The sequence below is a fragment of the Crocodylus porosus genome, unplaced genomic scaffold (assembly GCF_001723895.1).
Source record: "Crocodylus porosus isolate Cpor-Errol unplaced genomic scaffold, CroPor_comp1, whole genome shotgun sequence".
NCBI classification, from domain to species: domain Eukaryota; kingdom Metazoa; phylum Chordata; order Crocodylia; family Crocodylidae; genus Crocodylus; species Crocodylus porosus.
Window position 1 is genome coordinate 8,116,890 of NW_017728929.1, and position 72,089 is coordinate 8,188,978.

The following is a 72,089-nucleotide window of genomic DNA, read 5'->3' on the forward strand; positions in this document are numbered from 1 at the left end:
AGGAGAAGGATGTTTTTTTTCTTTGCTTTGAAATATAATAATAGTATTTTCAGTGGCTCCTAACCCCTCATCTCTGGATGGCAGGGACCCACAGGCTGAGGAGCATTAGTTTCAGCCAAGAAGCTTCCTCTCTGCCATCTCACAAGGTCCACTCTAGCCTTTTGCTCTCTGTCTTTACCCTTTTGTAGTACTGTTGGAGCACTTTGTAGCTGTGATGGTGTAGCAAATCTGTAAGAAGGCAAGGGGGGTGTTTTTTGTGATATTTCTTATTGGACAAACTGGAACTGTTAGACAAGCTTTTGGGCACAAATGAAAGGCACTACATCTCATAACTAGATGGCTGGTTCAATAAACAATTAACACCAAAAAACACCAAACTCCTGTGCTTCACCCTCTTGGTCATCCTATTGCTACTTTTAACCTTTCCAGTCCTTTGTAAAAGGCTGGCATTCAGCTCTCCAAGTGCTTGGCAGAAGTTTGTGAAATGTACAATGGTAGCTTGCCATCTACATGGGACAAAGGGACAAGTCCAGGAAGAGTCATGTGGTCTAACTGGTGGCTCATCCGCTCATCTCCTTGCATGTAACTAGGGAATTGTTTGCATACTTCTGTGGGTGATGCAAGATGCATTTCGCATGTTCTGTCCCCATCTGATTAGAGGGGTCTGTGTCCTAAAAGCTACCTTCTCATACAAGGGATGCTTGTGGTCGCATTGAACCTCAATACCAGATGTCTTCACAACTAGGGCAGCTGGTGTTCTACCATTGATTTTTTTTTAAAATGCCGCCCCTGGCGCTTTTGCTAGACCAACTCCTGGAAAAACAAAAAAGCATAATTCTAGAAGGTGGCTTCATGCAAATCTTAGTGACTGTACAGCCAAGAAAATAGCTTTAATTACTGTTTTCTGTTGTATTTAAGCTTCAGATGCAAATCACAGCAAGCCAGCAATGGCAACTCGGCACGCAGCAGGTCTCTTCCACTCCACTTATTGAAAAGACCTGGCACGTATTTGTAGCATTGATGGCCTCCCCATTGGGAAGCTTGTGCCTGGAGGGAAGGGAGAGCCCTGTCTTCACAGTGGCTAAGGTACTACTGACCATTGCACAGGGTTTGGCCTATGACCTGGTACCTGCTCCTCAGCCCTGTTCAGCGCAAATGTCTTCCAGCAAGAGAGGGGAGGAAGGGGAGCCCAGCACCAGCGGTTTATATTTCTGTTTGCTCTTGTTTTCTCAAAGCATGAAGGGAGTCCCTGAACATGAGGCATGTTGTAGGTGCTTGGAGTTCTGTTTTCATTCATTTTTTTGCAGCTCTGGTGCATGCAGGTTTTGGACACTTCTTTAAGGGTTTGTGGGTTAAATGGTTCCTATGAAAGCAGGGGTCTGAACTCCAGGGCCTTTGAGGCTCCTCGTGGCCCAATGTACCTATGATTCAGTTAGTTTAATCATCAATAAGCCACATGCAGACACCTTTCTGACTAAAGGTTGTGTCATTCAGCAGTCTTTGGGAAGATCCCGAGCAAACCTGTAACCAGGTTGTCTGCATCTTCCCAACTCCCCTTTTTTTTTTTTTTAATCAGTTAAGTGCAAGAAAGTCCCAGCAGATGTGGTTGGGGTTGGAGATATTGCAAGCAACCAGCAGCTACTGCTTTTCTCAAGTTCTTCAGGCTGCTCTTCACACCCCTGTTGGGCTGAGTCTTGGGCAGGCAGTGAGGAAAGGACCAGCATGGTTTGGCTCGGTGGAATAGAAGAGGGAGGCAGGGAAGTGCCTACCTTTCCAGCCCAGCTACAGTAACTCTTCTGGGCCAGACTGAAACTTCCTGCTCGCCCTGTGCATGCCAGTATTTACCCTCCTGCCTGCCTAGGTTTCTTATCTCTCTGAATGCCAGCCTTATCAGCACCATCGGAGTGAATGACCGCCTCCAGGCTTAGGCTGGAATGTAATTGCAGCTCTTGCAAACAAATCGGAGCACAGCCAGCACAATTTGCTGGCATGGAGGGAACAGCAGGGCCACAAGCTTCAAGGAAGGGAGGGAGGCTCTTTGCTCTGAATTTTGCCTGCAGGATCCTACTCGCTCCTGTCCAACTACATGGAAAATGATGGGTTCTTCTAGGGCTTGCCACTTTCCCAGAGCTTTTAAAACCTTAACTAACTCATCCAGAGGCAGTGCAGGACTAGGGTTGGATGGATAGAGAAAACAAAGGACCTGCATCCAGTGGTCTCTTTGAAGCAGCCTGGCACACTGGTGGCTGAGCAAGATCAAGAGCTTAGGAGCCACTGGCCTCTGCTCTCTGCCATTGCTGTGGCGTCTGGCATAGCTGTACACACATGCAGGAAGAAGGCACAACATTGGCACAAACAGGGGGATTCCCCAGTGAACTCACCTTTGGCTTAACTCCATTCCCATTAGACAGGATGCTAAAGTTACCAGAAAGTGGCCTGGCTGCTCCCACAAAAATGTTGGGCATGTCTGAAAATCCCCTCTGGAATACATACACAATCGGCTCCTTCCCAGGGTGCGCAACTGGTATGTCGGTGAGCACTTATTCATCCTGGGAGCACTTTTGAAATCGGCACAACAGCTTACATGAGTAAGTACATGCCAGCAGGATTAACATATGGATATCCACCAAGGTATAGATGCATGCCTCCAGAACATACTTGGGCATTAAAAGGAATGACATTCTATCCAGTGCCACCGTCTCTCGGCAATCTCCTTTATGGTGTAAGTGATCCAGGAAAGAAGATGGAAATACTAGGAACGTGAGCTAGGAATGAAGCCAGGGCATCTGCCATGATGGATGTGCTATGGGCTCGGGGAAGGAGCCAACCACCAGCATCCTTGTATAGAACAATACTTGGAAAGGGAGATGTGTAGAATGGAAAATGGAGACATGAGAAGAGCAGCCTGGGATGGATGGGGAGAGCAGAGCCTTGTTGAAGCCTCAAGTAATGTTGGCCATTGTTGGAAGGGTCAGATTTGGTGCACTTCAATAGCAATATCAATCTGACCTAATAGGAGAGTACAGCAGGTCTTGACAGGGCCTGCTATCATGAGCCTTTTGTGAGCTGCCTCCACCTTCACGCAGACCAGGCAAATCCTGATGAATGCCTAAATCCCTCTACAGCTGCTGATGGGCATCCGGGACAGAAAGGGAAAATGCTAGTGTCTCACTGTTGTGAGCCTGTTCCTTTTGATGGAAAAAAAGTTCATTATTTTAAGTATTTAGCTCATTGCAAGACCCCCGATGGGCTCTGTGAACATTAATCTGTTTGTGTTTCCGAGTAGAAAGGCTCTACAGAGCAGCCCCTGAAATAAAAGTGAGGGGTACATGCCTTGTGAATCCAGACACAGCAACTGCACATGCATTTACAGGAAAAGCAGTGATCCTTCGCACCACCCAGAAATGTGCCCCTATTTACAGAAGAGATGCAGACGGGCTCAGAGACAGGGGTTATTTCCAAAGCAGAGCGGAGGAATTCTGTACACAAGCTCCTTTTAAAAATACTCTTGCAGAAACAGTCACGTATGCTGCCTAGGGGCCAATCTGTCAGGGAAAGAGCTCACTCCTAGCATGCTTAGCTAGGAAGCAGGCCAGGAGATGGCCACGTTCATGGCTGTCTCCCACCCTTGGTGAGAGGCCATCTGTACTGTTGCAGGGGAAGGGCTTGAGGGGGAGCGTAGCAAGGCACTTCAGGAGCTGGCTGTAGCTTTCAGAGAGCTGTGTTACTAGTGGCCTGCTGGTCACTTTGGGGAAGTCATTTGGCTGCTCAGGTCCCCATCTCATCTTGTCTTGCCTGCTTAGCCTGCGTCTCTGCAGTGCCCATTATAAAGGCCCTGATCTCAATGCTTGCAACTAAATTAGATAAATCAGGGGTGTCAAACATACAGCCTATGGGCTGGATCTGGCCAGTGGATCCATGTCATATGGCCTGTGGGGCTCAAACAGGGGCCAAGAACTTGAGTGGGGCAAGCAAGGGCAGGGTCCAGCTTTTAACTTGGGTATGGAGACCCATTTGGGACATGGGTTGGCAGCGGGGGGAGAGCAATGGTTGCATTAATCCCACAGCTGCCTGGTCCCACTTACCGTGCTGCTTTCCCTGCCACCAGAGTCCAGGGATCCAAATGAGGTTGATACTCTTGATGTGACTGAGTATCCCCCACATGCCAGGCATTGGGCTTGGGGCTTTGGAAACCTGTTTTCCATTCCCTAGCTCTGTCACTGACTTGCTGGATGACCCTTATCACATCACTTCCCCTCGTTGTGCCCCAGTTTTCCTATCTGAAAAGGCACCATGGAAGGGCTAGATACCATCATCATTGCTAGGATAAGAAAACACCCCAAGATGGCACTTCAGGGGAGACCATATCATTAGGTATCACCTGCCCGGTTTTCCTCCCACTTCTCTGGTAATAGCCACTGTACTCCGGATTTCTTCTCTGCTCTTCTCCTTCAGTTGCCAAGTCATTTTCAAGTTAGCTCTTTAAGAATGGTTGAGGCTGCCTAAAATTGACCCCCCACTTGAAGCCTGAGTCAGAGTTGGTCAACATGTTGTATACACTGGAATCAGGGATGAATTTAAGAAAGAAGGTCATTTGATTGAATAGGTGGAGCAGGGAACAACAAAGAAGCAGATTGTCCTGGTTAGCCCTTCACGCTCCTCCTTCAGGATAAGGGCAGGCAAAGAGGTGTGTGGGGCAATTCTGCATCAAGAACCCTGAAGCCCACTGATGGACCCGCTTTCAGGAGGGCAATAAATCCCCCTAGTCTCAAGAAGGGCTATTAGCACAGCCCCATGCTGGAGGCAGCACCAGTGTGCCAGGGGCAAGTGGCATATGTGTGCAGCCTTGGTCATACCTGGCAATGGGCATAGCATCAGGCCTGTCTTTCCCCGCCTCTCTCATAAACGCCAGGCAATCACCAATGAAGAGCTTTATTGCATTCCTGGCATACCAGGAACCTCGCATGCTGACAGCTCACTTATTTCAGTCCCAGCAGCAGCTTCTCCTTCAAATATGCCTGGTTGCTGCCAGCCATTTGCTGTCAGGCCTGGGAATGTGCCATAAGGAGAAGGGAGCCATCCTCTCTAGCCTGTAACTCCCATTTCCACATTGGTTCCAGTCTCCTCTTACAGCAAGTCTCTGGTCCCTTTCTTTTCTCACTGACTCTCTGTTCTCTTCCCTATGAGTGCTCCTCAGTAAATCCAGCCCACTGTGGACCCTTTGGGTGTCCTCAGCCCATTGCTTTAAGGACCCAGCTTGCACAGGAGAAGAGCCACAGAAGTGATTCTAGGACAGGGATAAGAGGTATCTCTAAGCAAGAGACTGCAAAAGCTCAGCTTGTAGCTTTATCATAAAACGGATGAAGAGGCGAACAGATCTGCTGTGTATCCAGTACCTCCTTTGGGGAAAATACCAGGTATTCAAGGGCTTTTCAGTCTAACAGCTCGAAAGAGCTAATGGCTGAGGGCAGATGGCTTCAAATTAAACTAGCTGTGCACTTTAACAGTGAGAGTGATTAACTGTTGAACAAATACAATTCTCTGTCTCTGCAGCAGTGATTTAGCTTGACACAACCCCCAAGTAACTGAGTGAAATTCCTTGGCCTCTGTGGGTCAGAGTAGGTGGTCTCATGGTCTCTCCTAGCCTTAAAAATCTGTTTAATCTGCTGTGGGGAGGAAGGGTACAGGCACCAAGGTCCAGATCCTCTGAGGCATTTAGTTGCCTTTCTCTCACTGAAGTTGGAGGATATGCAGCTAGATGCCTGCAGCTGTCCCAAAAGATGAGCATGAATTTCAAGGAGTAGGCACAACAGCAGTACCACTTTCTGCCAGGCTACATTAGCCACTGCACCTTCAAAGGGATCGGAGGACGAGGGAAGCCCCCTTTCCCTGTTTGCCACCAACCCAGGCTCCACTGCAAACGTATTTCAATGGGGGCAGTCTCAAAGAAAGCCCTGAAGGAGTGGCGTTCTCCGACTTGCATGGGTTTGCACTGTGGGCCCTGACCCTATTGCACTATGAAGAAACAGTGGACCAGTGGCTTTCCCCAAGTGACACAAGCATGTGGTACAAGAAGATAGTTCTTTGGTGTGTCAATGCACTTGCTCCACCAGTGAGAGGCAGCGCGAACCCTGCAGGAACTGCAGCCCCCTGCGGCTGCGCTGGGTAGCAAGCAGGGCTGCATTCCTGACACGGCTGCAGCTCCCTTTAGCCCTGGGGGATGGGTTGATTAAACTCCACAGCAGGAAGAGTCTTCAGGTGAGAAATGCTTTTCATACTTTCTTGATAAGACTTGTGTTGGCAGCATGGCCAAAGGGCAGGGGAGGAGGGAGGGGGAGAGAGGGGAAATCTAAAGGGCTGGCATCATTTTTCTTGTAGGGCATCTCTGTCAAGCATCCTACCACTTGTTGCAAGGCTTTTGGAGCTTTCCTCTGTCATCTTGGCTGCATCTCCAGGCCACCTGGCCTCCCTTATGAGCTGGCTGTCTTATTTGAGCCCCTTGCACTTGGATTTCCCCTGACAGTGTCTGCTTCGCTCTTTCGGTGTTTGGGGTTGAAGTCCATCTGGCCACGATGACTCAGGAACGCTGTACGCAGTGACGGAAAACCTCCAGGAATGAAGCCTCGGGGAGATGAAAAGGATGAAAGAGGCTGAAGTACTGTTCCTAGTTCTCCCTCAGTCCTCTGGTGTGTGTTTGAGTGAATCTTTATCCTTGGGCTCTGTTTCTCTGTGACTTAAATGGGGATTGTTCTTCACTTATTTAGGGTATAAACTGTTCAGGGCAGAACTGCCATTGAATATGTTTGCAGCATGCCCAGGCCAAGGGGGGCATGAACTCAGTTGGAGCCACAATGATACTGAGGAACCTACTGTTTTGGAAGGGGATAATCGCGCTGTGATTTTGATAGTCATCCTCACAGTTGGAATTCACCTTTCTTTTGAGCTTTATGTCTAATAAACTAGCTGCAAATCCTCCTTTCAGCTTGTGAATCCTCCTTTCTTCTATATGTGCACACAGGGAATGGGGAGCTGTTGTTCACCCAGTCCCCAAATACTAGAACTAGGAGGCACCCACTGAAATGAGTAGGAGACAGACTTAAAGCTAACAAGAGAAAGTACTCTTTTTAGGCAGCATGTAGTTAACTTGGGGGAACTTGCTGCCATGGGAGGCTGTAGAGGCAGATGGTGTGGCCAGGTTCTGAAGGTCCATAAATTTTATCTAGTCCAATAGATCTATTAAAAGCTATGAAGCAGAATAGTCGGAGGCATTTGCTCTGGCCAGTGATGGTGGGAGCCGCAGAGTGTCGTCCTCTTGTGTATGACACTTTAGGATTACAACATACACGCATTAAATTTAATAACCATTTGACTGTTGCAGATGCAGCCACATGCATTAATTTTTAGATTGCCATTAAATGATCTAATTGGGCAATTGTTCACAATGTGTCGCACCATCTGAAAAAATCTCACCACAACCTCACCCTGGACTCTCTCTTTAACTCTCCATTTTATGTGGTGTCCACATTTTCCATAAAGTGTCCGGATGCGGTCCGGGGAGGACAAAAACTTTCTTGGTAGGTCAAATCCTGGCTGGGACGATGTATTTCTGGGGCAGATTGGTATTTGACCAGGCTTCCCTCCATTGTTCTTCAGTGCTCTTGTTGTCATCATAGAGCTTCTTGGCGTATTTCCAGAAAGGCTCAAATCTAAAAAATCCATCTGGTGGTGACATGGTGATATCCTTATTAATTGGGAGGTTTGGGTTACTGGTGGCGTTCTGGTATTCCCTCATAGGGAGGGTAACAAACTCTAGATATATCCAGTTCAGTGCTCTCCCTCTAAAGCACACAGCTCTGCCACTACTGGAGATGGGCTTCTGGGCCAGAGGGACCACTGGTCCGACCCAGTACAGTGCTGCTTGACAGCTTTGGAAGAAGATGCGAGTCACTGCTTTCTGAAGCATCTCAAAAAGCATAGGAGTGATGGGCTCACAGCTGGATGGGGTGTCAGGCCAGGTACCAGATCCCCAGACCTCTTATAACAAGGTGGCCTATTGACTTGGATGGGGCCAGATTTCCAGCTGGTGTAATTCAACCCAGAACTGCTTGGGACAATAAGATGGAGCCACAGCTAGTGTAAATGGGCATTGCTCCATAGTGATCAGCAGTACTGACTTAAACCAGCTGAAAATCAGGATGCCAAAGCATTCAGTCAAGCATTCCCCCTCCACTCTTTCCTTGTCCTTTTGTCTCTCGCCTTGGGTCCCTATCTGCTTTTCTTTCCACTTGACTCCCCTCATTTTTATTTTATTCTTGCTCACTCTTCCTTCCTCCCCCATTACGTTTTACTATATCATTCCAGCAGCCCATTTCTTTATGCCTCAACCACTTCTCACTAAACAACTTCTACGATTTATCTAGTCCCAAGTCCTCCCTCCTACCTCACTCCTGCTTCCTCTCCTACCCTTCTGCAGCCTCATCTTTCTTCTTCCAACCTGCTTCCTAGACCTGCTAAATACTAGAGCTAGATTTTAAAAAATCATCTTCAATTTTTCTTTCAGTTTTGATTTAAAATATAGATGAATATATATATAAACAATGAATCCCTCATATCTTATATAGATCAAAGTATATAATATGAATGAGGGATTCACTGAGAATCTGGAAACCATTTCCTTTTCTCTCCGGTTGGGAGCCAAAAATGTAAATACAAATCTTCTGCTTTTAATGAAAACCAAAAAAAGCTGCATACATATAGATTAAAAATGGAAAAAGCTTGGTTTTCTTCTCCCTCTTTAGCTGCAGAACATAAGGCTCTTTTTATTTTTATTTTTTGTACCAACTCAATGAAATACCTTTGAATGTTTCTTGAATTCCCCACATTGGGTGGTTTATATCTTCCTAGCACATTTTCTCATCATCTGGAGTAATGCTATTCATAGTGTCATAGAAAAATGAGGGTTGGAAGGGACCTCGGGAGGTCACATCTAGTCCAACCCCCTGCTCAAAGCAGGACCAGCTCCAATTAGATCATCTCAGCCAAGGTTTTGTTGACCTGGGTCTTTAAAAACCTCCAAGGATGGAGAGTCCACAGCCTCTCGGGGTAGCCTGTTCCAGTGCTTCACTATCCTCCTAATATCCAACCTAAAACTCTCTTGCTGCAACTTCAGACCTAGCTCCTTGTTCTGTCATCTATTGACACATTTTACCTTGTTGCCTCCTACTGTTTTTAAATCCCGTCTCAGACCCATCTTTTATGATGAATCATGGGCCTGTTGAATATAACAGACATATCTTACTTATGGCTAGTGTCCTGCTTTCTCTCATGGTTCATCCTGAAAAATGGAGGCAAGTCTGACCTACACATGGTCCAAACTTTTAATTCTTATTTCCCATTTTGGATTCCTTGAGGACCTGCTCCATGATTTTTCTGGGGACTGGGGTTAGGCTGACTGGTCTGTAGCTCCCTAAATCCTCCTCCTTCCCTTTCTTAACAATGGGCACTATATTTGCCTTCTTCCAATAGTCTGGGACCTCCCACAATTACCATGAGTTTTCAAAGATAATGGCTAGCAGCTCTACAATCACATCTGCCAGCTCCCTCAGCACCTTTTGGATGCATTGCATCCAGCCCCATGGGCTTGTGTATGTCCAGCTTTTCTAAAGGATCCCTAACCTGTTCTTCTGCCACTGAGGGCTGCTTGCCTCCTCCTGAAACTGCTGCCCAATGCAATAGTCTGGGAGCTGACTGTGCCTGTGAAGACTGAGGTAAAAAAGGCATTAAGTACCAAAGTCTTCACTAGTTTTGAGGTCAGTCCAGGACTCTGTACTCTAAGATCTCAGGGAGACATACATTTGCACTCTAATATAATCAGAGATGCAGGTGGCAGAGCTGTGCGGCTCTGCAGGAGACCATCCTGCCTGGATTGTGTGGGTATCTGATACCAGATGTGTCCTTTCCTATAAATTATCCATGATATACAATGGCTACTTAATTTCACAGGAGTACATGCAGTACCCGGAATCCATTCAATCCGATCTGCTTCACCTCTCACCTCGGGGTAGAGAGCGTAGGTGGCAGGCCCATTTCTTTATTAGCAGATTAACATTTATGTAAATTAAACCCCTGCCACTCTAAATATTATTCACGGAGGTCTTCCAGGGGTCTGTGGTGTTTCCATGAGCAGTGGGGGTGAGGGCTGACAGTCTCCAGCTGATTCATTCTGGTGCTTAGGCTGCCCTTGCAACCAGCTTGCTAGCAAACCAGCCAGGGAAACCACTCTCCTTTTTTTTTTTTTTTTTTCCACCTTCTGTTGATGCTTTTTCTCTCTGTTTAGAATCTCAAGTGCCAACTTGCTCTCAGGGCTGGCAGCAATGACTATCTCCGCAGGCTTGCTATGAACTCTATATTTACTCACTTACTCATTCAGCCTATGTATTTTCACTTACAAATGGGAAAACACAGTCTAAAGCACTTCCTCTCTGGGCATTTTCATAGGCTGTGCAGTGCATGAGTAGAGGGAGCAAGTGATTCAGTAACTTCTTCTCGTCTCGCAGACAGATGACACACCTACGGACACCCCTACCTCTGCCATAGCACTCAGTTTGCCAGGCTCTTATGAAATCGCCTCACTTGAGCAAGAGGCAGCTAGAATGATACCCTTTCCCTGTGATACGTTTGATATAGGGTATGGTCCCTCGTTAGGTAACACCCTGAGCTGTGGTGGTCGCTTGGATTTTCTCAACAACATTCAGTTCATACTCTTGCCTCTAACTTCATGGGAAACTATCGGTTACTCCGCCAGTTGGGTTGCTGTGCACACCTTGTCCAAGGCAGCGCAGCAGCACTGTCCCATGCCTCCCTGCCCCAGCTGGGCGAGCAGCAGGAGGGCATAGCCCCTGCTCCCAACACCTTCCACTGCCTGTCCAGAGAGCAGCCTGGCCCAGCCTGCCCCACACAGATTGGAGGGCATACGCCCACTCCCATGTCCTCCCGGACCAGCAGCAAGAGCCACCAGAGGAGCCACCAGAAGAGCAGCTCCAGACCAGTGGTGTGCAGCAGTGCGCAGTGGGGGGAGCCCCTGTCCCTGAGTCCCACGCCCCCTGCCCCAGCTAGGCAGCTTGCCTGAGTCCCAATCTTTCCCTTGCTGTGGAGGCATTGATCTGCCCCTTGCCCCCCTGACACCCCTTCCCTCCCCACTCTGCCCACCACAACAGACTTACCAGCTGAAGGCAGCTGTGTCCAGCGTGGTTGAGGACTGCTGCCGTGTAGTCTATGGCTGAGTCTCCAGATCCAGATCGGATTGGGACAGTGATTCGAATGGCCAAATCAAATCATTGTCCCTCCAAATCTGCTGAATCCCAAGCAAATACTTGCTGCTTTGCACAGGCCTAGTACACATGGAGTTTGTGAGAAAGTGGGGCATGGCTAGCCTTTTGTGAAACAGCAGGATCTATCCAAGGTACTGCCAAGGGCACTTATGGCCTTGGTATCTAAGGCTGCTGACATGTTACGTTTAAGGTGAGATTAATGTGTTAATTATGTTTTAAATAGTAACCCAGCCACACACTTAAGTTGATTTTTATGGCATGATAATATGGCAAATGAGCCACAAAATTATTGTAGACATAATGTGTAACAACTTTGTGGCTTGTTTGTATTGTGCCATAAATTGAATGTGTGGCAGGTTGGGGCTGGCTCGTGTCAGCCAAGTGCCAGGATATGGCATGGGGCAGCCCCAGAGTCTGGGACGCAGCTCTTCCTGACCCAGTCCGGCTGGGGGCAAAACCAGTTCCTGGACCCCAGACTGCTGCCTGACTTGGGAGGTAGGTGGGGGATGAGTGAGCACAACATCAGGGAGTATGTCACCGAACTTGGGCTCACTTCCCTCATAACCTTTAAAAAAACACAGGCACAGCTGGGCTGCATCCATGGCTTTCTGACATCCCTGGTGCCCAGGGTCTCCCAAGATCCCTGTGTACTGGGGATGTCAGAAAACTGTGTGCAGCCCAGCTGCATGCACACTTTTTGTGACAGGACCCAAGGATCAGGGAGAGGTTCCCTGATCCATGAGCCCCCATGTGCCAGGATGTATAAAAACCAGATATTGGGCTGCACATGCAATATTTATTCAACCTGGTGCCTGGAGACCCTGGGATCAGGCTACAGCTGCCCACCCCAGGGCCTCTATGTTCCAGGACCTATAAAACCATGTGGGCTGTATGCATTGTGGTACAGGGGGACCCCAGGATCAAGCTGTGGCAGTCCAAGTTCCCCATGTGATGGGGACTTGTAGAAACCATGTGTGCAGCCTACCTGAAATACTGAAAATCAACTGATTGCTGGCTGGTGCTGGGGGCTGCACTGGGCTTGGCTGCAGACCCCACGTCACTCCCCACAATCCAGCTGATTGCCCGTGTCTGGCTTCTAACTTGCTGACTTCAGACTAACATGGCTAACTAACTCCCTCAGCAGATGGAAGATGCCCACCATCATCCTTAGTGAAAGTTGAGGCATGGTATTTTGGCCAAATTTTTTTTTTTGGCCAAACCTAGGTTATCCTTAATCTCTAGCCTAACTATCTTATGGCTCCACTTTTATTTTTTCTTTTTTTTGTTTGTGCAGTAGAAGAACCTGATATTCTTTTTTTAATATACTACATACTATCTAGCTCAGCTTGTTTTTTGGTGATTCTCACTTCACTCCTATACTTCTTGACCTCTAAACCATAACTTTCTTTGTTGATCAGTCTTCACCCCCCCCCCACAGCTTATTGGTTAATTCTATTATCCTTCTTGAGGTGGCTATATCTCAACCTAGTTCTGGAGACCCTTTCTATAAGACTTTTCCAATACAGATTCTTGATTGTTTTACCACGTTTGACATGAAGAAATTCCAAACCTCCTCATACACAAATTGGCACCAAGAGCCAATAAAGACCATTTCCACCAATGACTGGCTACCACCCTAAATGGTTTCCATCCATCCTGTAGTTAACCACCTGACTTCCCAATTCTGGTATTCATCTGGTAGAAAAGCAGAATTATCTCCTTCACTTTCTTTGCTGCAAGACAAACAGTTTCCCACAGGTGGAAGCAATGCCTTCTTCTGAGTTGATGTAATACAAGTTGAAGGAGAAAGGGCCCAATCCAGACATCTCTCCTTTGTCCCTTATACTCTGGCAAGGGTCTTTCTGAAGCTGAGAACTCATGGTAGAGGTGATATCTTTTATTAGACCAACTAGATTTTTGCAAATAAAGAGTTGGTTTTGAAAAAAAAATCTAGTTGGTCTAATAAAGATATCACTTCTACCATGAGTTCTGATTCCTTTTGCCTCTAGACCAATATGGCTCCAACCTGGATACCTTTCTGAAGTTCAGTACTTGCCTCAGTCTGTACACGTTATATGTGAGAATGAGGAAATTAGAACCAGAAATGGACACCATGGCTTGGCATGCACTTTTATTTTCCAAAGTGTCTGCTTGAAAGTGTTAAAAGGTCTTAAAACCAAATTCCTGAAGCCCTCGAGGTTTAACTTTCTAAGTGTTCAGCACATAATGTGCATTCAAAATTGTGTGCTCTTTGGAAAAATAGTTCTTTAAGATACTAGAGCCAAATTCATCCTGGGTGCAACTCTACTTGAATTATACCAGGGATAAATTTGGTCCATTGCTACATCTGAGGTCAAAGTTGCACAGCAGAGGCTATAATGGGATGTCTCAAGAGGCCCTGGATGGAATGACAGTCTTGCTCTGTACATCTGGGTGTGTTATTTCTTATATAAGTTTCAGAATGTTCAATCTATTAAGCAATTTGATTAGCCAAATGCCCAAGAGTGCTCTTCGAATGAGCGTGGAGACAACGGTATGACAGGAATGTGGAACAGATTTAAGCAGCCCATCAAGTTACTATATGTACGGTCTGAGAGTACGCAACTTAATGCGATACGTATTATGGAGGTACAGAAGGCATTCCTTCTCCTAGCTTGTCCTCTCTTCCCCTTTCTGGGCTAGCTTCCCCAAAGGGATTAAGGACTGATGTTTACCAGTTTATACTCTTCTAGCTTAAGTGTCCTTCTTGCTATTCATTCTTTAGGTATTTTAAAAATGTACCGAGCCATTTCAGTCAAATTCCTGATAACTTCTCTATTTGTGAAGAGCTGGCAGGGAGCAGATGACGCTTCAGCCTGACATTTATGAAATGGCAGCTTCCCTGTAAATACAACGTTCTGCAATTAATCACTCCTATTATTTGCAGAATGCTGAACAGAGATAAGTAAACAGGAAAATATAGCCTTGCTTTTCTTTCTTGACCAACCTAGCCTGTCCTCCTTCTCTGTGTCCTTTCTCTCTCTCCCAGGTTTCTTCCCCCAGCAGTTGCCCTTCATGATGTCTTCTATCCTTCTCCTCCAGCAGTTCTCTTCAGTTTCAATTTCTAGTGATTTCTTTGTGCGTGGGTTTTTTTGTTCGTGAGGCTTTCTTTATAATTCACCGATCAATTAATTCAGTCAGATTTTTTTTTTTTTTTTTAAGGCCGGAGGGATCATGCCCTTCATTTTAGTGCAATCCCTTCCATAATCACTCAGAAAGAGTCTTTGAATTGTGTTTGTGCATAAAAGCCATTTTCCTGAGGGAAGTGGAGTGTATCTTTTAGAGAGCCATTCAATCTTCATTTAAAACCTTGAAGGGCTGCAGAATCTACCACTTTTCATTGTAATACGTTCCTGTGGTTGATTACATTGTTAAAAAAATTGGCATCTTCTTTCCACTGGGATGTCACTGGAATAGTGCTAAGGCTTAGGGCTCAATGTTATCTCATCCTAGTGTCCACTGGGCATCTCTTTAATAGGGGCATGAGTGACTGGTGCCTCCTGAATGTGGTGGGGTGCCTGCAGAAGCTGCCAATGGCAGCAGCCCTGTTGGGGGAGCACCAGCCCTGCCGACAGGATCGGTGTTGGCCATCAGGGGGCACATGCACCCCCTACCAGTCGTCTATGAATAGGGCATACACTTATGCATGCGTGCGTGTGTTGATCTGACAGAGAAGAGATCTCAGTGCTTCCTGTTCTAGTGTACAAAATACAAGGAAGTGAGAGAGAGAGAGATTTCCTTACATTATAAAGAGCCATTAAAGGCATCTCATTAAAATCGAATGAGGAAAACCATGCCTGACTCTAGAAGATGGGCAGCAGAGGTGATATGGCACTGGACAGCCATGAGTACTATACAGTAGATCGATAATGGCAGACCTAACTTTCCTCTACAGACACCCAATGGGTCTGTCTTTTTCTTAACCCTTATAGACCTTCTCCGTCTGATATAATGTTCTGGTCTTCATTACCTAAGGATTCTTTAATTTATTTCTGACAATCTTTAATATATTTCTCCCCACCATACTCCTGTGAGAGATGGGAGGGTAGCCCTGCTGAGCTTCAGTTCCCTATCAAAATAAGTGATTTGCCCAAGGTCACGGATGTAGTCGTCAATCAGTAGCAGATCAGGGAGTTGAACGAGGTCTCCTAAGTCACAGACTATCCCTCTCGAGCCCTAGATCGCTGTCTGCCCACATCATACCTTATTGCTGTTTCAGTAACATCTTGGTGCATTTGGGTGAAATGTGTGCAGGCGTGTGTACGTGTAACACAGAGGGCGGGTTTGCTGTTCTTCTGTTTCTCAGGTAGGAAGGAGCTGGATATTTGCCCTGAAGTTTGCTTGGATAAGCAGAAGCCTTTGTGTGTCTGAACAAGTCTGATGAATTCCTCATCCCTCTTCCCTGTACTATATCGACTGTCTGACATTCTTTGCATATAAACAGTAAACAGCCTGTTATTATCCTGGCATGCTTTGAATAACTGTGGCTATTTTTTTTCTCTTCCCAGAATTCTAAAAAGGCAAAAAATTCCATGCGGTTTCTGAGTCAACTTTTCTCTCTCTCTCTTTCCCACCACCTCTGTGACCTTGAAAAACCAGGCAGACAAGCTTTATTGGTCTCTCCTCAATTATACTCCTGATACCACTCGGCTCATCTTACCCATCTTGCTACACTGAGGAGGGACCTTTAGGGCCCTTGCTAATCAACAGCCAAAAACTGCCGTTGGCTTTGGAACAAGGATGTGGCCCTTACATTGTTGGATCAAGGTGGGCTACTATTACCCGTATGTGCAAATAAGGTTGTGGGGAGACTGCTGCACTTCCAAGTCTGTGGAGGGGGTGGCTGTGAACAAAGGTGGGACACCTCTACTCTCAAGGTCTCAATTCAAGAATGCATGTAAGCACATGCTTACAGACTGCGGAATCAGGCTCCTCGCACATTTGCAGAACTGATTTTTAAAAGAGGGCTCACGCCCATGTTTAGGAGCAGAAAAAAAGCTATAATTGTCAAATCAGTTGCTTATTGTGAACGATTCACTCAGCTGTGTGTTGACAACCTAGGTGAATTAGGCACCTAACTCCATCTGAGTTGGGTCCCTAACTCCCCTGAAAATCCCAGCCACAAGGTCTGTGTACTTGCAGGTAATTGCATAATTCTCCATGTATCCCCCTTCAGTTTTTCTGGCAGTACTGACATCTCTTCCTCTAGTGCCCTCTCCCTTTCTGTGTCTTCGTGTTCCTATAATATATGTTGAGACACCACCTCATTTTGGGCAAGGATATTTCCAGATGTTTGATTTCAACTCAAGAATGCCCTTGCAGAAATACACATCCACTGCCTTAGGGCTACTGTTTAGTATTTGTATTCTGTGCGTCACTGCCGGGAGCAGGTTGGGTGGGAGGGAGGTCCCTCGTGTGCTGCATGTGTTGGGGACCCTATGCTTTGACTGTGTGCACTTGCATGGATCAGGTATCCTGAATCCAAGTCATGTGTGACAGCAGGCTGTGTGCATTCAGGTCACTGTAGCTGGTATTGTCTTGGTGCCTCCAAGTCATTTATATATACCAGAAGTTCTGTGCTCTTCTTGCATGCGTTTATGGATTTGGCCTGCCGCCTGCACATGTTCAGGTCACTTGGGTCAGGGGCCCAGCCAGCTGCTTGGGAGCATCAAGCCTCATGAATATCTGGCCAGCTACTTCTGCATCCCACATACAAGTTGTCCATAGCCAGATCTGCAAACACCCAAACCCCAGCTTGGAGACGCATGAGATCTGCCCACTGCAAACATGTTTTCTTTGCCAGCGTGTTACTTCACATGGCAAATGAGTCAGTCCTCTCTTGCCTTGAGCAATGGTATGTGGGTCACTCTGGGCCTCATTGCACATTCCTCACAGCTGGGAGTCATTACTGAGTCACTGCTGAGGTGGAAAGATTAGTTATGGACAGATTCTTTCCTCCTCTTCCTCATATTCAGAGATATGGAGTAAGCGCCACCCCTCCCTGCATGTGGATGACAGAGCCTGCCTGTGCTGCCTCTGATGTTCCCAGGCAGCTTTGATACCACTTCCCACAAAAAAGGTTCGTGAGATGCTGATTAACGCTAATACCATGATTCCCCTCCCTTCGGCTCAGCTTGGTCACAAGCCATGGCCACGGCCAACCAGCTGGCTGCCAGTGCATGGCAGAATGATCATGGAGATGTGCCGGAAGTGGCATACTTTCCAGTCCCGCCCATCTGTGGGAAACTGCAAATACCCATGATTATTTACTTCTCACAGGTACTTTCCATCACTGGATACATATTTCATTAGTTGGATTGCTCACAGATTTCAAATACATGTGGCAAGGTTCATTAAAATGCTGGCAAATGTAACTAGGTTATGTCAGTAGATATATGGCCTTGTGTATTCAGTGCTCAACATGTAGGGGGAGGACCTTCAGCTGGCATAAAATCAGCCTGGATCCACTAAAATCAAGGGAACTATGCACATTTCTGCCAGCAGAGGATCTAGCTGACAGTACTGATATGCATCAAGGCAAATTTATCCACCCCAGGTGCCATTCCCATGACTTGGTGCAGGACCTTCAGCAATGAAATTGGCCTGTTAAATCTTAGACTGTGTGGGGGGGAAGAGGGAAGAAAATAGATGCTTTATATATGGTCCCATATAATATATTGGAAGTCCCAAACATATAGGAAATGCTTTCTTATGCAACAGTTTCCCTGTTTTGATTACTGCCCATATAAGTGATGCCCACTGCTCTCAATGATATTCTTGTGTTATGCCTGAGAAGCAGTGCTCCAAACTGTGCTCTGCAAAACCAGGTGCCCCTTGCAGCAGATTAGTGAACTGGCCTCTGAGATCACTGTCAGGATTCTTTGCCCTTTCATCTCTCATTTGGGTCCAGATTCATCCTTTGGTGGTTTAATCCTGAGAAAATGGTTGGGATACTTCAAACGTTAGCCATAGGGTGATACAAAATGTCTGTTCATTGTATGCAGCCCCACCCAGTCTGGCAGGGAAGATGAGCCATTTTGGGGGGGTATGTACACAGCACAGAGGCTGAGCTTCATCTTGAAGAGACCATTCAGACAGATATTTCCTGGAATCACCAAGGTCTTCCCAGAGGTCCCAAGCCTCACTGTTATAGGATTGGATTTTGATTCATGAGTAGGGCTAGTTGAACACTTCTTACTAAAAAGTTTTCTCATTAAAAGGGCCTGGTCAAACAGCAGCTTTTTGGCTGTTTTCACAATGGGCAGTGGCTTCAGCACAGCCTAAAAGTGAAAAGCAGAGACAGAAATTGCTTATGCCTCATTTCCATTTTAATTAAGCAACCAAATGTGCATTTTCCCCAACCCTCTTGCATATTTTTATCTTCCTCTCTCTTTTTACTGGTGGGTGGGGAGGTGAAGAGTAGAGAGGAAAAATGGCAAAAGGAGGGAGGAAACAAAGAAAGGGGACCCCAAAACCTTGAGAGGGTTGGTTTTTAAAAAGTAAATTGAATAATGGGCCCGGACACATGAGCTTGACACTCTTGTGATTATACAGCATTTTTAATATTTTTGTATACCGGCCTAAATTACACTGGGATCTCAAGGGGACGGATGTCCTCTCTCCCAGGGCAGTTGCCTGCAGTAGGCTTTTTTTAACCACCTCAACCTTAGGTGGGGGAGAGCAGGTAATAGGGGTCACCAGTCCTGTTTTCTACCTGATCCACTGGTCCTGTTTTTAAACACTTTGTACCATATCCATTCCTGAGCCAGGAGTGGACAGCAAAAAGTCCTGTTTTTCAGTTAATTGGCAGAAATGTATGTCAATCGCTTGCCCTTGTGAGTCTATTGGCTGTGTCTGGAGGTAGGACAGTGCACAGCCAGGAGGAGAAGTGTTACCAGCCAGCCAGGGAGGATGGAGGTAGCCTTGCCCCTCACTGCTGATTGGCCAAGGGGCCTGACGGCCGTCACTGCTGATTGGCCAAGGGGCGGTCCAGTATTCTGAGGATGCATCAGTGGCCACCCTAACTTTGGGGAAGTGGCAAACACACACTATGAATATTAGTTTAAGTTAAACTGGTATAATTTTATTCTTAATTTTTTCCAAGATAATTCTCTCCTCAATTCAGATAAGTTACAATGGTGTAGGGTTTCATGTCATACCCATACTTGGGTTTTTTTTTAATGCTGGGGTAAATTGTGAAATTTCCCACAGGACATCAGAATATTTCAGTCTAAAGATGATAGAGATTTAGTATTTCAATGGAAAGATGATGGTTTTTTGCCAAGGAAAAATCTCTAGGAAAGGGGAAGGGAGGGAATGTTGGTATCAAGTTGTTTATCTCATAATGCTCCATATAGATGGACCCCAAAGGGAGAAGTGAATGGAGCAAGGGAAAGGGAAGAGGAAAAGACTGGTGAAGGGAGGAGGAGGGAAAGGAGATGCAAGAGGAAGAGCCAGCAAAGAGGAAATGAGGAAAGGGAGAGGGAAGGAAGAAGAGAGAAGGTGAGAAGCCTTCTTGAAAGTCACTAAATTTGCCAGGTTCATCTGGTCAAGGCTTTTGCATCCTGGCCCTCTGCAGTAATTGCATGAAACAAAGCTTGCAGGGCTGTCTGACCTTAGGGATGATGCAATTTAAGCCCAGTAAGTACTTTATATAACCCAGGGCAGGGTGGGGAGAACTAGCATCCTCTGACCCAGCTCAGGGAAGGAGCCCTTCAGGGGAACTTGTGGCCTGGTAAAGAGAAGCCCAACTGAGTAAACCCTTGTGTGCACCTATCTGAAACCTTTGGAGCCCCCCCAGAGACAGGTTGGCATAAGCGTCTGAGTAGGGGACTGAATCCATGTCTTTAGTCATGTCATTTACCTCTGCTGTACTTCAGCCTCCACACCTGCAATTCTGACGGAGAACAGGCCCCAGTTCTGATCTAATTCACACTAGTGTTACTTGAGATGGTGGGAAGACCCAAGGCACCTGAATAAGACTCTAGGCACTTAATTCCCCTGGAACCATTGCTTAGGTTGACTTCCCCTGGTTAGACCCCAGGTGAGGAATACCTGTGCAGACTCTTGAATCCCTCTGTGATCAGGACAGCCCTTCAGCTCATTCTTAATCATCCACATGCTTAAAAATAGGTAGAGGTGCTGATGAATTGGGCCTTTGAGTTGGAACATGTTAATCTGTTCATTTCAGAAACACTACATTTTAATTTCCCTGGGGCTTAAGAAGGGATTCTGACTTGGAAAGGGAGACCTATAATTAGCCAACTTAATTTTGAAACACTGTTGGCAATTGCAGTGCAAAAAACCAAAAATCAATATTAAAAAAATCTGTCATGGTTTATGCCCTTTAAGTCACCTTTAAGTATTTGTTTCCAATTAACTTTATAGAAGCCAAGAAAAGGCACTGAAACTACCACTGAAGGGATAAAAAATGTAGCCAGAGCTGTTCTCAAGCACCAACCCCAATTTTTAAGTAGCTGATACGATAAGCAATGGAATAATTGGCGATGTTGCAATTTATACTGTCAACATAGGCTTGGAATGAAATGAACAATCACTAAACACCTCTCTTACAGTAATTATTTCCATTTGAAGGCTCTGGGAAATGACACTGCCTGGATTTATGTTTGGAAAAAAAATCCCCAGTGAAGACGTCCAAAAGGATAGCATTATTTACTTTGAACTCCTGTTTCCCAGCTTGTATTGGTTGACTATACCACCTCATTGTGGGGCTAATAAGCCTAAGTACCGACATTTAAAAGATGGGTTCTATTTGACAAGTTTATGTGCATCTACACGACCTCTCCCACAGCCAACAACTGCTTTTCCATTCTTTCTGACACACTTCACTAACAAAGCGAAGAAAAATAACTAATTATTTCCAGCTCTGCAGAAACAGCAGAAGAGCCAGTGACAATATATTACAAAGAACGGCATATAAATGTATCTGATCTAAAAAGCTCCTTCGTGGAAAACCTTCAGGTTGTGGAGACCAAAGGATCCAGAAATCTTTCCAGAAAAAAAAAAAAGCTAATAACCATTAAAACACAGGGTGTGTTGCATAGAGGAACCAGCCATTGTAAAACAAAGATGAACCAGCCACAAACTTAACATCAGCACAACACTGTAAAATATATGAAAAGCTACATTCATTGGCTGACAGACATGAAAATAAAATGCAAAGAAGCTGGAGGAGTTGAGTAACTTCTAGCCTTTAAACAGGTTCTGCAAAGTGAAAAGGCCAAAGTTTCTATGCAGCAACCAAAGGAGAAAATATCTAACAAGAATCAAAGCCTGGAATTCAAAGTCAGAAAAATATTCAGCCTGGAAATAAGACATGACTTCAGCAGTGATGGTAATGGTCAACTCCTCATCACTCAAAAGTCTCTGAGTGAACTCTTACCCTTATAAAAGGAACAGGGAATTCACACTTTTAAAGCAAGATGGAAATATCTTTCAAAAGAAATGCTCTTGCCCCAGAAGTTATCACTTGAGATGGTGTTGCTGGAGTAGCAGGGCCGAACACATCTCTCCTCTACAGGAATTGTGCATAAAATTCTGTGGCCTGCATTATGCAGCAAGCTGGACTAAACAATCATAGTAGTCCTTTCCAGCCTTGAAATCTATGAATCAAGCATGCTTTTCCTAACTACACACAGTAGCCTCTGTGCCTGTCCTGAAAATGAAAACAGATCTGACGTGAGCAACCATGGCAAACGTGCTACAGAGAGATTGTGTGTTTACATGACCTTGGAAAGAGGGGAAAGTTTTTGAGGTTGACGGAGCCAGGTATTTTGGAGATATCAGAGTTGGAGGAAAGGTTGTTTTTGCACTTACTGAAAAAGAGGTTGGTTTTTCTTTTTAAATTTATTTTTATTTTGAAACATCAACTATCCAATACAGAGTTGGTCTCAGAATGCCCTGTTTCTTTTATTGATTTGGCTGTAATGAGGACTGCTGTCTTCTGTGTATTTATTTTGGAAGGTTGAGTCATTCTGGAGAGAGAAACAAACTATGGCCGTGATCCAGCAAAGCACTTAAGCACACGCTTAACTTTGAGTCTGAGAGTGGCCCCATTGAAGTCCAAAAGTCTACTCGCAGCCCTAAAGTTACATACGTTCTTAAGTGTTTTGCTGGAGCAAAGCCTGTGCACGAGCTTGTCGCAGTCCAAGGGGTTACTCGGAGATCTCAGAGTGACCCACTGGCTTCCCATAGAATCTGCTATTCAGTTAAAAAACAGCCAGCCAGCTGCTCATTTAAAAACAGCCATACAAGCGCACTCCACATTGGGGAATTGCTGAAACCAAATTTTGATAGACCCTCTGTTCCCAAGGTTCACAAATTCTGGTGAGCTGTTTTTCAGGCTAAGAGGCTGCTGCTTTCATAAGAAAAAAAAATGTTTTAACGAAGGCTAGCTGTTTGCCTTCATATTTGGGATTTGCATTTAGCTATGACAAGTATGTACTTTGGAGTGAACACCAAAAAATTGTCTTGGAAAAACAAGTAGAAGAAGAAATCCATCATGTATTTTTGCTGAAATATTTATAATATGACTAGTATTTAAACGACACAGTTGGGAAAGCAGTCCTGCAGAGTAAACTGATGGCTTCAAAACCAAGTCCTTTAGCCCATGCTCAGGGCATGAAGGCAAAAGACTGAGGAAGCCAAAAAGAGCTGAGGAGCTCCAGGGCCTGAGGGAGAAGAGGGCTTTTCTCTGCTTAGTCTCGGCTAGAAGTGTCCTGTGGTAGCAGGCCTCACTTAAAAGCACTTCCAAGAGAGATGTGAAAAGGCATTCTGAGAAGGGAAGGAAAGTAACAGTCTCTGACATTTTAGAAATAGTATTTCAACAAAGACTGTGGTTGAGGGACCTCAGGTGTTAAAGTGCAGATTTCTTGGGCACTGAACAACTTACTGAAGGTGATGGAAAACATCTGACTGTTCAGGAGCTTTCTGTTCAGGAGTGTAAGGATATATCTTGCATCTACCAAGGAATGTACAGTACCATGAATCTGGGAAATGCTGTGGCTGGTATCAGGGGAAGTGTCTGAGTTGGTACCTAAAATTGTTTTTAGAAGAGGGAGAACGGAGATGGTGTTGGGCTACATAAAAACCTGCTGCTAGATCATGGATGAATACTGCTGACAAATGGACACAAGATCAAAACCCAAATACAGCTTGTATGTTCAAGTCTGGGGACAGAGCCAGGCCTGAGATGACAGAGTAAGCTCGCCAGCCAGGAATGAATTCTCAGTTGAGAGTGGACATGGAGCAGTACAAAGAGTGTCGTGATCAAAGATCAGAACCGGGGTGATCCAGGGGGTGCATCGGTGCACTTGCACTCCCCTTTGATTCCTGCTGCACCTAAAGTTTAAAACCAGCTGCCTGGCAGTGGCAGCAGCATTTCTAGTCAGGCCACACTGACTGAGTCACTTGACCTCATGGTTCATTACAGTCTGCCTGAATCACGGCCCTCTCTCCTTTTTAATGGTCTTGATGTTCTGCCACTCAAGCTCTTCTTTCCTCTGCAGTTTGCGGTTTGCTAGCTGCTTCTGGTAATGGAGTTCCTATTTCACAGCCCTGCAGACTGTTTAATTTTAACTCTAGCTAAAACCATCAATTTAGGAGTGGAAACACTAACTTGGGTAGAAATAACATTTAGTGAAGCATTGGATGCACCATCAAGATGCTCAAGAAGAGTGGATTTATGAAACTGAAAGATCTGTATTTAATTCTAATAACTACAAAACTAAAGAAACACCACACTTGAATTATTTGTGCCTAGTTTGTTGTATTTTTTTAATAAATGATATAGCAAAGTAATGTACATTCTAATGAAGTTGTATTTGTTTTTGCTTTGATCTTAAATTTAAATAATATAGCCCTTGGCCCCTAACATATAAGGAAAGCTTCTAGGGTTTTTTTTACTTGGAGAAAAATATGTGCTCTTAAATGCAGTGATGTTCCATACCATCTGCACCCCTCTTTTCAAAACCCTATATCCTCCCATGGGGAAAATAAATCTGTTCACTTGTCATGGAAGGACATACCCGAGAGTCTTAAAAGAGCTGGCAGACATCATAGCATGCCCTGTTGCCAAGATATATGAAAGCTTGTGGTGCTTGTGTGATGTACCAGAAGACTGGAAAAGAGCCAGCGTGGTCCCAAACTTCAAGAAAGGGAAGAAAAATGATCCAGGGAATTGCAGACCTATCAGTCTGACGTCCATTCCTGGAAAGATCTTGGAGAAAATTATCAAAGGGTCCATCTGCAACAGGCTAACAGAAGGCAACCTACTGAATGCCAGCCATCATGGTTTTATTACTGGAAGGTCTTGCCTGACCAACCTCATCTCCTTCTATGAACAGGTGATGCATTGCCTGGACAAGGGAGACGAGGTTGATGTCATTTATCTGGACTTCAGGAAGGCCTTTGACTTGGTCTCCATGATGTCCTCGTGACCAAGCTGGGGAACTATGGCCTTGACCATCTCATGGTTCAATGGCTGGGGAACTGACTCCAATTAGTACCCTTTGGGTCCGACCCTGATGGGAACAAATCAATGTGCCACAAGATTACCTGTAGAGTCCCCCAGGGCTCAGTGCTCAGGCCAGTACTCTTCAATATCTTCATTAATGACCTGGATTCAGGCATCGGATGCAGACTGGCAAACTTTGCGGATGACACTAAACTGTGGGGGAAGGCGGTCACGCTGGAGGACAAGCTGGGAATACAGGCTGACCTGGACACACTTGCAAAGTGGATGGACCAAAGCCTGATGGCATTCAATGTAGAGAAATGCAGGGCACTCCACCTTAAGAGAAAAAAACAGAATCATACTTACAGGCTCAGCAGTGCTACGCTTTTAGCACCATGACCGAAAGGGACTTGGGGGTCTTGATTGACCACAGGATGAACATGAGCTCCCAATGCGATGCACTGGCTGGCAGAGCAAACCAAACTCTGGCATACATCCACCAATGCATCTTGAGCAAAATCATAGATGTCATCCTCCTGCTTTACTCAGCCTTAGTGAAACCACAGCTGGAGTACTGCATCTAGTTTTGGGCCCCCCAATTCAGGAAGGATGTGGATAAGCTTGAGAGTCCAGAGGAGAGTAACCCATATGATCAAAAGCCAAGAGAGCAAACCCTAAGAGGACAGACTGAGGGACAAGGTACTTTTCAGCCTGGTGAAAGGAAGGCTTGGGGGGACTTGGTGGCTGCCTATGACCTATATAAGGGGCATGCATCAGGATGTGGGAGAGCAGTTGTTCACCAGGGCTCCCCAAAAGATAACTAGGCCTAACAGCCACGAACTTCTAGAAGGCCAATTCAGACTCAATATAAGAAAAAACTTCTTCACAGTCTGAGTGTCCAAGAAGGTCTGGAACAGATTGTCCCCAGAGGTGGTGCAAGTACCTAATCTGGACTCATTCAAAAGGCATTTGGATGTTTATCTTGCTGGGATCATCTGATCCCTGCAGACTTCCTGCCTCTGGCAGGGGGGCTGGACTCAATTTCACAAGGTCCCTTCCAGCCCTTAATGTCTAGATGAAATCAAATAGCCACACAGAGCAATAGTAGAAGGCACCGGTCCAAGTTGCAGTGAGACAGAGGCCTTAGGAGGTAGCTACAAGTTTGGGACAGGGTTGGAAATACAATCAAAGACAACTGCAGAGTAGTTGCAGACAGACAGAACATCTAGACACATACAGGCAATACCTGAGCCAGCACTTGGGCTTATGCAGAAGAATTGGAAGAAGTGAGATGTGTGGGCAACAGAAAACCAACAGAACACTACACAAGATAGCAAAGGCATCAGCATGGTAAAAGTAACCCATGGTAACCCAAGTATGAAGTACAAGATTGATTTGAGGACTAACCCAGTTGAAGACCTAAGAGGTTGCAAAGGGCTGGCAGTAAAGTTCATGTCTCTAGAATGAGCTATATTCTATGAATCTCTCAATCCATCAAACCAACAAATGTTTACCCCAAAAACACAAGAGAAACCATTAAGTGGAAAGATGTAGCAACCTGCATGGATTGTGGAGAGAAGCAGAGGGTCCAAAAGGGAAGTGTTTGGAAGAGGTGTCAGGAAGTCGGTCAACATGCGCAGTGCTGTGACAATGGGTCTCTTACTAAAGAGGCAGATGAGGTTTAGAAGCTTAGAACCTGTGTAGTATTACTCAATATAATGTACGCAGAACAGACAAATTGTACCTGCTTTTGGTGGAGAGCCAAGGGTTCTGTGTCTGTGATAGACTCTGGCCAGAGCTTGCTATGTTTATAAAGTCTCAGTGAACTGAACTGACCTATATTTGATAATAATAGCTCCAGAGCATCTGTGACATCCTTCTGAAACCATTTGGCTAGCAAGTTCCCACCATATCAGAAAGGGAGAAGTCTTCAATGAATTTTCCATTCTTACCATTTTTAAGATCAGATTCTAGTTGTGAAACTTCCACTGAAATCGGCGGGAACAGTATATATCTCTTGAAGGCAGAAACTGGCTTTTGGAGTAAGTGCAAAATGAAGATATTGATGATGCTTTTAAAAGCACGAAGTAGCATAAAGACTGCTTTCCAACAAAGCAGCTAAGCATGCAGCTAGACCTGTGTAGTTCCATGACACTCTTGGCTTTAACCTGTGACATTCTGCATCTCCCATAGCTGTGTGAACCTATGCACAGTTGTCCATGCAAGTCTCTCAAATGAGATTGGATCTGACTGCACCAGAGTGCCTATTAGTGGGACCGGGAAAGCCAGCAGTGATGTGGTCTGTAAACCCAGCAAAGCTGGGGGGGGGGTGGAAATTATGGGAACAGTGGAGAAACTAGGACCCTGCAGCGACCAAGGTTGCACGGATAACCAAACAGGGCAGACATGGGCTATGAGAAAAAGATGAAAGGGAGGCTGGGACAGTTCTGGGGCAGAGAGAAGCCTTGTGTCAAGATGGGGTTGGCCTGCACCCTGGGCATCTGCAGTGAAAGTGGAGGTTAGGCTTGTGGTGGGTATGGTAAAACCTAGATTAATGGGTGGAGGCAGGAACCCTCCCTCTGACATGTAGGGTGGCAAGAATGAAGTTGGTTAGAAAACAACCCCAGGGCAGGGACTCTGTAGAGAGGGATGGCCTAAATCCCTCTGGGCATGTCTACACATTCATTAATGCACAGTATTTACTGGGATACAGGTTGTAGTCATATAGGTCTACAGGTAAGAGGAATCAGAACTTGTTATAGAGGTGACTATCTTTTAGACCAGCTAGATAGTTGCAAAATAAAATTATTGATTTGCAAGTTTTCAGGCACATTCATGCTTCTTCAGGCATAGGACAATGCAAAGATTGTAAAATTAAATTTAAATTAAAATATATTAAAAATTAAATAAAAATAAATAAATGCAGTAGTTACAGTGCATTTCATTTATTACTTGTTTAATGAAGTACTAACTAAATGCTCAGTAACTAGAGTTAGTGCATAGTAGTACCAGTGAACACCTTTTTAGTGACAGTACTGTGCAGTAGCATATTAACATTGTCCATGCTGTGACATGCTACTGTGCAGTGTTATTAGGCTACTGCGCATTAAGCATCTTGTGTAGACATGCCCCCTGAGTGTGGCACTAAATGGGCCACAGGGAGTATATCCCTTCCCATCCTAATTAGGTGGTACTGGACTGTGAGCCACGCTGACCTTGCCCAGCCTCTGAAGAGGAAAAACAGAGGCGCAGGGGGACATGGTGTGTAATTTGAAGTTAGCTGCAGGACTGATCATGTGTCCAGATCTAAGCATGTTTTAGCATCCTGCTGGACTGACCAGCTCCCCCGTCCATGGGCTTTGCTTGGACCTGCACAGCCCACATGAAGGACCCAGCTGCTTTGCTGATAGTTGTATCACAATGAAGCGCACAGCCATCCATTCCCAGCTGTGTGAAAACAGATTTAGTGAATTTGAATTCTGCTTTCTCCATTTAACATGCAGCACTACAATGCTGATATCTGTATCCTAGTCCTGAATCAGGAAAGGGCATTGCTATTCAGGACAACAGTTCTTCGTATGTTAGTCATGTAAAACAATATTTATACACATACTTTTTTTTCCCCGCAACACGCCAGAGATCCACCACTTCAGAGCAGACTCGATTAATCAAGTCTCCTCTGCTGCATGCAATTGTATAAGCAGTGAAATGCGCGTCAGCATGGAGAAAATGGTGGCAGTGCACTTTTGAACTAAAGCACCTTCGAGGTGTTTTAGTTCAAAAACGCGCCGCTGCCATTTTCTCAGCACTGATATGCATTTTGCTGCTTATACAACTGCAAGGATTGTAGCGCTGCAGCGCTTGCACACGTAAAAATGCCCTAGGGTGCTAGCTGGCCAAATTTTTTCTAGAAAAAACCTTTTTAAAATGAAAAATACATCTTATGTATTTTTTTTTCCATTTAATTGAATTCAGAAAAAAATTCAACCTTCATTTCTGAGGTTGAAGAAAACAAAGCACAAATATAGGCTGAATTGTTTTGGCATAAAACCTGAAGAAATATTTTTAAAAGTGGCAATGTTTTTCTTTGACAATTTCTGAACAAAACATTTGATTTTTGTTGCTGCCAAAGCATGCTTTGTGCTAATTTAACCTTTTTTAAAGAAAAGGGGGGAGGGAGGGGGAGAAAAGAATTGACATGTTCAGTTCTGCCCAAAATGAATGTTCTTCAGCTTTTGGCTTTCAGAAAACAAACAACCCAAAATCCACAAAAATCTCTTCCCCGTTGACCTAAAATAATTGTAGTTGTTGTTCAATGTATCAATTCAGGCAGTGAATCAAACCACCATTAATTAGCTTTCTTGAATTGTGGGATATAACCCTTGAGCCAAAACTGACTCATTGTTGAAGGCTGATGCTGCTTTGCTTTCCTTTTCCATGTATTTTTCGTGCTCACACTCAGGGCATTAAGAACGCAGTAGTGGTGCTAATGAAGATCAGGCCAGGTTGGCCTGTATTGCCAAGTGCTGGGTGGCAGTTAAATTAACCTGGTAATCTCTAGGGTGCCAAAGGCTTTGTGCAGAAGAGCATGTTAGAGGTGGGTATTAGTCTTACCCCTGGTGGAGGAAATGCCACCAAAAGGTTGTGGAAGTAAAGTCCACTCCATGATAGGATAGGCTGGGCTCTTTAATCCTGGTCCACAGCCAGTCTTGGAATGGAGCCCAGGTAGACAGACATCTGGATGATCTTTGCTCTGGCAGCTCTTGAGGCCGAACTGGTTCCAAATCTACTGGCACCTGCCTTTCCTCGGGATGAAACCAGCACGGCTGAGAGGGGGATATTGGTGTGTGGGCAGTTCAGTGTCTCCATATACAATGCCCAGGCTTTTACACACTGGAGAAATCTCCAGCTTCGCTTTATCTTTCAAGTGAGGATTACATTCAGCAAGCTGATGTCTCACTTGGCATAATTCTTACTGTCTTGTGAGACGGCCAGATGCCTACTACTACTGTGTGAGCACTGCAGATCCCTTCCTCACTTGTTTCCAGTGTTTGGAGCTATGTATTTGAAAGCCACAAGATCAGTGACTCTGACTTGAGCTGTGACTGCTTCCACTTTGAAATAAAAGACTGCACTTCTCTGTACAATAACTGTTAGAGTTGCATGCCAGTGCAAACTTTGATCCTTTGTCCATTAATGGCTTGATCAAAGGGCTTGAATTCTTTGAATTCAATAGCAAGGCATTCATTGACTGCATTTGTACAGGAGCTGGGACTGAGATAAGGAATGGAAAAATTCTGAGACAAAATACATGGAGCTAGCTAAGGGCTTAATTGATAAATTTATATCAATTAAATGAAAATTTAGATAGTATTAGAATGTTGTAAGTCATTAAAAACACATTTGAATCCAGTAATGTAACTAAAGGAGGAGGCTTGACTGGGGCAGTTGTCCTGGGCACTGCCTCTGTGGAAGGTGCAAAAATAGCTATGACCACAGCAGCGGCTGATCACATCACTGCAGTCGGCACTGCGGCAACTTGTGCTGCCCAAGGAATTGCATGGTTGCCCAAGGCACAGAGCTGCCTAGCTAGCTGCGAGCCCTCCTATATGTTCAGATGAAAGCTGGATAGAAACCAGCTACGAAGTGCTTGCATAGTTTCAAGCACCAACTTTGTAGCTGGTTGCCTCTTTTTAGAGCTCGATAGTCATGGTGTGATCATGACTTTGCATGTGGGACTGGTCTAAATGTATTGCACAATTAGCCAGTTAATTGCATAATATATGTAATGTGTTAGCAGGGGCCTGTGTGAATCTAAGGAAATTCAGACTTAAGGCTCCTCACAAAACCTTATCTCTGCTTCTGTGCCCTTCATGACTTTCCATGAAATATGGATATTGTTATGCCATAAATATTATCACTGTTGGAAGCTTTCCACATTGATGACTGTAGAAAAGCTCCCATTGATTTTGATGGGCTTTTGACAAGGCCCATGTCTGCATAAGTTTATAGACACAGAGGTGCTTGAAATAATAAGACAATATTTGTCATGGGACATTTCAACACTGTTTGGTTTTAAGTTACCCATGGAAGTATATATTTTTTTAATTGAATATTGAAAAAATGTCTCTTTTTGAAAGCTAAAAATAAATGTTTTGGGTTTTTTTATTTCATAGAAAAGCACACCTGAATGGCATTTTTGCAGGGCATCCAGTCCAACCCCCTGCCAGAGGCAGGATCATCCTATCTAAACTAGCCTATACAAATCTACTGTCAAACCTGTAAGTAAAGCTACACAGTCAACCCTGACAACCACAAGACCTGAACCTGCCACAGGTCATGCAGGGGGACAGTGGTGGCCAATGTCCTGCTGCCACAACAGCAGTTAAAATAAACTCAAGAGATCCAAGGAAGAGGGCCTTGCCCCCTGCTACAGAGGAAGGCAAAACCCCCCACAATCTGGCAATAGGATAAAATGCTTTCCTGACCCAAAAGATGACGACTGTTCTGACCTTGAGCAAAGGGCCAAGGTTCCTCTAGCCAGGAGCCTTGGAATTTAAATCCCAGCAGGAGCACTGGCACAGCCCAGTCAAAAACCCCAACCTTGGCTGCAGACAATTCCCATTGTGACTTTCCAGTGGAGATTTCAATGAAATCTTGTAATTTCTTTGCAAATGTATCTTTCTTCCCCTAACAAAATGCCCCAAAATGAAAAACATGCATTCCAAGGGCTTTATTTTTTCTAGGTTTTGCCTTAAAAGATGGGAAAGGGGATGATAAAGGTGAGGAAAGAAAATTCCCTCAAAATGATTTTTTCCCCAAAACTTGAAAGAAATAGAGTCATTAAACTGTTAAATTAAAAAGTGTATTGCATTTAAAATAGGGTAATTTGGGGATTTACAGCATTTTAGTTTAAAAAGTATGTTGCCCAACTCTATGTAGAAGTCAGTTTGATTCTTTATGAGCACATGCTTAACCATCTTGCTGGTTCAGGTTCTAAAAGAGTACAAATGAAACTATAATACATTCTACACACGTGCCACCGTGTACCCGTTGATATCTTCAGCAGAGCAGTGTAGTGACGATAGGTCAATAATGCATCACCTGGGTTTTTTTGTTTGTTTGTTTGTTTTTGGAGAGTCGTGGCCCCTGAGGCATAAGAACAAAGTTGGGATTTTTTTGTGAAATGTCCACTGTGGCTTGTCCTCCTGTTGGGTATAGGTAGAGGCTAGGAGCATTGAGGGTCCTGCTGACTAGTACTGGTGTCAGGAGAGGAAAGGGTTTGAGAGAACTAGTTGGAAGGGCATGGAAGTTGCACGTTCAAACCTCTGAGGCTTGGACACCTAATGCATTTCCTCCAAATAATCAGCCCTTACACCCATGTAAAAACCAAGATGCATAACATACTGCTTTACACTGGTGTAACTTGGACCTGTTATAGAATTACCATGGTGAGAATCGGAGGTAAGGTAGTCACAGTGAAGAAATGTCCTATGTCTACAGGTTATCTTGGGGTCCCTGCAAGAGAGGCATGGAGAAATCCTTGACTAGCTGCCTACCTGTCCACTCTGGATCCTAGTGCAACATACCCCAGTTTACAAAAGCTGCGTAAATGACACCAACGTAAACGTATTGTATGTTTAGGACCTTCGATACAGTTTAAGTCCTAATGATCAGTTTCTTTGCTCCAAAATGGCAGCATTTGCTGTGCTAAAGAAAGTAAGATCTAGTAAAGGTTGCTCCCTTAAGAGTTAACTGCCCAAGTGAATGCATTCTGCCAGGACAGGATGAGCTGAGTTTCAAAGTTTACTGTAGATAATTCTAAAATTAACTACCCAACTTTCCCAAAAATATGCAAAGTTCACATTTAGGACAACTGACTAAAATGAACCTGGAATTTGCAGCCTGAGTTATTTGTGACATGGTGTTCCAAAATAAAAGTATAAACCTATAACAAAGGCAAAAAAAGAAAAGACCTTCTTAGATTTCACAGCCTCCTAGCTCCAAAAGAGCTTTAATTCATAGCAAACTTTACAAAACAAATTACCTCCTGGCTACAGAATGTGCCTGAGACGTTCCAGATGAAAAGCAACTTCTTGAGTAAGTTCAGGAAGGATGTCAAACTCAGGCTTGCATAACGGAAAGGTGGTTATAACTTAATTATGGAGTCTTTAGTATGGCTATATGCTATGCATGAATTGTCCAGCTTGAAGGGACAGCGGATATATAGGATGGGTTTGAATTAAAATGACTGTATTCTGAGAGCAAGGGAAAGGGAGGAGTAATTGCTGTTATATATATATGTGTGTGTGTGTGTGTGTGTGTGTGTGTACACACCCCTTGAAAGGGAAGTGTTTTAACCTCAAGAAAATTCAATTAAAAATATGATCCAACACCATCAGAGCTGAATCACTGAGTGGGAGGACTGCTCAACAAATGTCACATGAAATATTTTCCTGTCCGAGATCAGGGCTTGTTGAAATCATGTGGTGTTGCCGGATACGTTTGATTTGGGCCTGCTTTTCCATCGGAAAAAACAAACTCTTTCATTTGGGTTGGTCAAAATGAAACATTTCTTTTCAAGGCAGGTGAATCTTTGAATCTGCCTGGGCCACTAGAAGCCTCATGGGAACAGGGTAGCCAGGTCCTCTGGGACCATCTTGTCTTACTTCTGAGCCAGACCACATCTCAGGTTGAACAGTGATGCAAGGCCCCATTGAACATCTGTGATGGTCCCTGGCATCTCAGTCAGAGTGAGGAAGCCTGGTGACTCATGGGTAAGCTAGGGCAGCTGGGAAGGGGAGATTGTCATGATTTCAGTGTTTCCTCAGGATTCAGGAAAAAAACAAATGTCACAATACCAGAATTTCTCTTGCAACAGATGTCCTAATCTGTTTTGATCGGCTGTATGAAAGCCCTCAGAAGTTGGCCGATGGCAAGGTGGCATTGTCCTAAGGCAGTGACAGAGTCAATCGCTTCTCACACTAGTAAAACTATAAGAACGTGGCCAGCCCGAGAGCTTCTGTTACTGCTTCGCTGTTGAGCTTTGGCTTGGAGTCTCCCTGAGCTGCCACCTACCTGGCTTTGCTGCAGGCTGTAAGAAACAGGCCACATCTTCCTTCCATCCCTTTGCTCACCTGTATTAGAAGCAAATCTCTGATTACATAATTACTCATTAGTTTGCAGGTCACACACTGTATCACATACCACATGAGCCTGGTTCTCATTTCTACTAAGGTCCCCTAAAATTATTCAGGTGATATAGCCCAGCCCCCTGCTCAAAGCAGGACCAGCCCCAACTACATCATCCCAGATGAGGCTTTGTCCGGCCGGGTCTTAAACACCTCCAAGGATAGAGAATCCACCACCTCTCTGGGTAACCTGTTCCTCTGCTTCACCACCCTCCCTGTGAGAGAGCTTTTTCTTAATATACAACCTACACCTCCCTTACTGCAATTTGAGCCCATTGCTCCTTATTCTGTCATCTGCCACCACTGAGAACACTTCAGCTCCATCCTCTTTGATACCACCCTTCAGGGAGACAAAAGCTGCCATTAAATCCCCTCTCAGTCTTCCCTTCTCTAGACTAAATATTAAGGCTGTGTGAAGCTTTGGTCCCTGATTCGATTTGGCAGAGATTTGGCCTGATTCAGTGGCCGAATCTTCAAATCCGAGTCAAATCAGAGGACCCTTTAATCTCTCGTAATGGAATCGGAAACCTCTGAATCAATTCGGGAAGATTCAGCGATATGGACATAGACACAGCTTTAAATGTTTTTTCTATGTATCTCTAGGTACCAGACGGCTTGTGAATGCTGCGATGCTGGGACGCATGGAGCGTCCCACAGAAGCGCAGGGGGCTCCCCAGCGCGCTTGGCAGCAGACCCTCAAGTGGACCAGAAGCACTTCCAGTCCACTTCTGGGTCCACCAGGGAGTGCAGGGGGCCCCCCCTGTGACCTCCGGCTCAGCAACTGGTGCCTCCTGGGTTGGGGGTGGGACACCTGGGGTCCCCCTGCAGCTAACTGCTGAGCTGGGGGGCGGGCAGCGTGCTCCCCAGGAGACCCAGAAGTGAACTGGAAGTACTTCCAGTCCACTTCTAGGTTCGCTGCTGAGCACGTGGAGGCCCCCCACTCCCCTGCACTCCTGTGGGATGCTTCATCTACCCCAGTGTCGCAGCGATCACAAGCCACGCCTGGTACCTTGAGGTATATGGAAAAAACTTTTAAAGCTCTGTCTGTGTCTGAATCGTTGATTCTCTGAGTCAGCATCAAATCTTCAGATTTGGATTTGGCTGGATTGAATCAGGGACAGTAATCCAAATCAACAAATCGAATCACTGTCCCTGATTTGGGCCAAATCCAAATCGAATAGGGCCTGCTTCGCACACCCCTACTAAATAAGCCCTGTTCCCTCAGCCTCTCCTCATAAGCCACGTGCCCCAGCCTTCTAACCATTTTCATTGTCCTCTGCTGGACTTTTCTCATTTTTCCACATCCTTTCCATATTGGGACCTCAAAACTGGATGCAGTACTCCAGGTATGGCTTCACCAGTGCCAAATAGAGGGGAAGAATCACTTCCCCTGATGTGCTTGCAATGTTCCTACTAATGCAATGCACTACAGCATTAGCTTTCTTCACACTAAGGGCACACTATTGGCTCATATTTATCTTCTTGTCCACTGTAACCCCAGGTCCTTTTCTGCCCAGCAAGTCAGCCCCAGGCTGTACTGGTGCATGGGGTTGTTCCATCCTAAGTGCAGGACTTTGCACTTTTCCTTATTGAACCTCATGGGATTTCTTTGGTCTCTCTGAATCCTAGTCCTGCCCTTCAGTGTCTCTACTACTCCCCCCAGCTTGGTCTCATCTGCAAACTTGATGAGGGTGCACTCCATTCCCTCTTCCAGGTCACTGATGAAGATACTTAACAAAACCAGGCCCAGGACTGATGCCCTGAGGCACTCTACGTGATATGGGCTGCCAGCTAGACCTTGAGACATTGGTTATACTACTCTTTGAGCCTGATGATCCAGCCAAGTTTCTATCTACCTTACGGTCTATTCATGCAGCCCGCACTTCCTCAGCTTGCTTGCAAGAATGTTGTGGGAGATTGTATTAAAAGCCTTATTAAAGTCAAGGTATTTCACATCCACTGGTCCCCCCACATCCACAGAGCCAGTCATATCATAGAAGGCAATCACGGTGGTCAGCTTTCCCTTGGTGATTATAGTATATATAGTATGAATAGAGCATGTAGTGTTTGTACTTTAGACAATACAAGTATAGCAGAGAGGGAAAAGATATTGTTAAATAACGAAAATGCTTTGAACAGGGGATTTTTAATGAGCCTCCTGTTTTTTTTCAGGATGCTTGTGTTTGATTTGGGAACACAAATGGTTGTGCCTGGATATATTGTTGACCTGAGGTGTCTGCACTTGTTTTTCCATAGCAGCCTATAAATGTGAGGAGTCTGTTGCTTCCTGAATCCACTGTTCACCTGTTTTCTATATTGATATTGCTTGTCTGATGGAGTCTGCTGTTAAGGACTTACTCTGTCCCAAAACACTTTTCCTTGTAAGATTCCATTTTTTTCCCCTTTTAGACGGCAGTCTTGGAACTGTCCAGAATGAGACTAAGCTGCGAGACACATGGGAGAGATTTCATTGAGCAGTTGGTTCATTTGAAGGTTTTCTCAGCCTATCTACTGATGAGAAATGAGCATCTTGGGGTAGAAAGGTTGAATATAGGGGCAGATCTGGGGGGAGGGGGCAGGGTTGAACTGGTCACTTGACTTCAGGGCTCATTATCATCTATCTGATCCCTTCTAAAATCTTCATTCCACAAGTATTAATGACCTTCTCTTCCCTAGGTCCCTATAATATTGGTACAGCTTCTAATTTAATGTTAAGTGGAGAAAAATATGTTGTTTTATATGTGTTGATGCACTTCACTATGCGCACCCTGCTTTTCAAAATTCTACATCCGCCAATTGTTGAATATAAGTCTATAATAGTGGCAGTTATTTAAGGCCATTGTGTGATGCACAGACATGAATACTGCAGTATCTACAGTAGTGTTGAATTTGTCAGTGTATGTGTAGAAGCTAGGAAATCAGTAAACAAGTTCCTGGGGAGATAGTCAAGCATGCATTAGACAGGCCCAGCATTTCAAATGCAAGGAAATGTGTCCATTAGCCCAGCCCAGCCCCTACTGCAAAATGCAAAAAAGGATGAGGTCACAGGGTATTTTGAACCTTCAAAGGAAGACTGGATAGTTTCTATTGAGGGCAGGGAAATTCAGACATATTGCTTTGCCTCTTTCATCATGTGTGGGCTTTCTGGATAAAATCCTGGCTGCACTGAAGCTGGTAGCAATGCTTTTGCTGACTACAAAGGGGCCTACATTTCCCAAGGCAGAAACAGTAGGTTGGCACACAACTCCTGTTGGTGCCTTTGGAAAGGAAAATTGACTTAAGGCAAGATGCTGAGCCTGGATGACCTCCCTTACACACAACCAGATTTGTCCCCTCGGCAATTGCAGCAGAACACATCCAAGTGTTGTTCTGATCAGAAACAAATGTCTCTTCAATGGACCACCTCATGCTATAATATAATATTGCTTTATTTGCATGTGATGCAGGTTCTGACCTCACCAGGGGACACTGCTGTTCTTTGGTTTTCATATGGGCCAGATGGTGATCTCCTCACTCAAGCTCCCTTGCCTTCAGGGAGACTCCCTGTGGTGCAAGGTACCATTAGCATCACCATCTCCTCTGTCCTGGTTATTTTTATTTTCCTGTGACTGCATTCTCATCTTCTGAATGGATTTTGTGGCTAAACTAAGTCCTGTTCCCTCCCACCACGGATAGATACACCCCAGCTGACATTGGTGGGGTTCCACATAAACACAGACGTGCCCAAATGGAGCTCATTTTCCAATGCAGGGCCAAACAGGGGCATTATTCATCTAGGAAAAAAAAGTTAGTGTTGTCTGCTTAGCTCCATTAATTGGATGGGACAGGTGCCAGGAGTGCCAGCTGTATATTTGGAAGGTCCTGCAGGGGTTGCAGAGCAATGGACAATACCTTTGTTTACTGTGAATTGACAAATGAGAAATGAAATGGGAAAGCCACCCACTGCCGTACATATTGGCAGAATCCACTGGAACAAGCCCTGGGATTGATCTCTTTGGAACCATTTAGCTGGCTCCTGTTAGACCATGATGTGCCTTTCCAGATCCCATGGAAGTATTATGTTGCACTGGCTCTGGACCCGTCAGTGGAGCCTGTATTATGAGCCCCTAGGGTGCAATTAAAGCCATGGTGGGTGAGAACGAATTACCCAATCTTAAATGAGAAATGGGTGTCAGGGACAGAAACCACAAATGGGAGAAGCAGAGTGTGTGTACTGGCCTTAATGGAAAATGACACATGCTGGAAAATATTCCCACCCACATTTTTATAGCCTTCAAGTGAATTTTTTCTTTTGCATAAGATCCAGGATGAAGTAATATCATGCTGATCAGAGCCCAGTCTTATGATCTGATGATATGCACAAAAAGAACGGTGGCCAGTCATTTTTAACTGATACTATATTTGCAGGGTAGCCATGGGTTCGGTGCACTTGTTGCCCGGCATACCAAAACCACACATAAGGAGAATTAAATAGGCTCAGATCTTTTCAAAAGGTGCATGCTATTTTCTGGGAACTACGGTAACTTCCCCTTGAACATTACTGGCTGTCCTAGAGCTCTTGGCCCATCTAAAGTTTAGAAGCACATTGCCATGGCAACTAAAACATATTATTTTTTCCAGCTGTCAAAAATGTTGAATTAAAAAAAAATAGAAACCAAGAGAGGAAATTCTAAGAAAATGAAATAAGCTGGAGAAAAAGCAGGCAGCTCTCTTTCCCCCTGCCCTGGCTGCAATTTTCTCCTTCACAAACACTGGCTGGGGGCAGGCTGGGAACCTTACAGTGGCATTAGTGATATCTTGTCTACACAGGGAAGATGGCCAGGATAGCAACTGAGGAATAAAGTATCCTGCTAGAGCTATTCTGGAATACCTCCCTGTATGGACACTCTGTGCCGGAACAAGTCACTTGATCCCACAATAGGAGCATGGAAGTCATTTTATCCTAGAATAGGATATCCATCTGGAAGCTATTCTGGTCAGTTCACCTTTGTGTGGACAAGCCCATAGTTAACCTTGGATCTGGTTTTTTCCCCTGGATTTCTATCTTCTCCTGCACAGTTCAGTTGTGCTTTGGTTAAACAGACCTTCTCAAGATTTTTCCATAACTTTGACCTCCTTTGTCTTTATTTTCAATTGTTTTCCCCTCCCTTGTCTTGCTCGATCACAACTTCTTTCTTGGCTTGAAACTAATTTATTTTTCCTCTCTTGTGTGTGCTAGGTAGGGCTGTGCTGTATGTGTGGGATTTTTCTTTTGAGGACATTGCGGTGGCGGGGAAGAGGATGCAGCATTTGTGCAGTATTGGGCTGGCTCTGGATACACGGGTGTAAGGTTGGACTTTGGCTTGACATTGAAGTCTCTCCAACTCTCTACTTACAAGGAGGTGTGTATGCACCTCTTAACAATTTCTGAGTTTGGTTGGAAACAATACCAGCCCTGTACCAGGCTGTGCCGATGGAGAATTACCAATTGTCCCTTCAGTTTCTGTTTCCCTGGAGTGACTTCTGCCCTCTGTGGAACTGGGACGATGGTGTGAACTATGACAGAAACAAATGATTTCCATGCACATCTCATTAGCAGGAACCTGTCAGGTCTCTAGAAACATGGCTTGTCTGTTAGAGCATCCAAACTCAACCCTGACTAAAGGCTTTCAACTGAGGAAAGTCTTATACCACTGTGTGGATGCCTTTGGTAGTGTCTGTCATCATGAGGATTGGCCAAAGACTTCACCTTCTGAGACAGAGGCCTGAGGATGAGGGTAATGTATAGGCCCTTCACCTTCTCAAGCAAATGATTTGGGCACTGAAGATCTGTCATCAACAGCGCTCTCAGTTCTCTGTTATTCTGCACTGCTGTTTTCTTGCCACAGCCTCTGTTCCTTGTGGGGCGCTAACAAACGAAAATCCAAGTTCATGCCCACCTACAGAGTGAGAATAATTGTCTTGTCTCTTGTATGGAGGCTCCATAGCATGAAGCATTGCCCATCCATGCTTTCTGATGGAATTTGCCATAATATTTGCTGGTTTTAGTGAAGTTCCCAGACTTGGGTGATACCATCAGAATTCTCCCTTTCCAAAACAACGTTTATGTCTTGCCCTTTCGGGGTGCAGACACGCTCACACATTTACACTGGGGGCAACACCATATAGACCTCCACCAGTGTAAGTCACTCCACTCTGTGGTGAAGGTACATGTAAGAAAGTCAGCAGTAAACAGACACGGATAAGGGTGGAGTGTCCATAGCTCCTGCCATTTTCATCCTTGTGGAGGTTTCCTGATGAGGCTCTACAATCACTAATATTGGACCGCTTCTTTGGAGAGCAGATCATCTGTCCAATCTATGCACAGTGTAAACGTATTTTGCATCTGTACACTACACCATAGAGAAATGCTTGAAATTGTGAAGCTGAAAGGGTCCACATCTGATGTGAAGGCAGTAGCATCCGTACTGGGGTCTGCCTTATGGTTTTTGAACAGATGGGATTGTCAGGACTCGGCAAGATGCTGTCCAACCCCATCCACCCCAGTGGATCCTATGTCAAGCTTCTCTCATTTTAATTTGGCTCACTCTTCAGTCTGTCGCTTTGAGCAGAACATAACTGCTGCTCCTGCCTCTTGTGCAAGGCCTTCACCAGCAGCGCCGTAATGCATATTGCAAGCCGGTGAAAGATCCTTGACCCTTATCCACCTGCCAGTGAGATAAAACCAAGGGTGGAAAGTTGTGTTGATAAAACAGAAGAGCTAATCTTTGCTTTGCAAAACCAGATAGGTATGTAAAAGGAATGAAGCACCTCTGATAGGCCTGGGGGCGTGTGAGGAAATGCTGGAATCGGCAAATGGCCTCTGGGATGTCTGTGCTTGGTTGCAGTGTGATGGGAGAGGTCACTCATTTTATGGAGAAATGGATCTCCAGTCCACGTTCCTTCGGGGTGAGGGAGAGTGAACTGTTAGCATGACATGGTGGAAATGCTGGATTGCAAAGGTGAAGTTAAATCAATGCTTTCTGACATTTAATGTCACTTAAGCTAACCTAGGCAGATGTTGATATCCAGAGGAAATAGGCCTACTGTGCATGAGACCGAGTCACAAAACTTACATTTAATGAAGTTACCTTCTCTTCTAAATAGTAGCAGATACCTAGGGCTTTATAGGTCAGGGAGGAATCACTGGCAATGTGTTTAGACTCATTTTAAATGTGACTTGTTTTAAATGTGTGCATACATACACGCATGCACACACAAACACAAACGGGAGATTTTACCACACCTTCAACTCTCCTATGAAAAATGAACTTTCATTTCTACCTAGGAGAACTTTTACAAACTTTTCTCCTATGCCTGAAGAAGGGTGCTTGTGCCCAAAAGCTTGCAAATAACAATTTATTTTTTTTATTTTTTTTTTTTTTGCAAAAATCTAATTGGTCTAATAAAAGATCTCTCTCTCCCACAAGTTCTGATTCCTTTTGCCTGTAGACCAATATGGCTACAACCTGGATACCACACACACACCCACACACCCCAGCATGCAGGGCAATCCCTACTTTCTGGAATCTAAGTACAGCATTAATGAGTGCTTTATATGTACACATGCATACCCCTGTACACCTGGAACAGAGATGGTCAAAACATCATGCAGGGCAGTCCTCACTTCCAGGTCTTCAGCTACCATGTGAAAACCCTGCCTCCACTGCTTTCTCTCATTAGAGTTTACAGGGTTCTGGCCCAGGACCAGGACTCATGGGTCCTATGATAATACAAATAATAGAGAACAAATTCTCCTGCTGCTCCCAGAGCTCTTTCTCTCCCAAAGCTGTCTCTGCACAAAAATCTTGCATAACCCAAAAGTAACAACACTCTCAGTTGTCCAAACCTGCTCACATTCCAGGGAAAAAGAAGCTGGAAGATTATATGTAACAGCACCATCTACTGACGCCTGCATTTCAAATTTGGAGTCATAACTCCTCGTCCTCTCTCACAAAGGAAAGCTTTTAAACATTTTCCTTTGGAGGTGAAGCTTCCCATTCCCTGTTTCACAGCAGAACTTCTATTTTTTGGAAAGTCTAAGGAAAATCCTTTTGAATTTAAGGATGAAGAGGTCTGCTTTGGAGCTAACCTTTTCCTGTCTTTATGAGAGACCCCTGAGAGGGAGGTTTCAGGCAATGGCTCATCTACTTTCCTCATGTTTCTTTGTTATTGCAAGGTTCACCTTTGCCATCCACATGTGTATAGGGTTTATGCGGTGGTGACATGAAAGAGAATCATGGAGATATTGGGCTGGACAGGACCTCCAGAAGACATCTAGTCCACCTCCCTGCCTGAGGCAGGATCATCCCAATCCAAACCATCCTATACAATCCATAATCTAAACTCTATATCAGACTAGCATCAGCCCTGACGCAACACAGACCTGACACAGGTAATGCAGGGGAACCACAGCAGACAATGTCCTGCTTCTTTGAAATGTTTTCTGTGGACAGGATCTTTTATAATGGCCGGGCTTATGCAGATCACACTCAATTTACAGGGTCAGGCTTGATTTTATTACTAAACAAACAAAATCACTATACTGGGTGCACCAGGGAGCACCCACTCACACTCATGTGGAAGTGGGGAGGGGTCGCCGGGATCAGGCGGGTCTGGTGTCCTTCCCTCCGGCTGATCAGGCCGAAGGTCGCTCCGTGTCAGTCGGCGTGAGGTACGTTCCGTTCCGTCGGGCGCGCAAAGACCCCAAAGTTCACAGCGCGATGATTTTTATACTCTCTGTGATGCGGGGCGGTCTAATTACATGCGGCGCTTTCTCATTTGCCCGGGGCGGTGACCGTCACATTATTGACAAGCCCTGGACTTCCGCTTGAGAGACCCCGTGCGGAAAATTCCAGCCGCATGGTGCTTCCACGCTGCAGCCCCAGAGTCTCCCATCCACCCAGCACCTGCCACACAAACACTAAACACATGCGAGCATGGCCACCCATAGCACTTAGCAAGTGCAAAATAATTACAACATTTTCAATATATGCTCAAGAGATCCTGAGTAGAGGGCCATGCTCCCTGCTACAGAGGAAGGCACCCCCCTGCCTTCCTCCCAGTCCATACCAACCTGACCGTGGGGTAAAATTCCTTCCTGATCCTATATATGGTGATCAGCCTGACCCTGAGTGGAGAGGCAAGACCCTCCGGCTTTTCTCCCTGCAGGAGAATTGGCACATCCCAGTCCCATTCCCCAGCCTTGGCTGTAGCCAACATTCAATGCGTCTGAGGAAGGCTTAAATATACCCTGACACATGTAGCAGAAAAGGGTGAGGGGGCAAAGACAACCAGTAGAGCTCAGAAGCATGGGAAATGCCCCTAGCAGACCACAGGCATAACTATGCCTGGATCATCTCCAACCAGTGGCTGTCCAACCTCTTCTTGAACGCCTCCAGTGATGGAGAGTCCACAGCTTCCTTAGACAGTTTATTCCACTGCCTCTCTGCTCTCACAGTGAAGAATCACAGATATCCAATCTAAGCTTACTTTGCTGCAACTTCTAGCCATTGCTTTGCATCCTCCTCCCTACAGCAAAAAAGAGAAGGTGCTTTTCCTCATCTTTATGGTAATCCTTCAAGTATTTGAAGAGTGTTATCATGTCTCCTCTTAAGCACCTTTTCTGCAAGCTGAACATGGCTGGCTCCTTCAGCCTCTTCTCATACGACTTGCTTTCCAAGAACTTAATTATCTTTGTTGCTTGCCTCTGGATCCTAACTTCTCCATGTCCTTTTTAGAATGTGGAGCCCAGAATTGCATACCATGCTCCAGATAAGGCCTAACCAGTGCTGAGTAAGAGGCACTATCACCTCCTATGTCTTGTATCTAATGCTTCTACTGATGTTCCCAAAACCACATTCACCTTTTGTGTGGCTCATCATACTGCAGACTCATATTGAGTCTGTGATCTACCAAGACTCCCAAGTTCTTTTACCTAGTGCTGCTGTCCAGCCAAACATTACCAGTTTTATATTTGTGTTTTTGATTATTCCTCCCAAGGTGCAGCACCTGCATTTGTCCATGCTGAACTTCATCCTGTTAGCTGTAGACCAGCTTTCCAATCTGTGGAGATCCTCCTGAATTGCATTTGTATCCTCTAACACACTCACAACCCTTCCCAGGTTTGTGTTTTCTGCAAACTTGCTCACAAAGCTTTCTATGCCAGCATTCAAATCATTAATAAACATGTTGAATAACACCATGCCCTGGACAGACCCCTGTGGGAATCCACTCAAAACCTTCTGCCATTCTGATATGGACCCATTAAAAATTACCTATTGCTTGAGGCTATTGAGCCAGTTACCTACCCACCTTATAGTAGTTTTATGTAGCCTGCATTTTCCATTTTGTTTATGAGGTCATGTAGGACCTTGTCAAAAGCCTTCCTGAAGTCCAGATGCACTATATCCACAGCCTTCCCTTCATCCACCCAAGTAGTTATTTTGTCAAAGGAGGAGACCAAGTTTGTTTGATGTGATTTGTTTTCATAAATCTGGGCTGGCTCCTTGTGATCAGCTTTTCCTCTTCCAGATGCTTATAAATTACTGTCCATAGGATATGCTCCAGTAATTTCCCAGATATTGAGATGAGGCTAACCCATTTGTAGTTCCCTGGGTTCTCCTTTTGGCCTTTTTTTTTTAAAAAGGGGCACTATGTTGGCCCTTTTCCAGTCATTTGGTACCTAGCCTGTCTCCTATGACTTCATAAAGATCACCAAGGGTTGAGATCTCTGCTAGTTCCTCTTCTGGGAAGAAGTTAATTCAGCCCTGCTGACATTAATTAATTCGGTCCCAACACAAGCTCTCTGACCATCTCTTTTGTTATCTCCTCTATCAGCTTGCCCTCTTCCATATTCAGATAATCCTCATTACTTTTTGGCCGTAGCTTAATTTTTTTGTGAAGACTGAGGCAAAGCAGCTGTCTTTGCGTGTTCGGTTAGGAGTTCCCCCTGGCTTGTTAACAGTGGACCCGCAGCTTCCTTGGTCCTTCTTTTCTGGTCAGCATACTTAAAAAACCTCTTCTTGTCCTAAACCTCCTTTGCTGCCTGCAGCTTGTTCTTTATCTTTGCCTTTCTGATCTTGTCCGTGCAGGTTCTTGCTATTTCCCAGTACGTGTCCTTGGTGACCTGCCTGTGCTTCCACTACCTGTATGCTTTCCTTTTGTATTTGAGGCATTTTAGAAGCTCCTTGTGCAGACACACTGGTCTTTTGCCATTCTTCTTGTGCATCCATCATGTCAGGACAGTTTCTTGTTGGGATTCCAATACTGTGCCCTCCTGAGTGCTTTTATACTTCAGTCTGTCCTCCCATAGCACCATGCCTATTAGCTTCTTGAGTCAGAGGAAATCTGCCTTTTTGAAACCTAGCATCCTCATTCTGATGACCTTGTGCTTTCCCTGTCTCAGGATCTGCAATTCTATCGTATCATGAGCACTTCCTCCCAAGTTACCCAACACCTTCGCATCTGCCACCTGTCCTCCATGTTGGTCAGGACAAGCTCCAAGATAGATGATCCACTAGTCGTACCTTCCACTTTCTGGAACCGAAAGGTGTCCTCCACACAAGTTATGAACTGGCTTGACATTTTATGTTTGGCTGCATTGCTCTTCTAATAGATGTCCAGAAAATGTAAATCTCCCATCAGTCCCATCCCATAGCTTTTGGATAGATTTGTCTGGATGCTTGAAGTGTGCCTCCTTTACCTCCACATCCTGATTAAGTGGCCTATAATAAATCCCCATCATTATACTGGGCTGCATCTTTCACATTTCATTGTTACCCAAATGCATTCTACTTTTCTATCTCTTTCTCCTGAACCAGGGAAGCGTACGTATGTTTTACACACAGGGCAATGCTACCATCTTTTTCTCAACCCTGTCCTTCTGAAACTGAGGGTAACCCTCCATGTTGACATTCCAGTCATAAGAGCTGTCCCACCAGGTCTCAGTGATGACAGTCAGATCATAGTTTGTTTCATAAGCTGCAGCTTCCAGCTCATCTTGTTTATTCTCCATACTTCTTGCATTTGTATAAATGCATCAAATGTATTTTGCATTTTGACCTCCTTGCTTCCCTTTTGCATCACTTGTTGCCATCCTGTAGCTCTCTGGCCCTCTCCCAGAGTGGAATTGCTTCTTTAAGTCTTTTCATCTCTGGACCGTGTGCTCTGTTGGTAGACGGTTTTGATCAGCATCCCCCCTGGAACCTAATTTAAAGACCTCTTTACTAGGTTAGCCAGATGATGCTTAAAGATGCTGTTCCCCCTTGTCATCAGATGGATCCCATCTCTTGAGCAGTCCTCCTCCCAAGAACACCTATGTGTTATCGAAGAAGTTGAAGTCTTCATGTTGACACCACTGTCTCAGCCATGCATTCACTTCCATGATGCAGCGGTCTGTGCCTGGACCCTTGCCTCCCACAGGAAGAATCAATGAGAACACCACTTGTGCTCCAGGCTTCTTAAACCTCTTGCCAAAAGCCTCATAGTCACCTCTGATCTGCTCATTGACATTCCTGGTAGTCTCATGGGTCTCTGCATGAACAAGCAGGAAGGGTTAGTGGTCTGAAGGATGGATGAGCTTTGGCAGTCTCTCTGTGATGTCCTGAATTCAGGCTCCAGGCAGACAGCACACCCCCTGGGCCCCCAAATCTGAATGACAAATTGGTGCCTCTGTCCCTTGCAGAAGGGAGTCATCAGCCATTGCCACTCTTCTCCTCCTTGAGGCAGTGGTCCTGGAGGCCCTGTCCTTGGGGCTTTGCACTACCTATTCTTTAGGCTGCTGCCTCCTCTGCTTCATGCCTACAGATGTCCTCTCCTCTGCTTCTTCCTCAGCAGTTCCACCACAGAGCGCTTGCAAGCAGCTGCTGACTTCAATCTGCTGCTCTTCAATTCTGGGACCCTTCTTCTCTGAGTAGTCACATGCTGCCACTTCTCATTGCCCTTTGGCCCCTCCAGTACCAGCCTCTTGTAACTCTTGTCCAAGTAACCCTCCTGGTTCCCAATGCAATGCCCATGTTCCAATCTTTGAATCTTCTCCAGGGCAGATACCAGCTTACACTTGGTGCAGATGAAGTGTTCTTGCCCCTCAGGGGGAAACACAAACATGGTAGATCTCATGCAGGTCGCAACAGCTGTCCCACACTCCACGTGTGCCTCCTTCGATCCCTGCAGAACCCCTCTGCTGTAAAGAGGAAAAAAAATGTTGGGAGAGAGGAGGAAAAAAGCTAGCTCACAACAGCCTGCATGCCGAACACCTGCATCGAGGCGCTTGCACATGCATGCACACACCATATACACATACACATGCTCCCAGGTGCCCTCCTACAGCAAACTCCTCTCTGTTTGCTGCCCCTGCTCACTGCTCACACAATATGTTGGGGGCTGCCTTTTTCTAAGTGTGTCTAGCCTAGCTCCACCCCTCCATTACCTTAACCAGCCCCAGCCAGAGCAAGACCTGTCCCTCCAGAAGGAAGGAGAAAAGCAAAGAATAGAGGGAGAGGAGAGAGAGTAAACACACACCACAGGGGAGGGGGGAACCCCCCAAACGCAGGACAGTCCCACACTTGAGCTGCTTATCCTAGAGCAGCAGCTCTCTGGTTACTGCTTAGCATGTGTGGTGATTACACTGTAAAAATCCAGCTCAACTAGCCTGGTAAATGCAGTGGACTGGATTTCCCAGGGCTCAGTTGAGAGTGAACTGGCTACAGATGAGGTTTCCTTTTTTTACCTTTGACAGAGTTGGGACAGATCTCTGATCCCAGCTCCTGGGAAAAATGAAATGGTAGATGAAGAGTCTTATGGGGCTGTGATTCCTAAACATTTTATTGACAGGTAGACATATTTTTATTCCTCAGCAAATGCTTGTTCACCTAGACATAGCTTTCTGTGTTCATCTTTTGAACAAAAATTCCCCCAGGCACTATTTTTGGCATTCATTTTGTTTGTAAATCAGAAATTATCCAACATTTTTTTTTAATTCTCTTGTGTTCATTTTTTAAAAACTTTTCAAGGAAAAAACCTGAACATTTTTCAAGCAGCTGTTTGTTTGTTCATTTTTTCAGGTGGAAGAGCATCTTTTAAGATAGATTCAAACAGGCCAGAAGTCAGTTCCAGGGCAAAAATTCAAACTAGAAATTCAAAGTTTAGCAGTGCTGTTAATTAATCATGGAAAGAAGACTTTCCATCTCTTGAAGCAGAGCCTGAGCCCAGATCACAACTCAAGATCTTACATGCTTAAACTAGGATTTAGGAGCTTAAGTCCCAAACTGTGATCCTGAACACCTCTGTTTTATACAATGAGTTTAATACATAACAAGCTTTGCAGTCAGGAATGGGATAGCAGACTCATGCCTCTCCCAGGTGAGTACCCTAGAGTGCCTTTCTCTGACCCAATGAATCTTTCATTCTCTTAGGTAAAATGGAGCAACAGAAAGCATGGAAATTGTTCCTTCCAGCCCTCACCTCTGGTTTGGAGCCCTGTCTGAACTGCCTTGTGCAGAAGAAGAAATTAAACCCTTGTCTCCATATCCTGGGGGAATTCCCCTAACTACTGGGGATTGGGATAAATGTAGGGAGACTTCATTATGGACAGAAACTTAGCAGTAATCTCTTCTCTTCCTTTGAAAGAAAGGACCATGGTGCCTACCTTCAAAAGAGGGTTGTGGGCCAAGAATTCAAAATGGAGTCAGGAGTCAGGATTTAATACACTGGAATTAATGGGTTTCCACTGGTGTAGAAATGGGGTAAAGGGCTGATGAATCAGATGGAGGATTCTTTTTCCCTAAATGCACTGTAGCATCATTGTTGCCTGATGCTGAAACATTGCTATTTTAGGCTAGACGGCTATATGAGTCTGGCTCAGTAAATAGTTAGCCAGCAAATAATTCTGTAGTATCTGGTTGCAGAATCTATTAACCAGCTATGAGGCCACTGAGACGAGACTATTTTGGTTCGCAGGACCCTGCCTCAAGAAACTGGATGTTGTTTGGTGATCTAAGTTGTGTGTAATATTATAAACTATATAAATAACACTTGTCTGCTTTCCAAAGGGGGTGTGGGAGGGGCAGGGTAATTGCTGTTTGCACAGTGCTTTACAGAGATATACAACTTTATATGAGCTCGGTATGAGAGATGGGCTGAGGGTCTGAATTTGGATCATGCTCAGATTCAGGTGCCAAACCTTAGCTAGGCTACTGATTTGGCTTTGGTTGTGTAGAAACCCCATGAGACCTTTGTCCCTGGCCTGCCTGTTGTCTGTCTATATGGGATGATAATTGTACCAGATACCTGTGATTCACATATGGTGGTCTCCAGCCCACCTAACTTGTCCAGAGTGGTGGGTTAGAGAGAGCTGACTGGCCACGCGGCTCTGCCCTCTGCTTGTTTCTAGCTGCTATGCTGCATTAAAAGAAACCAAAATATACTACATTTTTTCCCACTAGCATTTTTCCATGTAAGCAACGGCTGGAGGGGAAACAGATGTTATGTAACCACAGATGGGAGAGGCGGAGGCTGTACTTTCCCCAATCGGAGGAGAGGTGGTTCCTGAGACAGTCTTTCTCTTACAGTTTGGCCCATGCTTTGAGAGAGGAGTTTGAGAGTCCTTGCCATGCATTTGCATTTTCACAAACCTGTGTTTTGCATATTGGCTTCTATTCCATTGCAGAGAACACAATACACCAGCAGACTCTCCCTATCCCTGAAGAAGGGTGTTTGTGCCCAAAAGCTTGCAAAGAACAATTTTTCCAACTATTTAGCTCATCTAATAAAAAAATATCGCATTTACCCAAAGAGCCTTGCCTGCCTAGGCCGCAAAGGGAGTCATCTGACGGAGATGCAGCGCGCACAAACCCCTGGATTAGAGCAGGCGCTGCTCTGAAGATCTGAAGTGTGGTTTGGATTGGGAGCCCTCACTTCCCTTCCCCCCGAGCACAGGGTAGCGCGGGTGAATGAACTCATGTGCTTGGAGTCTGGAGTGTACATTCTGTCCACATTCTTGAGCCTGGGACGGGAATGTCAGATCCTGTCCTGACGCCAAAGACTGCATTCCTTCAAGATGCTGCTCCCAAGAATGCTGGCCGGAATCTTTTTTAGGGAGACTGCAAGGGCTGTCACCTGATTTTGGGGGGAGGGAGGAGACCTCAGGGGAGCTCTTTTAACAGAATTGTGCTTTCTTCCCAAGGCTGACAAGGAAAAGCCAGGGGTGGAGTATGTGTGTGTGTGTGTGTATTTACCAACCTTTACTCCCTAGCGAGGGTGAATCGCTGGAATTCTCTCCTCCAGTAGATCACCCCTTCCTCCGCGCCCCTCCACACCCCAAGGATGTGCCGTCTGAATCTTGGAATTCTCTCATCCATCTCTCTGACAGCATTGCATACTTGAAAATGGAAATCAAACATTAGTCCAGCAAATGAAAGCCCTGAGCACCAAGAAGATAAAGTCAGTGGAGAAAGGGAAAACGAATAACGGGAAAAATGTGGAAGAGTGAGAAGAAGGGATTTCAGGGCCACAAGGTATTAGATCATCCCAAGACACCGGCAACAGAAAATTGCTCTATTTTTTTTTCTTTTAGATCAGGGGTTGTAAACTGGGGGTATGTGTACCCCGGGAGTATTTGGAAAGGCCCCAGGGGGTACACAGTGGCGGCACGGAGAAACGGGGGTACTTGGGAAGTGCTGCCACCGCTTCACGTTAAGCCATCAGGGGACCCCCACCCCGCTCTATGTCCAAAAGGGGGTACTCACAAGAAGGGGTACTGTCCTTAAAAAAGGTTGAAACCCCGTTTTAGATTATAAGGTTTTAAAGAGCCCATTCATTTGTCAATATTTTAATTGTGTACTCGGACTCCTGTCGTACAGCAGGGCTGCCCAGTACTTGGCATTGTACAAACGAGTAATAAAAAGATAGTCTTGGGGTCCAGAAGCTTTCCCCTGTAAGCATGTGGGACAAGAGACAGCAGATTCATTCCCAGCTGCAGAACGTGGCCTGTTTTGTTAGAATCAATAGGCAGGGTCATTAGAGCAGACACTATTTTCAGATGATGGGTCTAATCTTTTTTCAGATGTTATAAAGGCTGTCAGGGTAGGCCTAATAAGGATTATTGGTCAGGGAGCTGGAAAGCAGAGTAGTCTTGGCATGTAAAACATGAACAAGAAAATATCTAAGCCCCTATTTCCAGGAACTGGCAAGACACCAGGACAAGTTGGTGCTTAACTTCGTGTAGTGTGATAGTCCAATCCATGCTGATACTTTAAAGCAATTTGTTGTTTACTATATATCTTTAGGGCATGATTGTTGGATTGATTAGATAAGCAGCTCGCAAACATTTTATAGCATGAATTATATCTTAGTGGAGAACCTCTTTTGTTCAGGATCGTGCCTCCCACACCTCTCCCCCCGTTATTCATATATGGACTAGTGTAAGTTTTCCTACATGGAAAAGCAATGTCAGAGGAGCATTTGATATATTAGGAACTTCGTGTAATCCAAATGCACCTGGAAACTAGGGGAAGAATTAGCACCATATAGATAAGCAGCTATTTGGAAATGAAGAGCATGGGCTTTATACACCATTGGGGAAGCACCGGTCAAGATGGCAGCATGTTTGTTAAGCACACCAATATCCCTGCAAGCAACTCCTCCATCCTCCTGTGATCTTAAGAAGTTTCTTTATCAATAGAGATAGCTTTACTGTCTTCAGCCAAGTTTTCTCGTCTCAAAACTATGTATGGAGACCTTGGAATTGCATTTTTAATTGATGCATTGGTTGTTTGAAATCACGTAGTCAGCACTACCTGTGAACACATTTTGGTATGCAGGTGAACCACTCCTTCCGAAGTTTGCAATTCATCATTCTCTGTGGGTGAACTCTGTCCCATGTAGAAAGGCACCAGAAGGCCTAGATAGCATGAGCTTATGCCTTCAGAGCAAAGTTAAATACTGTAGATACAATCATGGTTTGAAAGTGCATCTTATCCCCCAAAATCAACCGTCCAAAATTGGGAGGGTTTGTCTTAAGCAGGGAAGCTGATTTGTCTCTGCTGCAACAGAAGCAGGGTGGAATAGAGCTGTGACTCATGGCTACCAAGATAGCTGCCACTTCTCCCTGGGGAAGCAAATAGCAGGGAAGGACTTCAGTGTTAAGCCTCTCACAGCCACTGGTAAGTCCGTAGCCTTTGGCTGAAGAGCTACTGAGCTGGCTGAGGGTGAGCGAGCTGCTGCATGTAATCTGTAGTATCTTGATGAGACTTGTGGTGTGGAAACAACACATTATTTACAGGAACTTATATAAAGGACTATTTACAGTAAAAAAAGTAACAGTCTTACTACAGCCCTTTTAAGGGCCTGGGGCCTAGTTTTGTTGCTGTTTTGCCACACCAGAAAGTTCATCTCCTGGAATGCCCCATGGCCTGGACACACTGTGTTTCGAGGAGGACTTCCAGCTGGAACTATAACCCCCTACCCACACACACACACCCCATTCTGCCTTCCAAACCCAAGATATGTATTTTATATGGGGGTGGAGAGGAGTGGAGAGGTCTGCGAGAAATTATAGTAATGTCTTTTATTGCACCAATTTGTACATTTGGAAGAGATATGGGACAAACTCTTGGGTTTCAGGCATTCTTCATCAGGCCTGAAGGAAGCAGTCAAGAGTCTAAGCTCAGTACAGTTGCTGTAGTTCAACTTAATTATATTAATGAATTTGACCACTTGAATGGTTTTAGAGTCTAAAACGTATGCACCTCTGAGGGGTATACACCTGTGTGTATCTAGATCAATTTTAAATTGTTTTAATAACCTGAGTGTAACATTTCTCAAATAAGAGAAGCCTGTTGCTTCTTCAAGATAGACTAGAAGCAGTCTGGACCCAAAGCAATGCTTGTTATAGCAGAAGATTCCCCATCGCTTTTGTTACTTCTAAAACACAAATTACTGGAATCTGAGATTCTACAGAGATTAGATGGAATGAGCTTATAAAATATATGTGGCCCATGTGGGCACAGGTTTAGCAGATGAGTGTCCATGGAGGAAAGGATGGCTTTCCTGTATAAAATTGAGGCTATGCCATTTCGTGCTTATCTGAAGTTCTAATATGATCACCAAGTATATTAATTACAACACAGACTGGAATACAAGGTACTGGGACACTCTGGAATTCACCTGAATATGGTGAAAGAAATCACTTCTAGGATCCAGAGCTCTATAGAAAACCTTCCAAAAAACCAGTGGCGATACACATCTCCATTAGGATCTGAATACAAGGAGATAAGAGAGTGCAAGGAAATAATAAAACATCGGTCAGCAGAAAAAGCAGTGAACTCAGGACACAAGTGACAATTTTTATAGGCATGCAAATAAAAGAGAATTGTAAGGAGGTATTCCAAGGGAGCTAGTCAGGTAGCTCTGCAGATGCCTATAGGGAACACCTAAGTGTGAGAAACAGCATGAGAGAAGCCATAAAGGGACTTGTGTGAAAATGGGCAGTGGAGATTGGCCTCATGGACCAGTCAAAGTCAGCATCTCAATACTGAATGAGAGATGATGGGGAAAGGTTGTGAAGTGCTTTTAAATCAAGGACAAGCAGTTTATGTTTGATGAGTCAGAAAAGAAGGAGTCAGTGAAGGGAGGAAGAGGGAAAGAGAGATACCAGCAAAGGGAGAGAAAAATCATCTTGCAGCAGAAATCTGGGTAGATATAAGCAGGGTCAGACTGCATTTCTCCATGTCAGAGAGAAGGATGTTGTGGTAATTGAGATACAAAATGAATGGACCCTGGATCAAAGTTTTAGCTGGGTGGATGGACAGGAAAGACCATATCTTAGAGAATTTATGCAGAAATTTTCTGCAAAATAGCTCAGATATGGGGACTAGAGAAAGGTCTGTGTTGCAGCTGACTCAGTTACTGGCAGGAGTGATGGGCAGCATGGTGAGGCTGTCAACACTGAATGAGAAAAGAGACAGCAGAAAGAGTTTGGGAGGGGAAATTAAGAGCTCTCTCTTAGCTCCTTGGAGCTTGGAGGTGACAGCTCATTCAGTGGATGCAGTGGGGAAGAAAGTAGGAAGGTGGAGAGGAGGGTGGGATTTGAGAGCTGCAGCACTCAATGAAAGCCCCTGGTGTAAAACCACAAGGAGAATTTCATTTAAAAAGAGATGGGATCTCAAGAGGACAGAGATAGAAATGTTCCCTGTGGGGCAATAGTCCTCAATTCTGTGGCTCCTACCACATACCAGCTTACCAGCCGTGCATTGCCTGGTCTTTACCCAGCCAGGAGATATTGAACAAACTCATTCCCTTCTTGCCACATACACTTCCTTGGAAAACCCTGCCAGAGTCGCTAACAAATAAGAGCAACGAATGAATGCCTCATCATGCTCCGCTTGCCTTTGCCCTTTTATATTTCAGGGAAATAATTCTTCTGTGGTTTTTTTCCCCCTCACCTCTCAGGACATAGGAACAAAGGCATAACTCAGCCATAAGCTCATCTGTTAAGAGACTTTTTGTTCTCAGAGCTGATTGTCTTGTTTCCCTCAGGATAGATGTATACTGACCATTTAAACTAAATGAACTTTAGGCTTAATGCTAGACTCACTTGGCACGTCTACTCAAAACGCTTACTGCACATTAGCCTAATAACACTGCATGGTAGCACATCACAGCACAAACCATGCTAATAGCCTACTGAGCACTGGGCATGTTTACACATGCATTTTCGCTGGTTTAAATTTCCTGTGCAGTAATTTACTGCACAGTAAGCAGGAACATGTGCAGACATTAAAGCACATTAACGCTGTGTGTGAACTGACTTGGGACTAAAGTTAGTTCCAAATCAGTCCGCACACAATGTTACTGTGCAGTAAAGTGTCTACACATGTGTTACCATGTAAAAACTAATCAGGCATAAATTTGACACTTGCATGATGCAAGTATCAAATTTATGCTCAAGTCAGCGTAAGTTGCCATATTTACTGTGCAGTACAGGTGTATGTGTATAGATGTGTGCCCATACTAAGCAGTAATTTTGGTTACTGTGCGGTAAATGCACATGTGTAGATGCACACAGTGTTATTAAGCTAATGTGCAGTAATGTTTATTAATAACCATGCATCAGCACTACTGTGCAGGAAATCTAGATACTGCATATTTAATTAGTACTTTATTAAGGAAGTACTAAACTAAATGTGCAATATTTAACATTAATGAACATGTAGATATGCCCACTGTGAGCAGAGTTCAAACATTCCTGTTGCTTTCAGTAGGTATTGGATCAGCCCCTGAATGTGAGTGAGGCAAGGCATGTGGACAGAGGCCAACCTGTCAGTCCCCTTGCTGTCCAAACTGTCATCTATCCATGAAACACAGCTGAGGCACAAGAGCTCAGGTATGCACAGAGCAAACAGCTGTGTCCCAACAGGCTCTGCAAGTGCTGGAGGCCAAGGAATGGGCAAACTTGGAGGGCTGCTGCCTGAACCTGAAGAAACAGCGTCACCTAGTGACACTACATCAAAAAATCCCTGCCCTACTCTTACCTTCTTGTCCCTTTAATGACTTGTTATGGACAGTGGAGGTGGGAGTACCTGGATGTCTTCTACTGCTGGTACTAGCATATAAACCCCTACAGTGCCTCATGCTAGGTAAAGAGTCCTAGGTGTGGAAGGGACCTGAGGTTCATTACTTTGCCAAGGGTCATAAATGTGTATGCAGGATTCATTGCTTCTAAAACCATGCTTGGAAAGATGCTGCCGAGCCCCTTCTTGCAAATCTCCAAGGATGGAGATTCCACAACTTCCCCTGGCAGCTTGTTCTATTTGTCCTGCTCTTCTAGCAGCGAAGGAAGTTTTTTCCTGAGATTTAATCTAGATTTCCTTTGCTGCTGCTTAAACCCACTGTCTCTTTCCCTGTGGTCTATGGCAAGGAAGAACTCTGTTTCTCCATCTTTTTCATGGCAGCTTTTCAAATATTTGAAAACTGCTATAACCTTCCCTCTTAATCTCCTTTTCTCCAAACTAAGCATACCTACTTCTTTCAACCTCCCCTCAATAGGCTTGCTTTTTCCCAGTTATGCACTATTTTATATGCATTCTTCATCTTGGAGTCAGGGGACTGGAGTTCCATGGGGAGTAGCAAAGTTACTCAGAGCTACAGGTGGTCTGAAAATGAAAACAGATCAGGCAAAACTTCACAGTAATATCTGCACATCAAAACCGTTCATGAAATTGTAATTCCATCACGTAGTTTTCCATCAATATTTTCCATTTTTTAAATAAGAAATTTTTACAAGTATGACTTTTGGGGAATGGTGGAGCAGCAATGTAGTCACAATCAAATATGAAAAAATAGCAATGTAAGAACTTGAAAAGAATGGATTATACATTTAATTTAAATGATGATGTAAAAACAGTTTGCAATGAAACTCTATTGAGAGCATTTCCCATGAGGTGTCTGTTGTGGCAAATACTTGGACCTATGGTTAAAACTACTGTTATGCATCAGTACAATACCAGCCATGGTGTCAGCACATAGGAGGGCTCAGACATATTTAGCATAGTACTCTTTAACCCTGCTCCAGCACATTTAGACAACACAGTGGTTGTCTACGCTGTCTTGTCTACGCAGGCACACACCCCATGGCTACCATCATGGGAAGTATACGTGGTGTGCCACTTTTACCAGGGCTAGCAGCAGCAGTTTTCAAGCTTGAATTCAGATTCAGTCAGTCACAAAGCATGGTGGATTTGAACAGATATTAACTGGGCACATCTATGCATTCATTAACATGCCATAATTATGGCGCACTGAGTTTAATACCTGTAATGACAGGTACTAAATGCTCCATAATTGGTGCTACTGAGCATTAGTGCAATTGAATGGTCTTTTAGTGATGTTAATGTGCATTAGACTAAATCTACTGAGTATTAGCATAGGCTTTACCTGCCACACTAAAGCTCAGTAGATTGTCTAATGCCCTCAAAGCATCTTGTGTAGATGCACCTACTGAATGTTAAAAAGAGTAAAGGTGGTAACATAGCTTACAGTTTCTAGTGCTGAAATGACTATTTTCAGCTGACATCAGATTTGGATGTTTTATCAGTGAACATTTTTTTTAATGACCGGTTAGCTTCTAAAAGAAGCAGGATTTTTAATGTAGTCCCTTTTGTTTGCTTTGTATGTGTGAAAACAGGTTTAACCCTCTTCAGGAAAAGTCACTGGTATGTATTACGAAGCGATAAATCCAAGAAGGTTTTTTAAAAAAAACATATTTAGATGCTAAAAAAGTGCATGGATAGTATGTGAAAATTAGGTGTCTGTACTTCAAAAAAGAGTTGAATAACTGGAAAAAAATATGACAATACAAAAATCCTTCAAGATCAGGAAAATCTGTTTTATAACAAAAGACTTGGAAAGCTCAATCCATTCATCTTATGCACAAGAAAAGTAAGTACTTATTGATTAGTCTAGCTACCTATGTGTTGAGAAAATTTGTGATAACAGTCCCCTGCAACCTAGCAGGCAAAGGCATAACATAGGGCTCCAAGGGGACACTTGGGTGACCGGTTCCTGTCCCTTGTGATCCCAGGCAGCCGTGTAAAACACAATTAATCCAAAGGGAACCATACAAACATCCACTCGGGTCCTTCCCTTGATAAGTTTGATCCAGTGGTTAATTACTGGTCCTCATTAAAAACAGGTGTCTTCTTTCTGGTGTGTATATGATCTAGCTCAACCTCTACTTATGGTCCAATGTAGAAACAATTTGCTGAAATCACTGGTGACAGGGAGATTTCAAACTAGAATAGATCATGCCACAGATCTTCTCCCTTCTAACCTTAAAATCCAAGGATGCTGACAGACATGGACACCCCTCCAAACGGTGCTTTACTTTCAGCTCAGTGCACCCCCTCACCAAGCGCAGCACATGCCCAGAGGAGGAACCATGTTAGTTTAAGCCAGCTTGCCTAACGTCTGTATAGATTGAATGCTTTAGTGGGGCTTTTTGGTGCTTTTATCTAATAGGTGATTGAACCAGTTATTAATATGCCAAAAAGTTCTGCTGAATCTATACAGACTCTGGGGAGACGGGTCAAACTAACACGGTTCCTATTCTAGTAAAGCACCACATTTTTTTCCACATTTGTCAGTGGCCCAAGATATTATAGATTCACAGAGTCATCGAAGACATACAGGGGGCAGACCTGAACAAAATAAAGTACTGTTTTTTGTGATCACTCTTAGAACAATGACAATGATTTAATGATATTGATTGTTTCCTGACCTTTCTAAAAGAATGCACATACATGGAATTATTGGAGGGAGTCAAAAATTAATTTTATTTTCCATGAACATTTTTAAAAGAACATATTTGGTAGGCATGCACCGGTGTCAGTATTTTTCACTGGTTTGGTTGGCTTGTTTTCTAAAAAAAATCTAGAACTCCTAAAATTGGTTTTTGTTTGTTTTGTTTTGATAAAACCTACATTTAGTTAACAGGTTTTTTTAAGTTAAAAGAAATGTTGACCTGAATGATGGAGTCTCTGTTTCTTGCTGAAGAGGCCTGGTAGATCCCCTCTGCCTGCGGGAGTTTATTGGGAATCCTTCCTCAGAAATGAAGGCTAGGTAAGGGGGATTGAAGACCGAGGTGTCTATGAGGACAACAGGTGCCACTACTGGACCTAACTAGCCATTAGTGTCCTGGACTTCTATAGACTGTGCAGTAGGCAATGGTATATGTATTGCTACAATCCTCTTTCATTTTCCATGTAATTACTCATTTCTTACAGCAGATGGCAGTACAGGAAAATTCTTAATGGACTGACTGAACAGCAAGTTTGGGATGAGAAGGTGACCCTGGGCATGTCTATACATGCAATTAATGTGCCTGAAGGTTATTGTGCATTAATATAAGGCACAGTAAACTGCACCTGGGAATGTGTCTACACATGTGCCTGTGACAAGAGCAAATTAGCTCCCAATGGGAGCAGCTGAGTCCAGGGCTACTCCTGCCCCTCTGCCCTGTTCTGTACCTTCTGCAGCAGCTAGGGGCAGCTCCAGGCTTCCCTGGTGCCAGCCCTGGGCTGACAGGAGGCACAGGAGTCAGGTCATAGAATCATAGAAGTCGGGTCGGAAGGGACCTTGTAGATCTTCAAGTCCGACCCCCTGCCTGGGCAGGAGAAAAAACGGGTCAAATGATCCCAGCTAGGTAGGCATCAAGCCTTCTCTTAAAGACCCCCAGGGTAGGAGCCAGCACCACTTCCCTTGGAAGTTGGTTCCAGATCCTAGCCGCCCTGACTGTGAAGTAGTTCTTATGGACTCTGGACTCTGTGGAATGTGGGGGAGCTGTCCCGGACTCCCAGCCTTGTGGCTCTCAGGATCATAGCGCAGCTGGGCATTGCTGGCTTGGGGCAATGCCCCATGGCCAAGCGACAGCAGCACCCTGAGCTGTCCCCTCACTTGGTTTGCTGAGGGGACAGGGAAACTCCCGGTCCCCAGTCCGGATGCTGCTTGGCTCCTGACTTCCCCCAGGCATGGGTGGGGAGCTGGTATGTGCTGAATGGGCAGTAGCAGGGCTGCGGGGACAGGCACTTTCTCTGTCTCTGGCCTGGCACTGCAGAGACAGAAAGCTCCCCTGTCCCGGCGCTCAGCTTTGGGCTCCTGAGGAGAACCAGGAACTGAGCAGCACCAGGACTAAGACAGGGAGCTCCCTTGTTCCCTCAGCAGGGAAAGCAAGGAGAGAGCTCATGGCGGTGCTGTTGCTTGGCCACAGGGCATTGCCCCAAGCCAGCACCGCCGACCTAGGCTGCAATCCTGAGCTGCACACACAGACAGCTCCCCCCAACCCCTGTGGCCTCCTGCTACCTAGGTTGACCTAGAGCAAATTGTCCCCAGTTGATGTCTACACATACACTACCGCACAGTAGTTAATGCACTGTTAATCTAGTACCTGTATTTGTTGGTACTAGCAAATAGCGCATTAGCTTAATTTACTGTGTAGTAAATCCCACACATGTATAGGTGCTGACTCTTTAGTGCACATTAAATTAATCTAATGCAAATTAAAGCATCTCGTGTAGATGCACCCCCTTTGTATCTTAACCTTTGTTTTTATTTTGCAGCTTTACAACAGAAGAAAGAAGACAGAAGAAAGTTACATAGATGGAAATTCAGTAGAAGCAAGAAAATGCTTGGGGGTCAGATCTGAAAAAAGTATTTTAGCACCAACCACCCACTAAAGCCAATAAGACTTACGTATTCAATAGGAGCTGGGCATCCAAACACCTTTGTAAATCTGGGCCTTAGATATGCCTAGTAATGTATTAAGAAGCTTGGTTAAATATAGACGTCTCCTTTTTTTTTCCTTCCAGCTGAGCATTCACATGTGGTTTGTGGTGTCTCAGAGCTGTTTGAGGTGCCACAAACTGCAGGCAGCGCACATGCACCCATTTACCATGCTATTAATACGTAGCATGGTGCCAAAATTTAACACTGGGAGATCATGGTGTAAAAAAAATCTCTGCAAGAAAAAGCAATTTTCTTTTTCTTTTCTTTTTCACACGGCAGCAGTGTGCACTGTCAGAAATGGGGCCTGGCCATCCAGAGCCCCAGCCTCCCCTACCCCACCCAGGAAAATTTGGCTCACGCCAAAGTGTACGTGCAGTGGCGTGCCCTGGGGCACAAAGCTGCAGCACCAAAATATGTGCCGCTACTATTTGTGTCACATCAAACACATGGTCCTGCACGTGCACGCTCATCTAGATGTAGCCTTTGTATGCCGACAAGGTATTAAGCTTCCACCACTGAATTTTCTCTGTGCTGCTAATGGCTTTTGTTGACAAAATACCCTCCCCAAAAAGAAGTTAATTTCAGGCCAACCTCAAACCAAACTTTTGGGGAATTTTCAGAAAATTGAGGGGGGAAAGCCAAATTTTGTTTCCAGGTTTTTTAAATAATAGCCACAAGCTACATCTACAAAAAGGAACAGGAAGGATAGGACACTCACCTGACACTGGGCCATTTTACCTGCAGCAGGGACAGGAACCCAGGGGTCCCTTCATGAGAGTCATTGGTTTCTGTTCTCTCTACTTCCTTTGAGGCATCAAGGGTTCCTGTAGATGTGTGGAGAAGCTGCTCCAATGTGCTGTAATTACAGCATGTCAGATCAGACTCAATTAACTGAGTCTGCTGAAGCATGCTAATTAACACACTCCAGCAGCCTCCATGTCTTGTGTATTCAGCATCTCCATGTTTCAAATGACCTTTAGTTTAAGCTTTCCTGCCACCATTTTGAAGCACAGGATGCTGAATACATGACATGCTGCAGGCGCTTTAATTAGAGTGGTTCTTGGAGCCGCTCTAATTAAAGTGCCCCTGCCCCCACAGCATTTGGAAGAATGCCCTAAGATTTTGGCCACAGTTAAGCTTAGGTTTTTCTTTTTTAGCTGTGCTAATGCTCCAGTACTCAGGGGTTTCTGGCAAAACCCTTCTTGTTCTCCATACCAATCACCACATTTGGGATCAGGAAGGAATTTTCCCCCCAGATCACATTGGCATTTCGGGTAGGGGTTGCCTTCCTCTGTAACACGTGGTATGGTCCTTGTCCTAGGATTTTCATGAGCCACCAATGGGATGCTATAGCCGGCAAAGCAAACAAAACACTGGCAGGCATATACCGATGCATTTCAAACAAGACTAAGGATGTCATCCTCCTGCTTTTCACAGCTTTGGTGAGGCTGCAGGAGGGTACTGCATCCAATTCTGGGCACCACACTTCAGGAAGAATGTGGAGAAGCTTGAAAGAGTCCAAAGAAGGGCTACACATACAGTTAGAGGTATGGAGAGCAGGCCATATGATGAGAGGCTGAGAGACTTGTGTCTGTTCAGCCCAGAGAAGAGAAAACTCAGAGGGGACTTGGCAGCCTATTAATATATAAAGGACGCCCATCAGGGACTGGGAGAATGTCTGTTCACCAGGGCTCCCTAAGGGAAGACTAGGACTAATGGTCATAAATATCTAGAAGACTGCTTTAGATTAGACATATGGAAAAACTTCTTTAAAACTCAAGTGTCCAGGGTCTGGATTAGCCTCCCTCCCAGAGGTGGTACAATCACCTACTCTGGCTATCTTCAAAAAACATCTGGATGCTCACCTTGCTGGGGTCATGTAACCCCAGCAGTCTTTCCTGCCCAAGTGCAAGGGGCTGGACCTAATGATCTCAAGAGGTCCCTTCCAGCCCCTAACAACTATAAATCTATGAGTTCAGTAGGGTTGGAGTGTTGTTGTAGCCATGATGATCTAGGATATATATACGAGAGGAAAGGGTTTTGTGTGATATCTTTTATTAGACCAACTATACTTGAAAAAAGGTGTCGGATACATTTTTCAGCATCAAGTACCCTTCCTTTAGCAACCTTAGGTAGAATCATGTTTCTGTCTCCTAGCTGAGCAGCTTAAATATTGAGCTGTACTATAGAAAAACGGCCAGAAAGTAGTACCTTCACCCTGGTTTGGTGAACAATGCGAACAATATTTAAATCTCACTGAAAAGATTCATAGATGTTTGGGTCGGAAGGGACCTTAGTAGGTCATCGAGTCCGACCCCCTGCACTGGGCAGGAAAGAGCGCTGGGATCAAACGGCCCCAGCTAGGTGCTTGTCCAGGTTGGAATAATTCATTTAGATAATTAAAAAAAAAACTTTGCTCTTTTTCCTTTGGCTAAAACTATTTACCAACTTTGAATCTAAATCTGCAAATAGTTTCAGGGCAACCTTAACTGCGTTATATAGTGAATAGACTATTTGCCAGAAACAACAAAACAAACCCATTGAAAAAATAAAGGAGCAAAAATAGCAAAAGGCAGTTTCATTGTTGCTTTGTACTTTGTACCATTATTCAAATCTCTGTCAAGTATTGGTCAGGTCCTAGCAAATCAGAATGGATATGGTTAATACCCATGTAAGCTGTTTGACTTGTATACAAATGGCATTTAGACTGTAAGGCAACATCCAGTCCCATTTTTATTAATAAGTTCTGCAATCATAACTCTGATGGCTCACAGGCAGCAGTCTGGCAGAGAAGCACAGGGCTGTCTGTACAGGATCACTTTTCTGCACCCACCCTCACTGTGATAGACTCTCCCACCAACCTTGGAAAAAGAGACTGAAGCCCACACAAAGCATTTTAATCAGCTGAAACATCCAGTTAAGTTGTTAGGTTTATTGGTACTGAATATGTTCAAAGCCCTGGAGAAAGGGAGTCAGAAAAAGCTATTAAAACAGTTGGCTTCCAGCAGCATTGCCCAGACTCTGTGAGTTTACACCCAACTGCAGTGAGGTCAGTCACTCTCACAGCCTCCTGCTTCAGCTATCATTGCTGATTCCCCTTGGCAGAAGCAAGCAGCAGCTGGGAGCGAATCAGTGGCAAGGGGAAGTGGCAGTGGCAGCTGAAGTAGAGGAGTCCTGCCCCCTAAGTAGAGGGGTACTGCCCCCCAGGAGCCTTTTGTGCCCCAGTTTGGGGAATTCTGACTTCCAGGGTATACAATGTATGCATGCTTAAAACTGAAGTGGATCAATGAAGAACAGCTTTGACTGCAGTTTCACCTACCATAACAAGAATGTATGTGCCACAGGAATCTATTCCTCTGTGGTAAAGATCTTTCTTAATTAAAAGTGCTTAGCTAAGTGATCCCTGAAGAATTTGGCAGTATCATCATGTGGCCATAAAAGAAGCAGAGACCTTAGTTGGGTCTGATCCAGCTGGGGAAGCCAATGTTAATAATCCATTTCTTATATATGAGCTGGAGAGTTTTAATGTCCTGTGGGCCCTATCCGAAGCCCAAAGTATAAATATGAGAGCAGAAAACAGCGCAGTAATGCAGGCACAGTCAGTTTGTATATGATTTTTGCAAGAAGGATAGAGAGCTCAGAAAATTGCCTTTCCTCTTGGTCACCCAAATGTTCTTTTTTTTTTTTTTTTGGCATTTTATAACAGTTCCCTAGAACTGATGGTCACATGAGCGTTAGGCTGTGATGATCATGTGAATGCAGAACAAAGGTAATAGGCTGTAATTAGAAACTTATTATGTACATCAGAGTCGGGAATGGTCAAAGATTCCTGCATGTATTGACCACGAAAATGCTTCAGAAAGGCAGAAGCAATTAACAGCCAGTCCAGCTAGCATTCCACGAGCCTACCAACAAGGAAAGAGGCGTGATGATGAGCCCCTCAAAAACCTGAACAATTTCTTTCATGTTTTAGCAACATTATACCACACACCACTCCCCTTATAAGGCAAACAAAAGAATGGTATGTATCCTACTAACCACAGGCTGTAATAATATTCAGATGCTTTGCTCCACTCCAACCTCTTCTTAATGTTATAGTAGCTATAGTCAGCTTGTTCAGTTAATGGTCTCAGAATGCTTTTTTCCATTTGATGCTACATCTACAGCAACTCATATACAAGATTTCCCTTTGCAGTCATGTGTGTTACATTTTCCTCTCTTTATACGTTCCAGCTCCAATGTCCAGGACCCTGGAGTACAGCTGCCCTGGTTTGGCTGGGATCACTCTGGCCTTTTAAAAAACTCATCCTCCTCTCATTTCAGGTCAAATTTTGGAGACCTGTATGCTCAAATAAAAAACAAAATTTAAAAATCTGTTGCTAGGGGAAACAGGCAGAAGGCCCAAAGGCATCTTTTCTCCCTGTAACAGATCCAGAAGACAGCTGTTTTTAGCCCAATCTCTTATAGAGGGACCTGCAAAGGGTCAGCACCACCTTTTTTATACTTAATGTATAAAGAAGGCCTGGGGTATGGTTTCAGTTTGCTCTTGATGGAGTGAACATAATGCTCCATCAGATGCTCTCGTTGTCTTTTCTTCCCCTTGCTTGTTGTATTTTGAGAAATTCAGGTCTTCTCTACCTTATTTCTTACTGGAAGTCTCTAGGTCGGGGCAGGCAATTATTTTGGGTGGAGGGCCGCTTACTGAGTTTTGGCAAGCCATTGAGGGCTGCATGACAGGCAGCCAGGGGCAGATGAATATTAATTTTCTAAACTTTTAGGGGCCCCACGGGCTGGACAGAATGGCCTGGCGGGCTCCATCCGGCCCACGGGCCGCATTTTGCCCACCCCTGCTATAGGTGACTGGAGGTCTAACAAGCTTGGGCCAGGTTCAAATTGGTTCCTTAAACACCTATATGGGATTTAGGTGGAGCTTAACTATCTAAATTTCAAAGAATGATTCATGGGGGCCATGGAGTGGCAGGCATGAAACTCTGTAGGTGCCTGAATTCAATTCAACCCCTCCATTTTGCACTGGAAGTACTGTGGATAGCTACAGTAGGGTTTCTGGGCATGCTCAGAAGCAACTGGGATGGCACACTTAACTCCTGTCTAAGCTCTGTTGCAATTCAAATTGATGCAGGGGGTCACCTAAACTCCATCTAAATCCCCAGAGGGTAAGTGCACAGGAAAGCACACATAACTTGCATCCAATTCAGCATTTTCTTAGTAGCAGTGTGATAACTGTTGTCTAACTTTTGCCCAAAAATCTAGAGGCCAAAGCAATCATCTAGCAAGTGGGTGACCTGAATTCTAGGTCAGCAGGAGGAGCCTGACCCTTTAGCCAAGGGGTGTCAAACAGCCCTTGGGTCAGATCTGGCCTTTGAAGCCCCACAATTCAACCCCGGTGCTGTCCCTCACACTGCACTGGCCCAGCTGCATGCACAGTGCCCAAGACACGTGGCAGTCCTAGGCTGTGCCACACCCAGCACTCATTGGGGCTGGGTCCTAGGCTATGCCATGTGCTGAGGCCAGCCCCAGGCTGTGCCACCTGCAGCATTTCCTGAGGCGAGGTCCTGGGCTGTGTTGACCATGCAACATACTGGGTCCAGCATCCCAAACCAGGAGGTGCTGTATACACCGGATCAAACGTGTGCAAGGGGTCCATGGGCCTGATCCAGCCCGTGGATTGAACCTATGCCAGACATCTGGCCCACAGGGCCAGATGCTTTTGACACCCCTACTGTAGTCTGCTGGTTGTGGCATTTCCTTGAAAGCCAGCCTCTGCTTCCAGGCTTATTTCTGTTTCATAACTAAGGACTGTCTAACATCAAAGGCACGAACCACGCACTGTCAAACAAGAGGAACTGGCCTCAGTATCCTGTTGGTTACAGCACTCCCCTGGCAGGAGGGAGAACTGGGTTCTGGTTTCTGTTCTCTGTACTGTTTGTGCATTTTACATCAGATGACCATTGGTTATAAAACAAAAATAACTCTGGCAGTAGAGGATGGAGCCCAGGGTGCCCTGATGAGGGGAGCACCAGAACTAGTAAGCTATGGAGTCAGGCATCCTCTTGTCTATTTTTCTGGTCCCATGTGTCTTGTGCTCTTAGCTGCCCAGTGAGAGATGTGGATTCAAACCCCCTTGTACTGAGAGGCAAAATCTAGGTCCTTGGCAAAATACTGTAGCCACTTCATGACTGGGCAAATGGTTCATAGGGGTGGCCATCATAGATTACATTCCTATTTTCTGCTACTCTGTCTTCTGTCCTCTGTTGATACGAAACCCAATGCCTTTATGTCCTCTATTTTTCTCTTTTGAGTGTTCAATTTTTCTTTTTCAAGAGAAAAATAGAGGACATAAAGGCATTGGGTTTCATATCAATAGAGGACAGAGGACAACTGGTCTATGATGGCCACCCTATGCGTGACACCACCACCACCTTTGAATGGTAGTGAGGTTTAAAAGGGAAGGGAGGAAGGGCTGTGGTTGTCTAGACATACCATCTAAATTGCTTCTAAAAGTGCTCACAGTTAAAATAGATGGCTAGAAAACTTTGCAGTAAAAAATGGAGGCACCTAATGCATTTTGTGGCTGCTGGCCCAGGTTCGTTTTGAATCATTCTGTGGAATTTAGGCACCTAAACTCCACCTAAGTCCCATTTACGCAGCTAAGGGAACACTTTGAATCCTGCCCAAGATTCCCTAACATATCAAATTCTCATCAATGAAGCTAATCATGGGCCATTTGCTTGTGCATGTTTGTTTTACAGCTGGAAACTAGTTCCCAATTCCTCTAGATCTTGTAGGACAAAATCGTGGAAAGCAAGAGTCAATATTATCAAGCTGAGAGGATAAGAAGCAATGCTTTGTTCTAACTTGCCAAACAAAACGTCTATGTAAGTCCTTCATTAATTCACAACTATTGCTAGAAGCTTCCGATACAAGGACTTCATACACTCTCTTGCAAGCTACTCTGAGGCCAAACAGTTATGAAGGAAGAGAATCATAAATTTGACTCTGCCAAAAATCTTCTTTAGAGCCAAAAAAAATTAACAGAAGAGCTTTAGCATCTGAACTGGCCTGTGAAGTGCATTTTTTACCTCCTTCAGATTATATGTTACTTGACATCAAGAAATCTGCATTTGGCTTCTGTATAATAGCACCAATTATTCTTCCAAGTCTAGTGGTTAAAATTTTAATTATAACTTCAGTGTCAGAACTCAGGAGGGCAAACAACCTGCACTTATATTGCTGTAGAGCCTGCGTGCGTCAAATTCATTCCTAATGCAAATGTTCAATTCAGTGGTGTAACACAAGGAATGAGTTTGTGCAAGGTCATGGTCTGTTGTATCTTATGCAATACATCTGTTTATCTGTATTTGGTTTGTCTACTTTTGATGGGCTTATTAAGTGACTCAGTGAGTTACAGAAGATGGACTGTGTATGCAAAAGAAAGACAATAAAATGTTTTATTGATCTTGCATCTAAAATATTTTATTTCCTAAAACAGGAAATGCTTTCTACAAAGATCCTGTTGAGTGTAGCAGCATTCAGAAAAACAGGGTTGCTTTGCACATTTGTAAGAAGACTCACTGATGGTTTGCACCTCCTCCTTTTGTGAAACAAGTGCTCACATGCAGAACTGCTAGAACTGCTGGTGCCACCGGTTTAATATTGGTGAAATGGCATATCCTCGCACTTAGTTGAGCAAAATGAGCCTGGTATTCAGCTTGTTGCCATGTCTCTATTTATCAACGTGCACATGTAATATAATAACTTCTGAAAGCTATGTTCATTTGATTCCAAGATATCAAAAGCATCGTAGGCCAAATGGGAAGAACCCCCTGAATGTGGTTAGCAATCAGAAAACCAGAACTCTGGACAAGCCTGATTTCTACATTTTGTGCTCGAGGCAGAACAGCTTTGGGACATCAGAGGCAGCTCAGCCAGTCGTCACACATACCTTCCCACTTCAATCCAGTTGGGTGGAACTAGTTGGTTAGTGGTACTGCAGGCTGGGAATTAGGTACTTTGACAGAGCTGGTGGGTTCAGGAGCCAGATCCAGTGCAAACTGTTTTAGGAGCTTGATTGGCAAAATATGACAGAGGCTGGAGATCTGTGCTGTATCTATCCAGCTTGGACAACAGCACTTACTCAAGTGTAGTCACAGTTTGTTTAGTTCATCTAAACAGTGGCACCAGGTATAGCAGGAAAAGAGATTCCTTCACCTTCAGAAGCACACACCTAGTAGAATGGTGAGCAATGCAGGTAGCTGGGTTAGTGGTGGGGGGATGTCATGACTAGCTACATAACTGCTGAGATCCAATACAGAATCCCCTGCCTCCAGCACCCCAGGGCCTGGTTCTAGGGAAAGCTGTTGCTGTTAAACTCACCCAACAAAAACAAAGAGAATGGCATAGGTGACTTGGCTGTAGTAATGCAGCACAAGTAGCAACACCCTGATGACTACAGGTCCAGGGATGAAGATTGCATCCCTGCCCCTCCCATTACCTTCCAGCTTGGCCCACATAAACAAGTGTGTGACTGCAGTCTAGCAGCAGCATAACAGGCTTCGGGTCAACATGTTTGAAGGTGCCACATGCAGTGGCACACAAGTGCCGATTCTTCACTGCCTGGCACTCTGTATCAGAGCAATGTATGTATAAAAGGCTATTTCCCAGGTTGGGGGTGGGGAGTGGAGGAGTTTGACCGGACAGTAATTTACATTCTCTTTGCATATGTGTAATCCCACAAGGTGGAAGGCAGTGGCAACTTGGACTCGTGGGTCACATGCTAGTGGGCAAGCATAACTGAAAGGGAAAAGGAACTTCTCCTCTTCTGGCCATGTGGCAGAGATCAAAGACAGCAAGAAGTTAAAGCACATGGAGAGGCAAACTTCCTTTCCTAAAAAGACCTGCTGATTAATTTTCAGCCAGCCAGAACAGCCACCTTCCAAACACCTGCAGCTTGCAGCTCTCCCAGAGAGAAAGTACATATGTTCTGGAAAACGCCTTAGCGCTGAGTAGAGACTGCTTTCACAGGAGCAGTCATGTCCTGGCTGACTTATTCAGGGATCTGCTGGATGGGCCCTACCTTCATCCCTCTAAGGTCCTAAGAGGATTATTCAGAGTCCTAGATTCCTTTTCAAAATAAATAACACCTCACTTGCTGGGCAAAATAAGGCACAGGGAATGCAAGATGGCAGCGGCTCCTTTTGGGTTCCAGTGAGTCTGTATGACTCCTAAGAGGCTTCTAATACCTTTTGCCAGATCAGTATCCCAGAAAGATGGTCTAGATCAGGGGTTCTTAACCTGGGGTCCACGGACCCCCAAGGGGTCTGTGGATAGATTTCAGGGGGTCCATGAACTTGGATGGGAAAAAATTACATCTTTATTTTCACTAACCTCTAACTGAAATTTAGCATTTCCTTTGATTATGAATGTAGGCAACAAACCACAGTAGTATTAGCAGTACCTGTGACTTTGTCACCAATAGAAATCACAGATATTTTCATATCACATTACAGTTGTTGCAGATATCTCGAAATATCGTTTACTCTCATCACTTCTTTGAAATTACAGTAGTTATTAGACCTGCCGCTAGATCACACGTGATCGCAGTCTTCCTGTCTACAGACACTCATTATTCTGAGAAGGGGTCCACAGTCTTCACCAGACTGCCAAAGGGGTCCATGGCACAAAAAAGGTTAAGAACCCCTGGTCTAGATGATCAGTATCCCAGAAAGATAGCCTTTCTCCACTTTCCAGTTCAGCAAGGTGCACTGGTGGCTATCATTGGAAGAACCGCTGTTTGCCTTGCTTCCAACACCCACTGCCATTCATTGGTCAAATGCAAGATGGCTTTTGCTACCCCACTAGTAGAAGGTGAAAGTATTTCCAACTTCCTAACTTCCATGGAAGTAGCACATTTAAGAGGAGGCTCTCCTATGGTGGTGAAGACATGTATTTGCCCATAATTAAGACTACTCCATAATTTACAATGGAACATTTACTCAATCTGGCATCTTCCACTGAGGGAACAAAATCTGGGTTGAGAGAGGATCTAGTTTAGTGAAGTCTATTGTATACTTTGGTCATGAGATTGACCTAGTGCCCACTGTTAGTGTATCAGTGCCATTACAGTGTCCCACAGACTTTGAGAAAATGCCATCCAATGGGAGCTGTGTCATGCTGAGCCCTCGTGTGCTAAAGTAATCATTTCAATTTATACATTGTTGGATGTCAGTTAGTGGTATCATCCTGGGCCAGGTGCTGCTGGTGAAGGCTGGTCTCCATTCGATGAGCAAAAACCACTGATCATGTAAGAACTGTGCATAATTTGAACAGCGCATGAACATCAGAGCTGTTCCATCAGTGTCCTGTTCAATGTAAAGGATGCATTGAGAGAATGCCTATATCACTGTCTCACCTTTTACCACCACAAAGAAGCAGGCCCTGCACGTCTATGCATGCAGCCCGTGCTGAAAAAAATGCAGAGCACTAGCCACTAGAACCATGCTGAGTGTGCTCTCAGGAGCTCAAGATTGAGATTTTCAGTGTCCTCCTTGGAGGTAAGGGAGGCTATGGGGACAGAGGAGGCCTTAGTGGTCCTGGACATGCCCTGAAACTGCACCCTGCCAGGATAGGGAGGCCTGGTGGGACAGCCAGTGGCATGGCATGCCCACTTAAATAGCAAGACTGTGAACCTCCCCGGTGTGAGGCGGCTCAGGGTGCATAAACCCCAACCCCCACCTTTGGGTGGGTTACTAAGAGGGAGGAGTGGGGCCAGGCATGACTGTGGCCACTTGAGCCCACAGGGGTGCAAGACCCCGGAGGTCCTGGGGAAGGGATAGCTGTGTGACCCCAGGGAGGGGGCAGTTGAGAGACCCTGAGAAAGAGGGGGTGTCTGTGAGCTTGCCCAGAGTAGGGGGCATCTTCATGACCTGAAGGACTGGGCATAATTCAGGGATGAGTAGGACTGAAGGCTGGTCTGAAGAGCATCCCCAGGGGGTGCATTGACTAGGGCTGGACAGCCAGAAGGGCGCCATATGGGCCAACCCCCCACAGGATCATAGTGTTGTATATGAGAGGCTAGGGCAAAGTAAGCTCTCTGTTTGGTGAATTGGCTGGAACCAGCGAAGTGAGGGTTGCAGGAGAGGCCCAAGAGACTGCATGACACCAGCCAAGACATGATTTGGATAGGCCTGATGGGTAGAAGGGTCGCTCCAGGAGACAGCAGGGCAGAGTGGAGGGGGCACAGTATGGTGCAGCGAGTAAGAGACCCTGTGAGAGGGGGTGGAGTGCGAGAGGCCCCTGTGAGAGGGGGGCAGTATGAGTGTATGTGTGTGTGTGAGACCTGACAGACGGCTAGGTTTAGTCCGGCCTGTGGCTGGGAGTATGATCTTGGATGCCACCTACAAGGCATGGACCACAGTGCAGGAAAGCTACGGAGCTGTGGATAGCGCCCCTGGCATCAGGGCATAGAATGAGCAGCCTCCTGCATTTACCCCCAGCTTATTGTAATAGCGAAGTCATGGCATACAAGACTGGGCAGACTGCCCTATGTAGACAGGTAGGTGGACTGACTTGAGACTTGGCCCCAAGCTTGCCCCTTCTCACAGTCACAATTAAATCTTATAACAGATTAACAGATTGCAGTCACTGAAGCAAGTAGTCAAAGTATTTAAAAAATAGCAGGAACCTTCAAGAGACAATCTGTAATCAATTTTAGAATCATCTTTGAGGTTCAGAATGATTAGG

General features: G+C 44.9%; 2 long non-coding RNA genes across 2 annotated transcripts; both read right to left on the reverse strand.

Annotated features, from left to right (window-relative positions):
• Nucleotides 1-13,280: 13,280 nt before the first annotated feature.
• On the reverse strand, nt 13,281-32,500 carry LOC109315329. Its single transcript, XR_002102479.1, has 3 exons — nt 32,491-32,500; nt 25,854-25,856; nt 13,281-13,368 (listed from the first exon to the last, which is right to left on the reverse strand). It is a non-coding gene; the product is annotated as an uncharacterized LOC109315329 (long non-coding RNA).
• Nucleotides 32,501-36,629: 4,129 nt separating this feature from the next.
• Nucleotides 36,630-38,258, reverse strand: LOC109315391. The gene is made up of 3 exons (XR_002102496.1): nt 38,249-38,258; nt 37,926-37,934; nt 36,630-36,701 (listed from the first exon to the last, which is right to left on the reverse strand). It is a non-coding gene; the product is annotated as an uncharacterized LOC109315391 (long non-coding RNA).
• Nucleotides 38,259-72,089: the final 33,831 nt, after the last annotated feature.